The sequence below is a fragment of the Clupea harengus genome, chromosome 15, assembly GCF_900700415.2.
Source record: "Clupea harengus chromosome 15, Ch_v2.0.2, whole genome shotgun sequence".
NCBI classification, from domain to species: domain Eukaryota; kingdom Metazoa; phylum Chordata; class Actinopteri; order Clupeiformes; family Clupeidae; genus Clupea; species Clupea harengus.
In genome coordinates, this window is record NC_045166.1 from 26,278,423 (window position 1) to 26,350,511 (window position 72,089).

A 72,089-nucleotide genomic window follows, 5' to 3' on the forward strand; every position below is an offset into this window, starting at 1 on the left:
GTCATTTAGCAGACGCTTTTATCCAAAGCGACTTACATATGTGCAACTTCGAATGTATACACATTTTACACTGATGGCACACTGCACATCAGGAGCAATTAGGGGTTCAGTGTCTTGCTCAAAGACGCTTCGACAGGGAATCGAACTAGCAACCTTCTGGTTACTAAACGACTTCTCTACCTCATGTACCACTGTCGCCCATTCCTCTCAAGTCAGAAAAGAAACAGAACAGCTGCAGGGGACAGACAGGTACTGAACGAAGGTAAAAGTTGGCATCATTGTCACCGTCATTAAAGATATTACAAAATAGGTGAATTAGGGAGAGTGAGTGAGTTTTTCCTTTTTTGTATATTCTTTTTAGAGCTGTGAAAAATAACGAATGCGCAGAATGAGCTTCCAATATACCCACAATTCCGCCCAATCTGCATTAGTCGCCGCTGTAATGCAGTCAGATGGCAGATGCTATCCAAACAAAACAAACAACATGGATAATTCTGATGAAACTGAGGACCTTCTGGATGGGAAGTTCGTGTTCCAAAAAAACAAAGATGGAACATTCAATAAAACCAAAGTGATATGCACACTCTGCGGGAAGACGTTATCGTTTCACCTTAGCAATACCAGCCTAAAGTAGGCTACCACCTCAACGCGAGGCATGCGTTGGTCGGCGAGAGGAGGTAAAGTGGAATGCGCCAAACCACCCTCACTGAACAACGTAGGCCCCTCCCTAAGACCCCATTCACACGGTTGCGTCCGAATGCGTTGATCCGTTAAGGGCGACGGATCCCCATTCACTTTGAATGGGGTGTCGTCATCCTTTGCCGAACTGAATTGTGGCTCCGTTCAGTTCGGCAAAGGATGACGTCACCCCATTCAAAGTGAATGAGGATCCGTCAACCCTGACGGATCAACGCATTCCAACGCAAAGGTGTGAATGCTCTGTTAGAGGGGCATACAACCACAGGACCGTGTCTACACAGAATCCACAGGCGAAACAGAAAGCAACTTGAGACTGATCAAAATCATGTCAAAGCGGAAAACGAACACCGGTGGTTCAAGGTTTTATTTGTCACATGCAACACCATACCAGTAAGATGAGCAGTGGAATGTTTCTCCTCTGGCTTTTGCAATGTGCACACTAAGCAAGGTAAAAAACAACAATAAAAAATAACAATAGAGATTTGCCATTTTGTATTAATACAAAATGGCAAATATATAGCCTACATGAAAGGAATGGGATGGTTAAATACACAAGTAGGCTACTTGTGGATCTTGATAGGCCCTATCAATATTATGTAGGCCCATATGATATATTTCAGTGATAAATATTCACATGTTTATATACAGAATGTAGATATGTCCATTCAATTCCACTATGGCTATATCCACGTAATTGAGTTTAGTAATTATTTATTTATTCACTGCCATTTGCAGTGTTCCTGTAGTGCTTTTATTTATTTTAGGACATCACGATGCCTCGCAGAATCATGACTATAAATGTGAAATGTAATTGTTAATAATACAAATAGTCTCACATTTATTATTATTACAATTATTTAAATCTGAGGATGTCTGTAGAATGGATGTGAACGCCATCACCAAAGATTTCTCACAAATTCAGCCCTTAAGAACATGGGCAAACTCCAGTCCGGCCTATCTACGACTGCTTTTCCGTGTTCTTCAACCCTTTTCTTAGCTAAGAACAAATCCCATATAAGAAACCATTCAGTAATGCCAGAATTGTCCTGGGAACTTCGTAAGTGGAGTTAAGAAGAAATTGCGTTCAGGAATTAGGTCCAATGTGTTAGCCTTTTAACTTAATGAGTTCATTAAGTTAAACACAGCCTACATAATATAAAACCACCACCTTACTAAGTAACCACACTTACTAAGGAAATTATTTTGAGGCAATAATGATACATAATTGTAGAGCTGGACACCTCTGTAATCGCGATCAGCTGCTCAAGCAGTCTGCATTTCCACTGTGTATTTTTTCTGAAACCCTGAGAGGATGCTGTCGGCAGAGAAAACGTGTTGACCAGAGATACCGTATTAAAACCGGAAGTCGTCACTTTTCTCCGGTCTGGTTGGATAAAACTTGTCACATGACCTAAACAGAAACGGACAAGGACCTTTGTTTTATTCTTAAGGAACCATGTCGATGCCTGACTTTTAATGTTGTGTCACGTTGTTGAAGTTCAAGTTCAACATTAATAGCGATTGAATTACACTTGTGTCGGTGTAATCGCTAGCGGTAAATAAACGTAAATAACTTGAATGACTGAGAAAGGATATATGTTACACATCACAAACACACACAATCGATGGGTTTTGGGGGAAATTAGGTAATTGGTTAGCTTAAATTACAGTATCTTAGGCGAGCTAATTGACTTAGCTAGCTATAGTGTTTGGGCAGCTCAAGGTAGCTATACGGTGTGTTGGTTAGCTCAAGCTAGCACTCTCACAGACACACACACACAATCGATGGTTTTTGGGGAAAATTAGGATATTGGTTATCTTAAATTACAGTATTTTACGTGAGCTAATTGACCTAGCTCTGTACTATACGGTGTTTGGTAAGCCCGCTGTCAAACGTAAGATGTCGACATTGCCTCTGACGTCCTGGAATTTTGATTAGCACGCTAGCTTTGTGTTTGGTCATATAGCTTCGTAAAAGTTCGGTTAACAAGTCACTTGTGTGTTTAGTTGTATGACTTCGGAAAAGTTCAGTTAACAAGTCAAATGAGTATTGAGCCGTATAACTTCACTAAAATAATAATAATAATTTAAAAAAAACGATCGTTTACAAGTCAGGCGATCAACATAATTTCTCAACGAAAAAGTAAAGGTCCTGTTATTAGCCAATCAAACGGAGTAAATCACCCACTTCCGGTTTCAGTACGGTATCTCTGGTCAACACGTTTTCTCTGCCGACAGATGCTAGAAAATATTTATGGCAAGATATCAACACATCAATAAATAAGAACGCAAGCTATCTAATTTCACAGTGCGGACATGACAGAAGCCAAACAGCCCAAATAGTTAACAAAGGCATTAACAGAGGAGGCTAAAACGAGTGAGGCTAACTATAGATGTCAAGCTGCCCATCTCACTACTGCACTAGTGAGTCATTAACACAGGGTTCCCACGGTACCTGGAAAACATGGAATTTATTTTTTCATTTTCCAGGTTAGGAAAAGTCATATAAACTGAGCAAAAGTGAACACTTTTATTGGATGATGTGTAAAATAGTAATAAAATAAAACTTGAGCACAGAAGTAAGATAATCCCATTGTTGTAGAGCATGCTCTTGGCATCTTATCTGGTATATTGGATGTTGGAATTTGATGCAGGCAACCTGGTGATATGGACTTAAAAAGTATAGTTTCAGATTGGTGGACTTCGGGAATAATTACTGAGAAACGTTACTCGCGATCTCATTAGAAGGGTCAATTACATTTCCCAGCCAACATGGGAGCCTTGACATCTACAGTGAAACTTCTTTTGCAAGTTTATCCTCAAATGTAGCTGTGTTTTAACGGTTTGGTAAACCTGAGTTTATCAACGTTAGTTAGTAAGCAGTGCAATCGTGCGAACTTGCTAGCTAGGAGCTTACACTAGAATTGTTGAGGTAATTTTTACCTTGCTTTTAAAATACTAGAACTATGTTTGATCCCTTATGTATTTCACTTAAAACCGTGTTATTCACCACATTTAGGGAAGTTTGTTTCGAATTTAGATTCATTAATGATGGTTAGCAAGCACTTGCAGTGCAATCTTGCTAGCCAACATTCAGCTTGCTAACTAACTAGCAAGAAATGAGCTGTATCTGGAAGACCAGACGAAGTTGAGAGAGCAAACCACCAAAGAGAAGAAAAGAAAAGGAGCTTTGCCAGGAAATCCAGAAAGTGTTTTCAAGCTCAGAATGGTTCGCAATTTGGTGGGGAAACTTAAGCGGAACCCGTTCCCTGTTGTTGGAAAAGAGGACATGAGTCCAACTATTCACTCAGGATAATTGTCTAGGTCAGCAATTTATGAGGCCACTGTTTCTGGCTCTGCAGGAAGTTCTCTTAATCCACACAGAGGGCAACGAACTCCATGTCGATTCTCAGTTATGGATCTATGCTATGGCAACTACTTGCTAAAGGCTAGGCAGACAGACTGGGGTATGTTATAATTAGATAGTACAAGTTAAAAGGTGAGTGGTGAGTGACGCAATAAATTGTTTTAAACGGAGGACGCAGACTCGTCACTCCAAGGTTAGTAAAAGGATCTGGGTGAATCAGAATTTGCACATCTTATATGTTACACAGGCGATGTTGTGTTACTTAGTTATCATTGAACGACACCTGAAACACTATCGATAACTCACCTCAGCTTCATCACTTGTGCTGGACCCAATATCATAATCCAAGTTGTAAAGATTTACTACTCCAACCACTCACTCCTTAAATACCATGTTTGTTAATTCAATGGCTAGCAAATTCAAAGACACATCTGAAGGCTAACTGGCTGACGTTTATGTTGCTTAGCATATCATTTACCCCAGCTGATAGTTAACAAAAAAAATATATATTATACTAGAATATGGACGAAATGAAGATCTGGATCTGGTTGTACATTGTATGATACCTATAGAGTATTCAAACACCCCATGTTGTGACAAAATGCTTTTTTGCATAAGGCATGAGTATTCAGATGCACCCCATCTGTTTTCTACTTTAGCAATATCTTTCAATACAACAAATACAGTGGCACTCTTGATTAGCTGAGCGCACATGGTCTAATCAATCTAAGGACACGGACTTGACTCAGGTTTGCTTAGAGAGGGTATATATATCCTCTGGAGGAGCCCTACCTGGAGCACTATAGGCGATGTGCTGTCTTTTAATGTCACGATTATTTGGTCAGTGGGTGCATCAATGTTGTATTTTAAGTTAGAAATGAATGTTAAGTTGAATTACTGATGCTGGAACATGGACATCTAGGGAAACAGAAGCAGCAGTTGAACAAATTGGCTGTAACAACATTTCTCTATAAACTACACCAAGAAGGGTGGAACACCATTATCTCAGGACCACCCCAGAAACAGTCAGTATTGTCAACTAACTGGCCACCATTATCACAGGATTAGTCAATATAACTAACCAAAATAAAAAAAAATCTGGAAGGAGTAAAAGAACTACTCAGGAAATAGGTGGGACGGAAACCCCATTTTGGCATGGCCAATTCTGATTGGATAAACAAGACCTGGACGTACAGGAAAGAGGAGGAGGAGCCAGATCTCTATAAAAGAGAGCTGGGGCTTCTTCTTGGAGTAAGTTCACTCTTGAAACTTGCTGAGATAATATGAGGTGCTCTATAGACCAGCTCAGTAGTAGTTAACTGCTCTGAAATAAAGAGTTCAGTACCTTCACAACCTGTCTGCCTTGGGAAGTTCCCGAATCCGTGACACTGTTCGACACTAATGATGATTCCCAGACTAAAATCATGTACTGGCATTTGTTAAAAGTTTTATGTGACATTAACCTACTTTCTTCTCAAACTGTTGAGCAAGTTGTATTGAAACACACTAGCCTATTACACTTAGGAGACAATTCAGTGGTTTTTCAGACCACAAGAGGTGCTTCTGTTAGCAAGATAAGAGATTTTGTATGTGCATTAGCTTTTTTATATATATTCCTCTCTGCTGTTACTTAAGCGCCTAACGTCTAACGGGCTGCATACATGCTAGTGAAGTGAAAATCTATATCCCATTTATTTCTGTTGCAGGCAGGCGATTGTTACACATACAAGCGAATTGGGCGTAGCGAGCGAAAAATGTTGGAAGGTTTAATGCTATGCAAATGAGAAGTAAATTTCGCCACAGCGGCCAATCAGATTGTTTGGTGTTGTCTGAGACGGTTTGAAAGTTGCAGGATTTAGCGTCATTCGGCTTGGAGGGTGTTGCAAGAGGTTGTTGTTGTTCCTCGATGTTAGATATTTAATCCTGTGCTTATTTTAACAGAATGACAGTTCTTCTATAACGACAAGTGACTAGATAGCCTACTAGCTGGTTAGCTTGCTAGTCCAGTCTGTTACGCTATTTCAACATGCCCACTCAAATTATCCCTATCACAACGTTACAGCGGTAACATCGGTAGACAAAGCTTCAGTCACCAATCAATTTTACTGATCTATCAAATGATCCTTCATTAGCCATGTTGGAGTGGTTGCCTTTTTACAATGTTGTCACGTTGGCGTAAAGTAACATTGTGCAACATTTTAACCTTGAGATAACAGCTCCAAAATCATTTTGGTGGTACACAGACTTGTAATATTGAGACAGACCCAGTGTTGACAGCTTGTCGACTTTGTCGCTATATCTGGCGACTTTCCAGACCCCCTTGAAGACTTAATTAACAAAAAGCGACTAGCGACAAATCTAGCAACTTTTTTTTTGTCATTTGGTGGATTATTGTGTTGACAGCACTGATAAACCATCTCACATGTCCCGTTCTGCAGTTCACGTTACAACCGATCTCACGAGAGCTGAGTACAGCGAGGGCTGTCGTCGTCTCCTCTCCACTCACACAGCGCCTGCGCGACCAATCTGACTGGATAGCAGCAAAATATTTTTACTTTATATTGCGCGCAAATTGTACCTCTCTCAGAAATGCATATTGTGCGCATGCGCAGATTATTTGCGTATTATGCAAATTAGTTGATTACGTCACCTAGCGACTTTTGGGAGAGCTAACAGTGAATTTCCTTACAGAGGAGTTGGCAAAGCTGCACAGAACGCCTGGTATTGCACTATTTGCACTACTTTACAGGGCGCGAGACCTCTCGTGTGAACTACGTAATTCTTAATGGCATCGTCATGCTAAATAGTGTCCGGTTGACGTCATATTGGCTTTCGAACGACTTTTGAGTGAAAGTTGCTATACCAACACTAGCATTACGTAACCTGGACACTTTTTGGAAGTCAGACGACCTCGGTGTTGTCAGAACATGTTAGCGCATGTATGGGTCGAGTGCAAGAAACCTAGCAAAACAACCGCCTGGAGACCGATCAACTTCATAAATATCATTTATATACATTATTTACAATTACTTTGTACTAGTTAACAAGTGTATTTTAACGTAGCGTAATCTTGTTAGCGAGCCAGTTAGCCAACCATTTATTAAATTCAGCTATCTAGATAGATAAATAGATAGCTAACTAATGTTACCTAATATCATCTATCTGCATGGATAGACGGATAGAGTGAGAGAAAGAGAACGTTAAATAGCTAACGCTAGCTAGAAAAGGAGTCCAGATGCAGCATGGATATCATCAGATGCCCAAACACTCTTTGGCATGACAGCACCACCACCACACGCCACAACTAGAGACGATGTCAGTGGGTATGAAGAGAAAAAGAGAGTTGCCCCGGCAAGAGCCTTGTTGGCGAGAGCGAAAGATTACAAAAGGATGTAAGTCAGATGCCGAGCTGGCCTTTCTTTCTTTTGGACTGGTCAGTATGACATATTAGCTGTCTTGCTATGTCATGTGTTGTGCTTGCCCGGTGTTTGGTTGAGTTAGGAGAGTGGTTGACTCGCTGGTTTGTATCATCCCGGCCAATGTCATTTATGAAAGAATTCGAGGTAGGCTGTAACCTTATTGGTGTAATCTCTGTCTCATGGAGATTTATAGTTTTTCCAGATGTCATCGACCTCAGTCCTGTCTCAGGCTAGCATCCAAATAAATGAATCTCGCGTCAAAAGGTTCGATCAGTCTTCATCAATCTCATGCCAGTAAGCCTTGGAAGTTTGCAACGTTGAAACTCCTAGCTTGTAATAAATTACACTGTCCAATGAACACACAAGAATTGTTTCAGCTAAATTTTATTTAGTTAAGACAAATCTCCCACTTGCTGTTATTGGGATTAAGCTCTTACCACAGATGAGTGACCCTGGCTTGTGTCTTGTCCAGCCAGGGTACACTGGGCACCGGGTACATAGGTGGTATGGACACCGCCTGCGGTGTCGCACCCGGCACCCGAAGCTTGCGGAGCACGGAAAGGTACTGGATCGACCGCGCCATCCACTCCCTGGTGTGCTGCTCCACCAGGAAGGAACGAAGGCGAGACGTACTGTTGCCCAAAGTGCGCTCCTTCATCATCCCAATCACCACCCTGTCACAGGACAACCTGGGTAGAGAGGACGAATCAGCGGTTACAAGAGAGAAAACATAATTTGCTGCATTGCTGTTTCAAAACATCTCAAAATATCTTACTTGTACGTGAGAACAGCTGGAAACTGCTCACGGTGCGCTATGTCCAGCTGATCTAAGATGTCCTGCGACCAGCTCACCACCTTCTTGCGACAGGAACTGCACTCCAGGTACTCCATGGCCATGAAGTACCAGCCGTTCCTGTCACAGACCCTCCGGACGGTCTTGTACCATCCAGCGCCCGCCAGCTTGCCCTCACAGGCAGGGGTGAGCTGTGGCTGGGTGTAGATGGGCCGGGCTCCGGGCGGGTACCACCACATGCGGGTGTCATTGAGGACAGCCGGCCCGCTGGCCGTCCTCTTGAACAGAGCCCGGCCCACCCACTCCTGCTGCTCCAAAGGCAGCGTCCGTCTCAGCCCTGAGGCAGCAGCTGAAACACACAGCAATACCAGTCTGTTAGTGTAATGGCCTAAATGTAAAAGACACACACACACGCATAAACATACTGTACAAACACCGTTCATCACTGAGCATACCTGTGCGCCGGAGACGGACTGCTCGACATCTGGCCGAGCCGGATCCGTGGCCGTGGCAGGAGGCTGACGTTCAGGCGTCTGCTGGGGTACGGAGAGAGAGAGAGCAGGGGGGGAGCACAGCTGGTGGGGTGTCCCTGACGACTACAAAGGATGGAAATCACAGTTACCCATTAATCAGGTGACATATTTCATCAACATTCATTCATCCATCCATGTAATACTTGCCTATAACATTTTAAGTGTTACCAAAAACAAAGTTTTAGTGTTACCTAGTCATTACATATTGTATAGTTTGGTTTTCATAATAACGTGCACTCACGAGGAAAGTCGACCTCCATTGCAGCGGCAAGCAGGTCAGCATCAGACGGCTCATCAGGGTCCAAAGACAGACAGAACATGCATGCATACACACATATGTACATACATACATATGTACATTTTCACAAGTACATAAACATTGCAGACAGCTGTGCATGGATATAGCACTTACCTGGACGTGGGAGACGATGTGCTGGCTCGGCGAGAGTGTTCTTCTCTGCATCCCGAGCCAGCACATACTTCTGCAAGATCTGCATCCTGGTCCCCGCACTCGCCGTCTGCTGCATGATCCACTGCAAGTAGCTATAGAGATAAGACAGCGTGAAAAAAAATCACATCAATCAGATCACATTACAGTGCCTGACACACACACACACACGGCAAGACGTACGTTCGACTCTCTGCCTCCTTCGCCTCGTACAGGGACTTGAAGGACAGTTGGGAATGTGTCCCAAACCCCACCAGCATGCCGTCCAGGCCCCCCCCAGACTTGGAGCACTCAGCCATCCTACGCCTGGCGATGGCTGCCACCATCGCTGGGAACAGCCTGGCGTAGGAGGTGAGGGCATCTTTATGAACCATCAGGGGCGTCTGGGAGGGGTCGCTCTCCCGCTCTCTCTCGTGGGATGCGATCACCGCAACCGCGTATCCCACGTCGTTCCCCAACAGCCACCTGAACGTCTGACCCCGGTACTGGCCGAGTTGCAGCTCGCTCTCGGCCAGCACCTCCTGGGGATTGGGGTCACCTCCCCTCAGGCTCAGACGAGCCCTCGCCTCCTCACACACCCTGGCAGGCAACTTCACCTTCGCTGCAGACGATGGCCCCGGCTTTTGGTACTTCAGGGCCACCGCCCGCACCTCAACTGAAGGCTCCAGGGTGAGCTCAGAGGACGAGGGCTGGGTCCTAAATACTAGTGTATACATTTCTGGAGAAAAAAAGTATAGAATATAAATACAATACAGAATGCATTTAAAAATGAGTGAGAATGATTGAACTGATGAACTTATACTTAACACTGGTAATACACTGCTAATACACATTAACTGTATTAACTAATACTAACACATTAACTAAAACACATTCCCCGTAGAGTTGTGATAGCCATGCAAATTCAACGATTTAACTACGAACGAAAGGACAAATGTGAGACCAGTAGCGGAATCTCTGTTGTTTCCGGCACACAGGCACATGGCTACTTTAAAATTCAAAACAAAGGCAGGCAACCGGCTAGACCAGGGGTGGGCAATTAATTTCCCCAAGGGGCCACATGAGATAGTGGGACTGTTGTGGAGGGCCGGACCAATAGGCTGAACTCAATTCTTCTCAATATAAGTTGTATCTCTTTATAAAAAAACATTCAATTGTATGGTTTTGATTAACTGCTACTGGTAAGAGTAGATGTTACATTTAGGCTATCAAAAAAAATTGGTGCAGGCATAGTAAAAACGGCAACATTATTTAATTAACATTCACCTAAACGATTTTGAAAATGAGCATGTTTTTGCAGTATTAAAGGTGTTCCCAGACGATCAATACACATGGCACACACACACACACACACACGAGAGCAAGCTTGCAATGCAATAGTACAAGTATAAAAATTAATAGTTATCAATTTTTATCAGCGCAAATGGTCGCAGGCACGGCCACACGCACGAATATAGCCCTACGGAAATAAAAAAATATCCCGCTTATTATACGGTTACTTGCCAAAACAATAGAAGACATTTCTCCAAAATACCTCTTTTTAAGCATTTTGTTGCCGTTTAGTTCTTCACGCAAATGCGAAGCAACCCACCTTCTGACTTCAAGTTTCAATGACTTTCAGTTACGTTAAATGACCGGACTACTTGCCTTGCGGAATGATATGAAAGATGTGAATTAGAACCCGTTGCCAATGACAGCAGTCATACATATTTCGCAGCAGTGAATTTACAGACCTGCGAACGTTGGGATGGCCCATTCAAATCAACGGAACTTTTTGGAACATTCTGAAGAGCCGTATAACAAGTACAGGTATTTACGTTTGATTCCTAATTTACAATTGACCTCCGCGGGCCGCACTTTGCCCAGGTCTGGGCTAGACAAACACGCTGTGAATCGGTAAAGAAAGAACAAGGAAGTCATACTTTTTGGGAAAAACCAACAACATTTTATTAATTAAAACACACAAATCAACCAAAACAAATGTAATACAATAAATGAAAATTTAAAAATAAAAGTATACATAAAAATTACGTCCTCCCCTTTTCAGCCAGCCACAGCTCCACAGTTATGCCACAAAACTGCTCTCCACCAAACTGGCTGTGGCCATAGTCATTTTGCTGTGGCTGGCCACACAGCTGGCAGAAAAACTGGCCCTTGAAGAGTGCATGGCGGCCCTGGAGGGTTCCGGCCTCACCGCAGATGTAGCAGGTGGTGGGGGTGCTGCTCTCGTCCTGGGAGCCTACATGGCTTCAAATACAGAAATGTTTTCTAGACATAAAGACCAATCTAGTACAGTCTGCACATATTGCATTTGTTACATACATACATTCTGCTAGAGGCTCAGTTTGTTCAGCAGCTTCCATTCTTGGACCTCTCTTTTTACTTTTTACCCTTTTTTTTTACCTAACTTTAAGATAAATTAAAGAAAAACAAGTAAATTTGTTTTAAAAAAAGAAAAAGTATTTATTAAAAGATATTTACATAGATATATACTCAAACACACTAAAACTATTTACAAAACTAGTGGGGAGGGGGGGGTTGAGCTGCCCCCTCCTGCCGTTTCTTGTCCGCCAGCCACTGCTCCACAGTCCTCCCGTCGGCCTGGGAGCAGAAGACCTCCCTCCTGTAGCAGCTGTGGCCATTTTCTTTAGTCTTTGGTTGGCCACAGAGCCTGCAGGTGAAGTGGGAGGCCTTCTTATAGTCTTTCAAGTCTCTGCCTTCCTCCCGGGCACGACGCTCCTTCTCCTGCTGGACCTTCCACCTCCAGGCGGTGGAGCGTGGAACTGCTCCAGCAGGGGCGGAGGAGCTGGCGGATGGAGCAGTGGTGGCTGTGGAGGGGGCGCTTGTGGCACCAGCGCTGGTGGATGGGGTGACGCTGGTACACAGGGTGGCTGAGGAGGAGAATGATGATGATGATGATGAGCTGGCACGTGTGATGATGAGGGCATACAGCTCTGGGGCCAGCGGCCCTCTGATGGTGGCAGCCAGACCAGAGGCGTCCGCGGGCAGGCGGAGTTGGAGTGGCTGGTCTGGCTGCTCGGGCCGCTGCAGCAGAGTCCGTGGGGCAGACAGGGGCTCTGCTGCTGTCTGGGGTGCGCTGGGCCCCGGTATTGCCATGGTGATGGTGTCCCTCATCATCGCCTTGCATCTGTGATCGTCCCTGAGAAAAAAATAAATGCACATTAAATATCGTGACAACACACATATCCTGCCACTACATGAAACAGACACAAGAAACAGGATCAGGTCTGGTAACCGCTGTGACCGTCTGGTCCGACTACGTCCTGCAAGAAAGCACAGAGACGGCTCATGAAGCCACACCACACGGTGACCCTCACAGGGGAAATGAAAACAGGCATTCCTCTACTCACGTCATCATCCGGAGGTGCGTGGGTTGGTCCCGACTGTGACGTAGAGGCCTCTGCGACGGCGGCGGTGGCGGGCGCACCGCGTGGCTCTGATGGTCGGAGGAGGAGAGCGTGTGAGAGGAGACAAATCTCCTGCTGTTGTAAAGCAATTCGGCTTTTAATGTGAGAAGTCGATCGAGTTATCTTCTGTCCCGTCGCTTGAAGCATACCTTTTAGCTCCGGCATTGGTCTCCCATTATTAATCATTTCACGTTTGGACTGAAAGTCCAGTTTTGAGAACTGCTTCAGCTTAGCAATAAAATCTTCCATTTTCGCCGTCAAGGTCAAGTAGAAGTGGAGAAGAAGAGCAACGTTCCCCAGCATAACCCCGACAGGTGCGCTCTCGCACGCCCCCTTCATTGAGGCAGAGGTACTGTGTGCCTCACCGACATGATTTTTCAATGCGTTTTGAGCTCAGCTGCGCAAAACCCAGTTTGGAGCGATTGCGCAATCCTAGGTGAGGCACTGCCTCCCCTGTCTCCCATAGACAATATACGGTGCCTCCCCTGACCGCACGTCCCTTGTTTTCGCCCGTCTATTTGAACAGGACATGCGCAAATTCAGCGATTTTGATTAAAAAAAATGCTCGAAATGATTGGAATCATGCAGAAATTACATCTATATCACAGATTAGTAGAGAAATATGAATATTTATTTTATTTTATAATCTTTTTTTTATTTTATTTTTTAAGATGACAGATTAGGCTCTGCCTCCTCTTACCGCACGTCCCTGGTTCTCTCTCTTCAACTTTCTCTCTCTCGCTGTACGTGCTGCTCTTAAAGGAGCCGCACCATTATACAACATATGGAGCTCTATGTTTCGAGAGGGGGCATATTTCTAGTGTGTGCTGCCATCTAGTGGACAAAATGGTATTGCTGTATGAGTTAATCACCAAATTGATACAATTGTCATGCTTAATGTACCTACTGAATGGGTTGCCTTAATCATTATCAAAAATATTGCCCCTCCCCACATCATATTTTTTTAGGAGCCGCCACTGCATACATGTGTTATATAATCAGCTAATTAGTTTTAGAGAAACCTTCTAATGCCTTTCTCAATTGTCAGTTTCAAGAGGAGCTTGTCCGTCATGGTCTACCCAACAGTACCACTCTAAGTTCACCAGATCAACCCATGAGAAATCCATAAGGACTACAATTCCAGGCACAAAGGTGCTCAAAGAAGGACTTTCTCTCTGTCCCAAACCAGTGAAGCCCCTAGCCCCTCCATGAATATCTCTCATATAATATTTCCCTTCTCTTCATGTCTGCCTCTCCGCTGATCTAGATGTCATTTTCATTGCATGTTTCACTGAGACAATGTTAATTTCATGTTATTGCCTTATAATGGAGTCTGATGAGGATGGAAATGTCCCCGACCATCAGGAGGTGGTGCCCAAATAGAGAAACACTGAACAGCAGGAGGCTTAAGCGGCAGTTTCTTCACTTCTGCTACAGGCCTGAGGGGGTGCCTTGATTAATTATGCAGCACTCCACCTTCTGCTCTATGAAATGAAACATTATTTTCTGGAGGATAGCCCCACTGGTGTTTAGTTTACAAGGAAAGAAAAGACACTGTAATGTAAGGATAAACCATAACACATCCCGCTGAAAAGGCAGCTGGCATGTGATGGCTGAGATGTTAAACAATTAATGGCAGCTGGAGTAAGTCAATCCCAGCTGTTTCTAAAAGGGGGTTGTTGGAGAACCAAGAAATGTCCTTAACAAATATAAGTGATTTTACTACATGTTTGTTTAAGCTGTAAACGCTAAATAGCTGAGTAAGTGTTGGAAAACTCCTCTTGCATGCAGTTACACAGAAAACAGGCAAGAAGCAAGGAACACTTCCTCTTCCTGTGGGAAGGAGTTCACGTTCCTCCTTTTGAGTTTTATTATTTATTGTTTGAGGGTTTCCCAGTATTTATTCCCACTTATGTGTTGATAACCTGGATACTGATATTTCTTTGAAAAGATGTCTTTTATTACCTGTGACAGAGGAACAGTTTGACAGAATTACAATGATATTGATGGTATGTCAGGATATTTAAGGACCGAAATGATGCCATGTATTCCCAAGCACTGCTCATTCATGAACATACACATGTGTGACTGTGTGAATAAAGAGTGCAAAGCAGCAATATCTTTATTGGATAAAATACTTTATTTGAGCTATTAGGGATGAAAGAAAGGAAAAATCCAATAGTAATAATCCAACAAAAATAATCCAATAATAATAATAATAATAGCATTTTGTCCCCATTGCTGTCCATCCCCTTTCTGTTATTATTCACAGATTTAATTGAAAGATGTGAAAGTTGAGTAGACGTAGGAGTAGCTCCCCCCCGTTGCCTCACTGCAGTCATCCAACAGATGTCCATCATCAGCATCATACCCTGTGCCATGATGTAAAATAGTACATGCATTCATTTAATTCACTGATCTCTCTCGCTCTCTCAAAAAAAAAGACATGACATATGCTACATCTGTAGAACTGATTATTTAAATGTATTCATCCTTGCAATGACTTGTATTTTTGACTTACCCATGTTATTGTAGCTGAGGTAGGTGTTGCTCATACATAAGATCAGACACCCTTCTCTCTGCCAACCCGTCCACATTGACAGGGCCCAGCCACCCTGCAACATTTTCAAGACATCAGAAAAATGGTCAGTTAGTGTCACTTAGTTGCAGTCAAAGTGATGCACCCTGGGTTAGAGAAGAAAATGCTGGGCTTCTTGAAATCATTCTGATTGAATCACTGCAATCAAAGATGTTGCAGTGAGTTTCTGCTTGCCAAACAAGTTCATGCCTTGGGCCTCTACCTGATCCTTGTTTCCAGTTTGCACTTCATCCTCCATTTGGTCATTTTTTCTCAATTCAGACAGTGTTGGGCTGCTTGAGTCAGTGCCTTTCACAAACACAACACATTCATTCAAAATACATTTCAGACACACGGCACAGCTTGGTTTACATACATCCTCAATTAATCAACCAAACATCTTGCCTGTAAAATGTATTTATTAATCAACTAAACTTCTTGCCTGCATAATTACCACTCATATGAAACAAGACTCAGGGACAGACTCCACAAGCAGAAGACAAGTGTGTTTCCTGTACATGTATGTAAGACTGCTTTCACAAATGGCTGGCACATCTTAAGAATATCCTTATTTCTCTTTCTATCAGAACACCTCATTTGCCAAATCAGTTCTTCCTTCAATCTCCATTCTAAACTCACTTATTTCCACAGGGACGGGAGGTGCCTCTTGCTCAGCCAGGCTCATCTCCTGCTCCCTCTTCTCCATAGGTTCTTCCTCACCATCACAGACAGAGCTCTCTGCTAAAAGTAAAATATATTTCATTATCAAAGCAGTCATTTATTATTAATGTCCTAGTGTTAATCACCAAAAATGATAAATACTGGTTTAATCATATAAAGGCGGCTGAGAAGCGTAACTTGATCATTTGATAACTGATAATCATTATCATGTAACTAAAATAAGAATGTATTTTTGGCAAATTTGTGTATTCTCTATTTCACTTACGCTTCCCCATGTTGTCCTGGACCACTGGTATCCCTTCCAGGACTAGGTCCTGCCATGTCTGGCTACAGGCCTTCTTGCCTGTCAGGGTCCAGTCTACAGGTACGCTGCCTACAGACAAAGGTCAAACAAAGATATGATCAATGATAGATTATGGCTTTAAAGCATGTGTTGATTATATTGCTGCATCACCCTGCTGTATTCCACATGATAGAATATTCAATTTTTACAAATTTTCTCAAGTTAACTTACGCTTCCCCATTTTTTCCTGGACCACTTGTGTCTTTTCCAGGGATATGTCTGGCTACAGGCCTTGCCTGTCAGGGTGCAGTCTACAGGTACGCAGCCTACAGACAAAGGTCAAACAAAGATATGATCAATCATATATTAGGTCTCTGAAAAAATGAAGGGAAAATATGGTCAGCCATAGATATATTGCAGTCTGTTCCATTCATACTATTGTACTCTATTTCACTTACGCTTCCCCATGTTGTCCTGGACCACTGGTATCCCTTCGAGGACTGTATCTTGCCATTTCTGGCTACAGGCCTTCTTGCATCTCAGGGGTAAGCAGGCTGCAGAAAGGGTAAAGGAAAAATATGATCAGTCATCCATTCAATCAATCCTGAATTACATTACTTCCTTCTACTATGTGTTCTCCATGTTCTTAGTCAGGGTATTGGTCTTTGTGTTCCCACAACCGCTGCTTGTCTCTACTGTCGCCTCGACTTTCACCTGTGGGACTTCAGCAGTCATTTCCACCTTAAGCAATTTCTCTTTGTCACCTCTCCCTCTTCCCCCCTCGGCTTCCATCCTGAGGCCACAAGTCGAGCTCTTCTCCTAAGAATGTCTCATTTGATTGGTTTGCTTAATTGACTAAGCACCCAAATGTGTTTCACCGAATCTGTTACCTACTTCACTTTACCAATGCAGCTGGGGGTTCACTTACTTTTGCACATACACTAATTCCATGTTTCATGTAGTTTTTTTGGCTACTCACACAATTCCCTCTAAACAAGTACATGCAATTGATAAACATAAACTTCATACATGGAAAACTGGTGATGATAAAATACAAAAATCATGGTAAAACAACAGAAAACTCTACACTGCTCAAGGGGTTCACATACTTTCAAGCAGCACTGTATATAGCTTTGACCAGAACATCCCACCCTTTATTTTAATGATTTACAAGTTTTAATACTCATTTTACCTTGCTTATTATCTACCATGTATTGTGAAAACTCATCAGAGCATCATGGGGGAGAATGCCTTGCTATGAACTTTCAGCATTGAATGGGTGAAATCAGGGAAAGCCTGTGCTATGCCCACCACAGGGACCCATCGTGCATGGCAAGATTGAATGTCAATATGGGATGGTATTACTTCCGTGAAACCTAGGGTTATGAGTGGAAAATAGATCAAACGTATCAATGCCAGTTTGAACATCATCCTTTATTGTGTTTGATTCATAAAATGAGGAAACACTTAATACCTAGCTCCTCACCTAATTAATACCTAGCTCCTCACCTAATTAAAACACATAGACACAAATGTTACAAAATGTTAAGGCACTTAAGAGCTTTTTAAATCTTCCGAAAATACAGCTCGATTTGAGTGAAGGGCAAACGAGTTACATTAGCTTTCAAATATTTACCCACACTAACACAAAGTTGGTAATCCAGTCCTGATGTACCAATAACAGCTAGTACATATAGTAACAATAAAGATGCAGTGTTTTCAGATCTCGAATAATGCAAAGAAAACAAGTTCATATTCATTTTTAAACAACACAATACTAATGTTTTAACTTATTATTTTAACAATAGGATTCAGGTCAGGAGATTGGGCTGGCCATGACAGGGTCCTGATCTGGTGGTCCTTCATCCACACCTATACTGACCTAGCTGTATGGCATGGAGCATTGTCCTGCTGGAAAAAACACTCCTTAGAGTTGGGGAACATTGTCAGAGCAGAGGGAAGCAAGTTTTCTTCCAGGACAACTTGAATGAAGGACCACCAGATCAGGACCCTGTTATAGCCAGCCCAATCTCCAGACCTGAATCCCATTGAAAACCTCTGGAATGTGATCAAGAGGAAGATGGATGGTCACAAGCCATCAAACAAAGCTGAGTCAGCGCTAATGTGCCGATTTAGTACCTCGAAACAATGGCAGGAACCGGCTAGGCAAACACACTGTGAATCGGTATAGAAAGAACAAAAAAAAAAAGTCATACTTTTTGGAAAAAGCCAGCAAAATTTTAATAATAAACACAATATACTTACAAAAACAAGTATATATATATAAAAATAAAAAAATCACAAAAGTGCTCTCCACGGATCTGACTGTGGCCCTAGACTTTCTGCTGTGGCTGGCCACACAGCTAGCAGACTTTGGGCTTGTTGGGCTTTCTCTCTTTCTCTCCTTCTCCCTGGACCCTCTGCGTCTGGATCTTCCTCCTGCTCCTGCTGCTGCTGCTGCTCCAGCAGCCACTGCTCAGCTGTACGCCCTCCAGGGCCGTCTTCAAGGGCTGCATGGCGGCCCTCAAGGGTTCGGGCTTCACCGCAGATGTAGCAGGTGGTGGAGGTGCTGCTCTCGTCCTGGGAGCCGCCGTGGGTTCAAATACAGAAATGTTTTAGTCTTCTAGACATAAAGACCAATCTAGCACAGTCTGCACATATTGCATTTGTTACATACCTTATGCTAGAGGTTTGGAGTGCTTGGTTTTTTCTGCAGCTTTTCGCCCTTCCATTCTTATCTCTAATGCAGGTGTTGCACCCGAAGCTTGCGGAGCACGGAAAGGTACTGGATCGACCGTGCCATCCACTCCCTGGTGTGCTGCTCCACCAAGAAGGAACGGAGGCGAGACGCACTGTTGCCTTCATCTTCCCGATCACCACCCTGTCGAAGGACAACCTGGATAGAGAGGGGGAATCAGAGATTACAAGAGAGAGAAAATAATTTGCTGCACTGCTGTTTCAAAACATCTCAAAATATCTTACTTGTACGTGAGAACAGCTGGAAATTGCTCACGGTGCGCTATGTCCAGCTAATCCAAGATGCCCTGCGACCAGCCCGCCACCTTCCTGTGACAGGAACGGCACTCCAGGCACTCGGTGGCCATGAAGTACCAGCCGTTCCTGTACAAGACCCTCCGGACGGTCTTGTACAGTCCAGCGCCCATCAGCTTGCCCCCACAGGCAGGGCAGCTGAGGTGGTATGCCCACATCCTGTAGGGCAACCACAGGAAGAATGGGCGCTTGAAGAAGGGGTGGGCTGTGGTGGGTACAGATGCTAAAAACAGGATCAGGTCTTACCTTCGCGTAAGGGTCCGCTGATTTATCCCGTAAAGCTGGATGTGGGTGCTCGCCATGAGGGTAGGGCTGTAGAGGACATTGTCCCTGATTAGCTTGTAGTCCCTCAAGACGGCACCCCAGCGATGGACGCGGACCCCGGCGATCATATTCCCCTCGTGGTGCGTGCGGCACAGTTCCAGCAGGATGGCCTCAACAAGTCTGCTGGCCTTGGGAGACTGTGCCGCTCCCGCTCCCTGGCACAGGATGGCACTGTACACACACACACACACACACACACACACACACACACACACGCGCCATGTTAGGGCGGATGACAGAATGAGAAACCCAAAGAAACATGGAAATGTCATGCTTACCGCTTCACACTGTCCACTCCTGGTGTGTGAGCGTGCCGGTGGCTCGTCTTAAAGCGGCCTTTGACGAGCCTGTCCTGGGGGGGCGGGGGGCACCGCCGCCTTGTCCCGGTCTACATTTTCTGCCAGAGAGCTATTATGTCTCTGGTCTGCCGTTGGGTGACAAGGCGCGGTGACGCAGGGCGTGGGCCAGGACCACGAAGAGATGGTAGCCGCCGTGACCGTCTGGCCCGACTACGTCCTGCAAGAAAGCACAGAGACAGCTCATGAAGCCAGAGCCAGACCGCACGATGAAATACATGAAAACGGGGATTCCTGTACTCACGTCATCTTTCCTTTACTGTACACCAAGAAAAACCCAATAAACACAAAATGGCGTTTAAATGTAACACTGCATACATCTCTCACATTTAACACACAAGTCAAAAAAGAAGTTCAGTGAGTCTCTGTTCACATTAACAAGCTTGCAAAACGATGTTGGAGCCCGTTAAGTTGGTGCACATGAGGAAAATCCCGAGTTCGTGGTACTCCCATTGAAGAATGAAATCCAATACAATTAGATACAAGTTCACTCTCGCTGTTGCAGTTGTACTCACGGAAGATGCGAACAGTTTTCCGTCACCGATAAACCCCAACTACTCACGAATTCAGTTGTCCGTGATGCTTGACGAACAGGATGAACATCATGGAGGCCAACGTATTAGCTTCAGTTCCCAGCTCTGTGATGGTGAACCTAGCCCAAACTTCCTCCAGGCTTCTCTTCAGCAGGCACCGTGAACTTAGTTACACAGGTAAACTAACGCTTGCTATGAAGATAAGTCCAAGGTCTCGTTGTTGCCTGAGTCTATTGTGAATATACAATTTTGCTAAAAGACCACTCTGTGGCATGCAGAAGACTTTTTATTCCTGTCACCTACAAAATCCAACTCGCCTGAACTAATAACAAAAACTACTCCTCCACTCAGAGGATTGGGTACAGCCTTAAAAAAATCCCGCGGGAAACATACATTGTTACTAAACAAGGTAAAAGGCATCATGGTAACATTCCTCCAAGCACATGGAATTATCAATAAAATAAAAGCATTAACAAAGTAAATAATTTTCTTAAAGGGCCTTACAGTAATATGTTGAATGTGAGCCCAGTGGTCCGACTACAGCTTCACAAGCCATTAACACCAAGATAACTTTTTAAAGTTCAAGGCGTGTCACAGGCCGTTTCCCACTTCAACCTGGCACAATCCAAAAACTCAAAATATAGCCTAAATTGACATCCATGCAGTGGATACATGCTCTGCTCCCAAAATGTCAGAACTCTGTGCAACAAAAAGGAATGCAGGATAAAATTTCAACTTTGGTTACATTAGTTTCTAAAAAACCTTGCCCTGAGCATCAAAATAACTTACCAATCATCAAGTGTTCCATTCCATTCCATTCCGTTCCGTTTGCAAGGTGACAGGTCGCGTGGAAGCCATCAGCACATGGGCGTCATTAGTTTGGACTCTTCGCAAACCAGACTACTTGTAAAAACACGGATTAAGCTTTTTTTTTTTTTTTCCGGTCTGCTCATTTTTACGCACGATAAAACACGACAATATGCATAGCTAAATCATACTAATAAGTATAATTTAGGTTTGCACTCCCAACAACTTAAATCAGCCTACGTCACTTTACCTCCGCTCTCATAACATATGCTAACTTTTCAAGCACGCAAGATACATTGCCACGTTGATGTCGCACTTACACCTAGAAACGTCTCACATTCCGTCCAAACAAAAGATGCACACTGGATTAAATACAGTTTAGTTACCGCGATTTCTCACTCGCAAGATAACAGCTAACATATTGAAAAATCGATTACTAACGTAGCCTATACCTTGGCTATCGACATTGCACTGGCCATGGCTTGCGCAAACTTCCTTCTCCAAGCAGCCTAACAACCTCAAGCACCTAAATAGTTGCATCTTTGAAAAGTTCAAAGTATTTTACTTGTTACAATCTTTCACCTAGATGTCGACTGTTTTACAACCGTGAAAAATTGGTTAACTGTGATTAACATTTTGGTCTCAGCGAATGAAAAAACATTAATCTACATGATTTGCGTTGCAGTCACAACATAGCCTACAATTGGCGGTGTTGGCAACAGGCTTACACAATCATATAAAGTGACATTTGTCAATCTATGAAATGGGTTTATCTTTTCTTCTGTTTCAGGAGTGTTTTTTTTTTTAATCGCTAAGTATAGTATACAGCCCCCGCATAGAATTGAATTGAACCACGTTTCAACTATGAAATAACGACTGGCAAAGTGACTGGAAAAGACGTGTTGATTCATAGCCTGCTGAGGCTATGATAACCAACGGTAGAACGAGGTTGTTTCCCTTAAGTTCCCCCTGGTCCTCTCACACACATAGATATACTTTCCAGTGTCATTGGCCACGTTCGTGTGGTGCTGTGTCCAACGCAACATTGGCCGAAATTTGAACAAAGCAAAAATACCCGTAAGCAGTTTGGACAAACAGGACAGGATACATGGTCTAAATGAGCTGTCAGTCATATGTTAGTCTATCACCATTAATATGAGGTAGTGATGGCAGCCTGACACTGAAGCGCCGGAACGTGCTTCATACCTTAACTGCACCAACCATAAAACCACTGCTTGGAAGGTTGCTTTAGTACGGAAAAATCACGTGACATATTACGTGCGAAACAGCAACTGCTTCTTTCTCCGAATGAACCAGCTGAGTGGTTCACAGCGCCACGCACGAAACAGTCAGTTGCCTCGTTTTGAGTCTGAATTGTAGCGCCTTCAAAGCATAAAAACTTCCGCGCACAACATTGGGTTTGGTTCGTAGTAGCCTATCTCATTCTGTGACAGTCATTACGTTCGTATTGATTTATCATCATTATGAAAGCATCTAGGAAGAGAGGTCGTTCTGACATGTGGGAACACTTTATTCTGATCGCTCATGATAAGGTGCGCTGGCTGTTAAATATTTAGGCTAAAGGAAAAGTAGACTATATCAACAGGCTCAGTCCAAAAAGTGTAGAACAAATACTTTGACTGTTCCCTATCCAACATGGTTACACAAGCACACCCAACTTGTGCCATATTTGTCCAGCACATCCTTTCCCCAAGCACTCTCTCTTCAATAACACAATATACAAAAAAGAAATAATCTTTATTTGTAAAAAATTATATCACAATCTTTGTATACGGGTGCATGCGTGTGTGTGAGTGTGTGTGTGTGTGGGGGGATTTGGTGCGTGCACACTAGATTGTCATTGTTAGATAGATTCGTGCCACTGTCTAGCTGGGCTAATTTAGTTGCAGCCTTGGCACATCACCAGGAGAGGTCACTGTTACTGAAGCTTCAAGTAATGAACCGATTTTTGAAACAATGTGCCTAATGGTTCAATGCTTCACCAAAGCTTCATTTGCCCATCACTAATATGAGGTCTAAATGAGCTTTCAGTCATATGTTTTTTCATATGGCTGAGGTGGACAATTTATGATGATTTGGTGCTTTAGTTTTGCATTTCCATTACAGTAATGCAATGTTTTGGTGCATCTAGAACTATCACACTAAAAAAAAAAAGTTGATCCATTTCCTAAAACTACTGCACTCTTTCCCTTATTTCCACTTTTCAGCAAATGCAGTGTGCTGGTTCTGGTAACATCATCATCAAACAACTTCTCTCTGCAGATTAAACATAGAAAACAGCAGTGGTGTTGAGAGTGGTCATCTCTCTTTTTTGCTATGAGACTTTTCTCTCTCTGTTTTTTATTTTTTATTTATTTTTAATCCATAGCTAGCTTAGGCAAACATTCAGTCAGGCCATTGCTATTGTGTTTGGCAAATGATTCACATTTTAGTTTAGTGTTAAAACATTTCTTTATTCCGTGTATAGGCTACATTTACCTTTGATCAAGCTGAATCAAGTCTTTCTCATAATCACACAACAAGACTCACATAATAAGTAAGTTCATCAAACATCCAGCTGTTTAAAGCTTTTGACATTGCATGGTCATAACGTCTTCAGCTATTTCTCCGAATACACATGGTAAAGGACACCTAACGACACATGGTCATAAAAATAAGTATTGTTACGGCCCTCTGCACACCTTGGCCTAAGCACGCATCGTTGATTGGCTGGGTGTCGCATTGGCTTACTTTGCTTGATGGTCCACACCTGAGAAGGTTCCCTATGCTGTCTTTACTTCTTCTGTGTGCATTACTTTCATATTTGTCCCACATTTTAACTAAGCTGTTTATTTATTGAAATAAATGTCTATTTTTGTAAACGCTGTCTGTCTCCAGGGTCGTCACAAGTACAGTGCCCTCCACAATTATTGGCACCCTTAGTTAATATGAGCAAAACAGGCTATGAAAAATATGTCTTTGCTGTTTATCTTCTTGGTCTTTCACTCAAAATATTCACAAAAATCTTACCTTTTCATTGAAGTAAAATTATTGAAAGAACAAAAAAAAATGTTAACATTAAATAAATATTTTTTTCCAAAACATGTGTGCCACAATTATTGGCACCCCTAGAAAATCTTCAAATAAAATCTAACAGAAATATATTTCCAATCATGTTTTACATTTTTAAGTTCACCTGTTTGATTATGAACTCTTAAGTGGTCAACCATGACTTCCTGTTTCACTGGGGTATAAATATGAGTGTCACACAGGCCAAATTCCCTTAATCACTCATGACTATGGGAAAGACCCAAGGACACAGTGACAATGTGCGACGAAAAGTTGTTGAGCTGCACAAATCAGGAAATGGATATAAGAAGACCTCTAAACAGTTGAAAATACCCATTTCCACTACCATGGCAATAATTAAGAAGTTTAAAGCGACAGGAGATATAAGGAATCAGCCTGGAAGAGGACCTGTCTGTAAATTGACCCCACGCACCGTGAGGAGGATGGTTCGACTGGCAAAAGAATATCCAAGGATCACAGCTGGAGAATTGCAGAGGTTAGTTGAGTCTTGGGGTCAGAAAGTCTCCAAAACTACCATCAGACGCCACCTACATCACCACAATTTGTTTTTGAGGGTTGCCAGAAAAAAGCCTCTGTTGTCAATCAACAACAAACTAAAGCGCCTACAGTTTGCCAAATGTAAGTCAGACTTTCAATGTTACCGAGTTATATGGTCAGATGAGACCAAATAAAGCTTTTTGGCAACAAACATCAAAGGTGGGTTTGGCGTAGTGTTAGATTCCAGTGATATTTCCTATGTTCCTAAAAACTTGTATATGGCCCTCGTCCTGTTGATCCGAAGGGGGCCCACATTCTTGGGTTAGGTTAGAATGGAGGGAGGCCAGATGGTGTCGGACACGGAGACATCTCCGTGTGGAATGTGTATGTTGTGAACCATCCTAGGCCTGGCTGAAGGACATTGATGAACTGTCAGGGCCATGTATGTGTACGAGTGTACGTGTCAGAGAATTGTTATACATTTGTATCCGTTTACGTAATACCCATAGTTAAATTAGGTGGTGCCCAACGCTCCACGTTCAGAACCAGCTCGCAGAGAGGAAGAAAGGACGTCCATCTCCTGGAGACCCCGACACGCGGCGACTCTCAGAGCTCTGTTCCACTTAGAATACTTAGAATACTTAGACTCAGAAAGTACTTAGTGATATTTCTTGTCTGCTACAATAAATATCTTGGCTCTGATCCGAACCGCTCCAGCTTCCTTGATGGCAACAACCAACTAGACCACCCTTTAGAATTAAGTGTAATAGACTGAATATAGAAAAGAATCCAACAGTAGACAGAAAGATAGCCATACAGAAAAGCACCTCATACCCGCTGTGAAGTATGGTGGCGGATCTTTGATGTTATGGGGCTGTTTTTCTTCCAAAGGCCCTGGACATCTTGTTAGGATACATGGTATCATGTACTCCATCAAATACCAGCAGATATTAAATGAAAACCTAACAGCCCCCTCCAGTAAGCTAAAAATGGGCTGTGGTTGGACCTTCCAGCAGGACAATGATCTGAAGCACACCTCAAAATCAACACAAAATGGTTCACCGACCACAGAATAAAGGTTTTGCCATGGCCATCACAGTCCCCTGACCTAAACCCCATAGAAAATCTGTGGGATGAGCTGAAGCCAAGTCTACAAACGTTGACCTCAGAATCTGAAGGATCTGGAGAGATACTGTATGTAGGAATGGTCTCAGATCCCGTGCCATGTGTTCACTAACCTCATCACGCATTATAGGAGAAGTCTCAGAGCTGTTATCTTGGCAAAGGGAGGCTGCACATAACATTAAATTAAGGGGTGCCGATAATTGTGGCACACATGTTTTGGGGGAAATATTTATTTAATGTCAACAGTTTTTTTCTCTTTCAATAATTTTACTTAAATGAAAAGGTAAGATTTTTGTAAATATTTTGAGTGAAGGACCAAGAGGATAAACAGCAAAGACATATTTTTTCATAGCCTGTTTTGCTCATATTCACTAAGGGTGCCAATAATTGTGGAGGGCACTGTATATACTGTACACAGAATTCTGCAGTACTGGTCTCACTTAGTTGAAGGTGATAATTTGTGGGCGTTTGTGCCTTTGGCACAAGCGTATGCTGGCAAATAAAGTTAGTCATCATGATTGAGCTCTAGTGCGAGTGAGTGAGTGAGTGAGTCAGTGCGACAATTCCAAATCGTTTGTGTATAGTGTTGGTGTTTGTTGGTTGTAATAAGCTGCTAGATGACATAATTTCCTTTGGGCTCAACCACGTATCTGTCTATCTGTCTAATCAACATGAATCTTTTACAAAGACGCGTTTGATTGACTGATATGTTGCAGTGCTGACACCTTACATAGAAAGCCACAGAGACCACTGAGTTCATGGGTGAGGTTGCTTGAGAGAACATTTTCCGCTCTGTCGAGGATGAGTCAAACACACACACATACACACACACACACACACACACACACACACACACACTCTGTCGAAGACGAAGGCCCAAATCAGAACACTTCAAGTGAAGCAGGTATATATGGCTCGGCCAAAACCGCCTCCGAGAGAGACACAGCACACAATCTGAAAACACACAACACAGTTCTACAAAAAGGTATTTGAATACTTTGTAATACAACGTGAGCACTGAAAGAACAATAGAATCAGTAATGAATGTACATAGCCAGCAAAGTATTCTCTGTTTATTTAGTCTGTTCTTAGGGAAACAAGACAGACAGACAAACTACTCTAACCTGTCATCTGCTACTCTAAACTAAAGTCCCATCTTTATTCAGTAAACAGCAATAGCATGCTCCATCTGTGATGGAGATAATTTCGAAACACTGTTAATGACTTCAGAATATATTAATCAAGTGCCTTGTATTAATATATACCTTGTATGAATTATGTGCTTATGTAATCAGGAACATGGCTTTTCTGTGTTTCTGTGTGTGTGTAACTTAGATTATTAGGTGCCACTTAGTCTGCATATGTGCAAGAGCATGTTTGAGTGAGCTCATTGCTGACAGGGTCGAAATGTGCTTTCTTGACCCTGGGAAGAACAGACATCCTTGGAAGACAAGAAGCTCAGTCATGGACTGAGATGTTAAACATTTATGGCGTCAGCATTAGATAAACTTTTATCTATATAAACCTTGTGCGATGTGTTTAATATGGCTTCTCTCTCGTCTGCTGCAGGCTGGGAGTAAGCCCGGGCTCCCTCTCTTTCTCTGAGAGAGGGCCCGTGCTCTTCTCTGACCTGTCAGGATGTGGGTGAGCCCAACAAGCTTGTTGTTGTTGTCTAATAAAAACAGTATGTCTGTCTGTCTGAGCTCTGAAGTACTTTTTCCTGTAGGAGAGTGTTTCTGGAAATCCTTGTCCATTCAACTATTAAACAGTATGAAGCTTGCAGCATAAATATGTGAGTTCTTGATTACAAGCTTGACGTCAAACTGCAGTTTCCTTGTGAAATCACCACTCAGTTTCTGAGGGTAAGTATCCAATTCCTGCAGATTTTGAGGACAACAATGTTAGCAGGCCAGGCCTCAAAGCTCAACAGCTATAGTGCAGCATGTGGATATTATGCAACCCACGGTAGGAGTCACTTCCCAGAAAATCTTGTACGGCCCCAGCTGTCCCTTTCAAACAAGTCATAAGTCATTGCTGTTTTCCTGCCCAAGTGCTTAAAGTATACACTCCCAATGTGTCCTGTGTTTTTCCATCAACTTGGTTTTTAATTAGCTTGTCTTGTATGTCATGTTGTTCTCTTATTTCAGTTTCCTTTGATTATTGACCTTTTATCTAATGTCCTTTCTGTTGTTGCAGATGGCTTTTGTTTGGAATGTATAGAGGCTCATTAATAAACAGTATATATGACTACAGTATTTGCAGTACAGTAATATATATTTCAAAACCAGGAACAAATAAAAGGCACTCGACCCAAGCCTTTTTTGGTTTGGCATGGTCAACCCCCATGCGTTCGGCCTCCTCATTCCCCAATGAAGGATGAAAGCCTAATAGGCCAAAATGCTTTCTAACGCCTTAAATTTTTAACTTCTTCCACTTACTAGCGCCTTGTGTTCCTTCCTGGTTTTGAAATATTTTCTTATCTCAACAAAGAGCAGCCACAATCTCCATTCTCCAGCTAGCGCTCACTTTTTATTTACAACTAGACATGCAGCATAGCGCTGCGTAATGTGGCCGCAGCATAAACTGAGAGAGCAAGAAAGAATTAAGTGAAACCACAACAATATATTTTCTGTTCCAAGAAAGGTGTGTTATCTTGAATGATTACATTTCTGGCAACAATAGACTAAAAAGTTTGTTGTGTGTCTTGTCTGAGTGAAAATGTAAGAAACTATAGTGTGTGGATGTGGTGGCTGTACACTGATAGGGTGTGAAGCAGTACCTGTGAGTTACTGTCTGCGGTTTTGAAACCTGTGAATATGAGGATGATTGTGACAGATATATTCTTGTGTTAAATTTGAGCATTTTATGAAATGATTTAGCTTCATTGTATGCAAAACATGCATGCATACTGTATATAAAATGTGGTATTATTAATTGAAGGCAAGAATATGTTTGAATACAGTAATGTAGAGTAAATGCTACACATAGGCCTACAAGTATCAACATTTATAACAGAACAATCGACTATCGACAAACAAACAATAGACTATCATAATAAACAAGCGGTGATTATCGGGGTCCTGCAGAATGTCCCAAGTTGTGAACGTTGAAATGATTTGACTGCGTCAACAGGTGAAAGAGGACCATTTGAGTTTTGTAAATGTAAGGGAATGTAAGGATTTGAAGACCAATTTAATTTTGAAGACTGACCAAACAATGTCAGAGGAAGAGGGACATCTTACTAGCTGATTTGTTTGAAAGTGGGTAAGTAGCTTTTATATCAAATTGAATTAAGATTCACCATTCACACAAGCATGTATTGATTTGGTTGAGTGAGCGGAACAAGATTTGAGGAGACTTGAGCAGATGTAGCCAAGTATAAGCCTACCAACTTTAAAAAATTGAGATATTAAATTGTGTCAGTTGCAGTTTGAAGTTTGAATCTTCAAATTACAAGATACTGATAAGATAATAATATGTTAATGATAATCATAATGATATGGATAATGTGGCTCCTAGAGCTTGCCATAACATTTTTTGGTTGTACAGTTTGAGCTATTGCCACTTGCTACTCTGACCTTACCCCAAGAGGTAGAACCAAGGGCAACACATATCTAGGGATACAAACCTTAGATTCCGTATCAGACATGTGGGGCGACAAGCTTAGTTTAAGTATATATAAACATTTAAAATTGGTGAAAAAAAAGCAGAAGAATGTGTAAAAATAAACTGACAAACACCATATGACTGGTACAGTGGTGGTCATAATAACATATGTAACAACAGTCTCAGCAAAATCAGGGGTCTTTAACTTCCTTCTTCTTAATTTGGGAGTGCTCTGTGAAAGGAACAAAAGTTGCATTGTTTAATTCAATAAATCTGGCCAAGATCATGAACTAGGCTGTTCTATGACAGAAAGTTACAATGGTGTACGATTGAACCGTAACAGTTAGGTTACCAATAAAAGGTAAGCCTACTACTTCTTTGCTTTCAGCCAGCTGCCTGTTGACATTTTCAAACAACAGTGAAGCTCGCTTCTTTTGCACAACACAACTTTTAAAAGTAAACTTTCCATTCAGAAGCTTTTTATCATCCATTTCGCCGTATCGCGCTAACCATTCACTCAAACCGTAACGTTCGCCTACTACACAGTTTGCGAGGCCAAAAAGAATGTTTATCTAAAAAAAAAATTAAAAAAATTAATAAATAAAAATTCGCGTTAATCTCGCGATAAAAAAATTAACGCCGTTAAAATGGGTTTGCGTTAACGCCGTTAATAACGCGTTAAACTGACAGCACTAATATTAATACTAGGGCTGTCAAGCGCTTAAAAAATGATGTAGGGAAATGATTTGTGATTAATTAATCTCAATGATTCACATATCAATTTGCCGTGAGAAGAATGAAAAAAATATCTGTTAGATTTGCCATTCACGTGAATTGACAAAGTCAACAAGCCTCGGCAAACAACAGATACTTCAATTAACTTAATTTAATGAGGAACACATTTTCCTTATTCCTGATTAATTCATCCCATAGTTTGCCTAAAACTAGCGAATTAACTAACATAGGTAACGTCAGATGACGCCAACTTCACTAAGCACTGATCAAAGTGCTGACTTGCTACTTCGCTAGCTTGCTAATTTATGTCACACACCTCCATAACTTTGGACTCTAACTTTGACCTGAACACTGGGTACTCGAGATTCGACTCAAGGTTTAGTGACTTGACTACAACACTGGTTTCAGTGCTCAGGGCATTCATTCAAAAAATACCCCCATACATAATCGAGCAAATCAGTTTTTCAACTACAGGCACCTTTGGTTTACAATATTATGTGCCTTGAAAATGCAAAAGGTAGAGAGACATGCACACTATAATATGGCGTAAATCTAGCAGTCATATATGCATGTGGATCTTACTTTTAGATCTGAGACATGTCACCACTAGTGTGACAATCCCAAGCACACTGAGAGAAAACACTAGTAGAGAGCAAGTCAGCGGCAGCAGTGAGACGGGAACAACATCTATGGGGATAACAAAACACAACACATTTATGAACAGATGTAAGGTTCTAAACATATAATATTAACAATAAGAAAAAATAAAGCATAAGGCACGTAGATATGCACTATACATTGTACACACACACACACTATCTATCTATCTATCTATATATGCACACACACAGATACACACATACATAGTTAGTGTGTTGTACAAATCAATGTAAAAAAAGAAAGAAATGTCTCACTGATGACTGTAACCCAGCTCTCTGGTGACTCTCCCAGCTGTGGGTGTCTGCACTTGTAAGAGCCCTCGTGTGCCTTTGAGATGACAGGGATGGTCATCTCTCCTGTAGCCTCCGTCTGAAGGAGTGACCCGTCTCTATAGAAATCTGCACTGAAAGTTGAGGGACTTTTCCGGGATATACAACGCAGAGTCAAAGGAGCTCCTTCAGTCACAGGGTTGGAAGGACCCTCCAGAATCACATTGCCATCTAAATCAGAGTGAACACACAGAACACACCACAGACTCACACAGAATATCTAAACGACTGAGAGCAGCCGTTTAGAGGTGGAACTAAAAATGCTGTCTAACGTGATATCTCACTGGACAGCAGGGCATCGAGGACTGTTCAAAACCGTTATTCTGTCTTTTCCTGTTAAGTAAGATAACTTAAAATCTTGCTCAACCGGATTCGTCCACATATGGAGATAAACCTCATCCGGATTCGTTTTTAAAGGCAGCTAGTTTTGGTATCTTGAAATTCATTTTGATGACCTATCGTCATGTGAAGGAAAGATTAACACACGTTTTGTTCCCACTAGCCAACTAGGATATGCACTGTGTAGTTCTATGTTCCAGGCCGGTGAACTGTGCAAAAATGTAAGAAAAGCTTTCACTGCATGACACTGACTGCCCCAGTATGTCGCCAAAGCACACAAGTTAGAATGTGAGTGAGCTTTTTTTAGTGCCAACTGGGCTATTGGTGGTGTTAGCTATGTTTTCGCATGCCTTTAGGTAGTTACTTCGCTGGTTTTGGATCAAAACTCCTTACTGCTGCTTTAAATATGTATTTATATGATTATGTTTATATTTCATACTTACTGTTCATTGTGATGTTGACAGCATTACTGTGTTGTCCAGATTGAGACTCACACCAGTATACCCCCCTATCCGATGTCTCTAGGTTGCTGGTTCTGCATGTGGGTCCGGCTTCTGATCTCCAACCATTTGGACAGTCTGACGTCTCTTCTCTCATTGTTTCCCATCTCAGTCTCCATCCTGTAGAGTTGTCCAGCCCCTCACAGCTCAGGGAGAGAGACTCAGATTCATACAGCTGAATACTGTTGGGTCTGATGACCAAAGAGGCTGGAGGAGACAGACCTGAGACACAGATGAGAAACAGGTGACCTTAAGACTCATGGAGACGAACAGTCTGAAAGACGGGGAGTTCACCCTTGGACAAATGAGCACCTGTATGACTGCTTACTCACCTGTGACCCAAAACCTTTTCACATCACTGTAGTCTGTCTGATAGGTGGGATCTCCACCCTCTGCTCTGCACACATAAAGCCCAGTGTGTTTAAGAGCAGCAGGGCTGAGAGTATAGGAGCCTCCAGCTCCTCTGCTGCTGTCTGAGAGGAGCTTCAGAGAGTATGGGCTCCCTCTGTCGCGAACATCAGGTGAGTCCTCTCTGAATGGAGCAGTTCTTGTGTAGGGAACTGCTCTGTACCAGAGGAGTGTCCAGTTTAAGGAGGTGTCTCTAACCTCACAGCTCAGAGTCACTGAGTCTCCTTCAGCTGGCCAGCTGTGTGGAGAAACTCTGAGCACTGGGCGGGGTCTCCCTGTTGATGCACAATTAAAGGTTATTCATAAAAATATGTAATGGAGATTGTATTGCTGCTTTATCGGAAAACATACGCACTCAAATTTTGAACAAGTAAATAAAGGTTCATATTTATATGATTATGTTTTTATTTCATACTTACTGTTCATTGTGATGTTGACAGCATTGCTGTGTTGTCCAGATTGAGACTCACACCAGTATACTCCCCTATCCAATGTCTCTAGGTTGCTGGTGCTGCATGTGGGTCCGGCTTCTGATCTCCAACCATTTGGACAGTCTGACGTCTCTTCTCTCATTGTTTCCCATCTCAGTCTCCATCCAGTAGAGTTGTCCAGCACCTCACAGCTCAGGGAGAGAGACTCAGATTCAAACAGCTGAGTTCTGTTGGGTCTGATGACCAAAGAGGCTGGAGGAGACAGACCTGAGACACAGATGAGAAACAGGTGACCTTAAGACTCGTGGAGACGAACAGTCTGAAAGACGGGGAGTTCACCCTTAAGACAAATGAGCACCTGTATGACTGCTTACTCACCTGTGACCCAAAACCTTTTCACATCACTGTAGTCTGTCTGATAGGTGGGATCTCCACCCTCTGCTCTGCACACATAAAGCCCAGTGTGTTTAAGAGCAGCAGGGCTGAGAGTATAGGAGCCTCCAGCTCCTCTGCTGCTGTCTGAGAGGAGCTCCACAGAGTATGGGCTCCTTCTGTAGCGAACATCAGGTGAGTCCTCTCTGAATGGAGCAGTTCTTCTGTAGGGAACTGCTCTGTACCAGAGGAATGTCCAGTTTAAGGAGGTGTCTCTAACCTCACAGCTCAGAGTCACTGAGTCTCCTTCAGCTGGCCAGCTGTGTGGAGAAACTCTGAGCACTGGGCGGGGTGTCCCTGTTGATGCACAATTAAAGGTTATCCATAAAAGTATGTAATGGAAATGATATTACTGCTTTATCGGAACACATACGCACTCAAATTTTGAACAAGTAAATAAAGGTTCATATTTATATGATCATGTTTTTATTTCATACTTACTGTTCATTGTGATGTTGACAGCATTGCTGTGTTGTCCAGATTGAGACTCACACCAGTATACCCCCCTATCCCATGTCTGTAGGTTGCTGGTGCTGCATGTGGGTCCAGCTTCTGATCTCCAACCATTTGGACAGTCTGACGTCTCTTCTCTCGTTGTTTCCCATCTCAGTCTCCATCCAGTAGACTTGTCCAGCACCTCACAGCTCAGGGAGAGAGACTCAGATTCAAACAGCTGAGTTCTGTTGGGTCTGATGACCAAAGAGGCTGGAGGAGACAGACCTGAGACACAGATGAGAAACAGCTGAGCTTAAGACTCATGGAGACGAACAGTCTGAAAGACGGGGAGTTCACCCTTAAGACAAATGAGTACCTGTATGACTGCTTACTCACCTGTGACCCAAAACCCTTTCACATCACTGTAGTCTGTCTGATAGGTGGGATCTCCACCCTCTGCTCTGCACACATAAAGCCCAGTGTGTTTAAGAGCAGCAGGGCTGAGAGTATAGGAGCCTCCAGCTCCTCTGCTGCTGTCTGAGAGGAGCTCAACAGAGTATGGGCTCCCTCTGTCGCGAACATCAGGTGATTCCTCTCTGAATGGAGCAGTTCTTGTGTAGGGAACTGCTCTGTACCAGAGGAATGTCCAGTTTAAGGAGGTGTCTCTAACCTCACAGCTCAGAGTCACTGAGTCTCCTTTAGCTGGCCAGCTGTGTGGAGAAACTCTGAGCACTGGGCCGGGTGTCCCTGTTGTTACGACCCTGGAGGGTCTAGGCCCCGCCCCAGGATATTTGCATATCTGTTCTGTCTCTGTTTCCTTAGCAGGTAATGGGAAGCAGGTGTACCCCAGGTGTGACCCATGATTGGTTGGGCTACAAAAGCCCTGATCAGATGGCAGTCGGGAGAGCGTTGGGTTGGTCGTCGGAGTTGGATAGAGATTGGTTTTGGATTGTCGTTGGTTTTGGAGTGTCGTTGGTTGTGGATTATCGTCGTCGTTTGTTTATATTACCATTTACCTGACTTTACATTACATCTTTTGTTTCTCTTCACAACACTGATCTTCACCACACGTTTGCTATAATTATAAGATAACTATATAACTTGTAAACCATTAATAAATATATATTATTATTATTATTATCCTAAATTCTGCGTGGCCTCCCCTTCTTGTTTCGTGCCTTGAGCTGGCTCGTAACATGCACAATTAAAGGTTATCAATAAAAATATGTAATGAAAATGATATTACTGCTTTATTGGAACACATACGCACTCAAATTTTGAACAAGTAAATAAAAGTTCATATTTATATGATTATGTTTTTATTTCATACTTACAGTTAATTGTGATGTTGACAGCATTGCTGTGTTGTCCAGATTGAGACTCACACCAGTATACCCCCCTATCCGATGTCTCTAGGTTGCTGGTACTGCATGTGGGTCCGGCTTCTGATCTCCAACCATTTGGACAGTCTGACGTCTCTTCTCTCATTGTTTCCCATCTCAGTCTCCATCCAGTAGAGTTGTACAGCCCCTCACAGCTCAGGGAGAGAGACTCAGATTCAAACAGCTGAGTTCTGTTGGGTCTGATGAACAAAGAGGCTGGAGGAGACAGACCTGAGACACAGATGAGAAACAGGTGACCTTAAGACTCGTGGAGACGAACAGTCTGAAAGACGGGGAGTTCACCCTTGGACAAATGAGCACCTGTATGACTGCTTACTCACCTGTGACCCAAAACCTTTTCACATCACTGTAGTCTGTCTGATAGGTGGGATCTCCACCCTCTGCTCTGCACACATAAAGCCCAGTGTGTTTAAGAGCAGCAGGGCTGAGAGTATAGGAGCCTCCAGCTCCTCTGCTGCTGTCTGAGAGGAGCTCCACAGAGTATGGGCTCCCTCTGTCGCGAACATCAGCTGAGTCCTCTCTGAATGGAGCAGTTCTTCTGTAGGGAACTGCTCTGTACCAGAGGAATGTCCAGTTTAAGGAGGTGTCTCTAACCTCACAGCTCAGAGTCACTGAGTCTCCTTCAGCTGGCCAGCTGTGTGGAGAAACTCTGAGCACTGGGCGGGGTGTCCCTGTTGATGCACAATTAAAGGTTATCCATAAAAATATGTAATGGAAATGATATTACTACTTTATCGGACGACATACGCACTCAAATTTTTAACAGGTAAATAAAGGTCCATATTTATATGATTAGGTTTTTCTTTCATACTTACTGTTCATTGTGATGTTGACAGCATTGCTGTGTTGTCCAGATTGAGACTCACACCAGTATACCCCCCTATCCCATGTCTGTAGGTTGCTGGTGCTGCATGTGGGTCCAGCTTCTGATCTCCAACCATTTGGACAGTCTGACGTCTCTTCTCTCATTGTTTCCCATCTCAGTCTCCATCCAGTAGACTTGTCCAGCACCTCACAGCTCACGGAGAGAGACTCAGATTCAAACAGCTGAGTTCTGTTGGGTCTGATGACCAAAGAGGCTGGAGGAGACAGACCTGAGACACAGATGAGAAACAGGTGACCTTAAGACTCGTGGAGACGAACAGTCTGAAAGACGGGGAGTTCACCCTGAAGACAAATGAGCACCTGTATGACTGCTTACTCACCTGTGACCCAAAACCTTTTCACATCACTGTAGTCTGTCTGATAGGTGGGATCTCCACCCTCTGCTCTGCACACATAAAGCCCAGTGTGTTTAAGAGCAGCAGGGCTGAGAGTATAGGAGCCTCCAGCTCCTCTGCTGCTGTCTGAGAGGAGCTCAACAGAGTATGGGCTCCCTCTGTAGCGAACATCAGGTGAGTCCTCTCTGAATGGAGCAGTTCTTGTGTAGGGAACTGCTCTGTACCAGAGGAATGTCCAGTTTAAGGAGGTGTCACTAACCTCACAGCTCAGAGTCACTGAGTCTCCCTCAGCTGGCCAGCTGTGTGGAGAAACTCTGAGCACTGGGCGGGGTCTCCCTGTTGATGCACAATTAAAGGTTATCCATAAAAATATGTAATGGAAATTATATTACTGCTTTATCGGAACACATACGCACTCAAATTTTGAACAAGTAAATAAAGGTTCATATTGATATGATCATGTTTTTATTTCATACTTACTGTTCATTGTGATGTTGACAGCATTGCTGTGTTGTCCAGATTGAGACTCACACCAGTATACCCCCCTATTCCATATCTGTAGGTTGCTGGTGCTGCATGTGGGTCCGGCTTCTGATCTCCAACCATTTGGACAGTCTGACGTCTCTTCTCTCATTGTTTCCCATCTCAGTCTCCATCCAGTAGAGTTGTCCAGCCCCTCACAGCTCAGGGAGAGAGAGTCAGATTCAAACAGCTGAGTTCTGTTGGGTCTGATGACCAAAGAGGCTGGAGGAGACAGACCTGAGACACAGATGAGAAACAGGTGATGGAGATCATTTCCAAACACTGTTAATGACTTAAGAATATAATAATCAAGTGCCTTGTATTATTAATTCCTTGTATGAATCATGTGCTTATGAAAAAGAAACATGGCTTTTCTGTGTGCGTGTGTAACTTAGAATATTAAGTGCCACTTAGTCTGCATATGTACAAGAGCATGTTTAGACCAGAAGTGATAAGAAGGGTCGAACTGTGCTACGTCCAACCTTGCAAAACTTCCATCCTTGCCTCGGACGTGAGAAATCCACCACGTGGTTATCTCTGCTGAACGCTAAACTTCTGTCTATATAAACCTTGTGCGATGTGTTTATCATTGCTTCACTTTCATCCTTGTTTTGTGAGTGAGCCCAATTGCAATTGTTGTTTGTCTAATAAATATACTTATATGCAGCTCCGGAGTCCTGAGGTAACTAGGGTGAATTTTCACCTATCATATTTGGGGGCTCGTGTCCGGGATTCCAACAACCTCATCGACTCTCCACGCTGGGCTAATCATCAGGACCTGAACCGTACGGAGGCTTACGAGACTCCGTTTTTCTTAAGACCTCAACCTTGAATTGGAAGGAGGCCAGGGCCTGCCAGCATGGAGAGCCGAGAGTTAAGGAATTGAATTGAACTATGGGGGGTGGACTCCGAGCTGTTTGTGAGTATATTGTTTAGTTGTTGAAAATGAACGCCACTCTATGGTTTTTGTTTGTTTTGGTTTGTATACACTTGTCTTCAAGTGGGGTTGAGACTAACTTTTTGCATGTTTGCTGCGGGGTGTAAAGGGGAACAACGGTTCGAGGGAGGACCTTTTCCTGGTTGCCTCGTGTGTTAAACGGATTGCTAGAGTTAAAGAGACTCCTGTTTTGTAGTTTTCATGGTCTCGGAGCGCTCAAGGCTATATGACTATATATTCCTGTTTACCTTCATGTCCCCTGATAAGGGAAAAGAGACGGAAAGGTACCGTTCGTTTAGGAAACGGTAAAGGACATAAGCAAAAGAAAGCCTGTTGCCAAAAAAAGGGCTAGCGCGCGCTAAAAGTAATAGTACTGTTCACCTTCTTGTCCCCTGATAAGGGAAAAGAGACGGAATGGTATCGTCCGTTGAGGGAACCATAAAGGTGTACGCGGAAGCGCTGTTCACCGTAAAAAAAGGAAGGTGTCATCTGAAGTTGAAAACTCTCTAGGCCTATTTCTCCGGATATTTCTGTATATTTTCCTGTTCGCCTTGTTTGAAGGGAACAAACTTCTCAATTTCTGTTTTCCTGTGGGGTCCCCTGGTAGGCCTCTGGGTGCATTGTTAAAAAGGGCTATAAAGAAGGGTATAGTCCGTTACGAATAGATATATTCCTGAGGGAGACGAATTAAAAGAGCTATCTCCAGTCTGCTTAAGAGATAAAGAAAAAAGAGAGAGTCAGAGATACTCCTGTGTGTTATTTTTCTGTGGGGTTGAGACGAACTTTTTACAATGAGTAAAACACAGATAATGTAGTCATAATTTATGTAATTAAAGATTTCGCATTACTGAGATGCCTTGACCCAGAACCAGTAGGGGACTGATCACCCCAGGGAAATTCCCTGGCCTCAACCTCCTCACCAAACGAGTGAGACGGGGGCCCTCTGGTCGGGCTCGGGTTGACTCAGCATTGCGATCTCAAGAACAAATAATGGGAAGGTAAAATGGAAAGTAAAAATGGGAAGGTAAAATGGAAAGTAAAAACGAGAAGGTCAATGGGAAGTTAAGAAGAAGAAGAAGAAGAAGAAAGTGAGGAAAGTGAGGAAAGTGAAGTGTTAAAATAGAAAGTAAGAAGAAAGAGACATCTAAAAGCAAGTCTAAAAGAGTCTGAAAATAGAAACATAACTAACCCTAGTGTGAAGAATAAGATAAAGGTAATTTAAAAGGTTTTAAGATCAGTTAGAGGTATTAAGAGAAATACATAAAATAACTTAAAAAATGGAAAAAAGTGCGTAAAAATCAGAAGACGTACATGATAATGGCAATAAGAGGTGATTTAAAATGTCTACAACAAGAAGAAAATTGTAACACTGATATGAAAATGTTTTTACATTATTGGTTGCGCCAAACAGAGCCAAAGCTTACGGTAATGGTGGCAAGAAAGCCAATTGTTTTTTGTTTTGTTTTGTTTTGTTTTGTTTTGGTGTGACTCTGATTACTCTAATTAGATGCCCAGAACAGTAAGGTTGTAAGAAGAAAGGAGACATCTAAAAGAGTCTGAAAACAGGAGAGATATTTAAAAAATACAGATTATGTTTCAAAAACATGCCCTACAAAACTTATTAGGAAGAGATGTGATATGGGTTGGGCATTAGAATTGTTTCCAACAATACATGGGTTTTAGAATAAATTAAACAATGGTGTGTCAAAGAAATAGTGTCTCAAAATATTACTATGTATAGAATATACACTGTTTAGCCCCAAAAAGATTTTAAAGAAAATTGAAGCCTGTCACACTAACTACATTAACCTAGACTGATGCATTGGACTAACACAGACTGGGGTGGGGGTTGAGTGCTGGCTCAAAAGAAATATGCTGTTCCTCCAGATAAGAAGACCTGTAAACAACATACCCTGGTGTTGTTAAGATTTTAGCAGAAAACAAGGCCACAAAATTTGCAGCTATGGCCCACTAAAAAAAAAGCTATCTTTAAAAGCACCACAGCCACAGACAAGAAATAAAGTATGTCTTAGCACATCCAGGACATGACAAAGCCATTCGTACAAACTGTAGGACTGTAAAAAAAAAAAAAAAAAAGGTTATATAACATCTGTGTTAATGGATAAGTGAGGACTTAAAGTTGATACCAGTGGCATACTATTTAACACGGCTAGATCCAGTAGCCCAAGCAATGTCTGAATGTTTACACGCAGTAGTGGCTGCAGGCCTCTGCTCCTATTGTACTAAACAGACACTTACACTGAAAGTTACTTATTTCTTTTACATTTTTTATTTTTTGTTTGCTCACTCAGCCTCGTATCAATATTGAGCGCTGCGTGACATTTAACCCAGTTACACTTTTACTTACAGCAGAGAAACAGATAAAACTATGGCAGCCAGAGCTGACCTACAAGATATGCCTTTTCCAGAAGCTGATTTAACTATTGTTTGTTGATGGTTCAAGCAAATAAACCTTGAACGCATAGCCACTACTTCCACACTATTCCGCACAAGCAGCAGAACTGATTTCCCTGATTGCGCATAACCACACATGCAAAAGACCCGGTTCATTAGGAAACCAAAAAGCTGACAAGGCACAAACCAGGTTGCACTACAACAACCATCAGACACGTACACAATTGAAGAATTAGATCTCACAATACTAAAAGATATGCTGTAATATTGAGCCATGGTGAAAACATGCCTCAATAAGTGGGGATAGTAAGCATATATTTATACTCTTATTTATATTTCATGAGAAAGATGTTTAATCATTCATTATTGATTTTATTGAGTTAAATCCCAACGAAAGAAAGAAATATCGTCTAAGGCCATAGACAATCACTGTTCATTACAACCCCCCAGTCAGCCGGACTGGTAGAAAAGAATGAACCAAGCTATTAAAAGCTAATTGAGAATCCAAGAGTTGAATAGTGAAATTAAGCATGCATGTTGTTATCACTGTTTGAAATGATGTATGGAAGAATATACACTGCCTAAACTCTCAAACCATTTGCTGAAACAGACTAGAGATTGGAATATACATTTGCAGAATATGCGCAAAGATGATGTCGAAACTAAATGCTCTCAGACTTCTCTCCCCTACACAGGAACACTTGAGGCTGAATTCAAGGTTGGACTAGGAGATTGTGTCCATAATCAACAGCCCTAAAAGGAAAACACTGCCATTCGCCCAAGTGGGACAGACCATAACAAGTGCTACTGTCAACACCTACCGCAGTCAAAATAGCTGATAGAGCCACGTGGATACTTCTGGCTCAATGGAAACGGGTAAGCCTGCACACGGCTGAGGCAGAGGAATAAAGATCATCTTTCTTTGCTGTTTCCAGGGTGTGCCCACTGTGACAGAAGACCAGCCTACAAAGGGGTTTAGATGTTTAGATTCTATTCGTCTCAACCGCTGGCAGAAGATACAGTACTGTCCTGGGGGGATTAGGAACCTAGTGGAAATTGTTGGAGTAAGAGGTCTCTTCCTCTGCAATGTCATGGGAGGTTACGGAAAGTGGGCAAAGGATGTGGGGGACTCTTAGCAACGACTGTAGGATTTTACATTGTTGTTCTAGTAACATACTTATGGACACATCAAACACCGGCCCTAGACGAATATCCACGATGGGACCTGGCTAAAGATCATCCGTGGTGGAAATGGGTAAATCAGACCGTCAGTACGCAAGTACCACAAGGTGACGTTAGTCTGTGCAGGGCAGGGTGCCAACCAAACCACTCCTGGCAACTCTGTACCTATATGACATAGATCACTGCGACAAAGAATTTAGAGAAACTGAAGCCTGGGAAGAAACATGTCAAACTTACTCTTAGCTATCAAAAGCTTGTGTGAGATGTGCCATCTAGCGGACACCTCGTGTCGTAGAAAAGAATTTCATATCTTCCTGCCAATGTAACTACATACAACAGCCAATGTGGTTCTGCAGAATGTTTGCTGATTATGGGAAATAGGGCGTTTAATGATACAGCTATACAGCATGACTGTTTCACATTTTAACTGACCCTACATGCCAGACAATGTTGCCCCACCTCCACACATTATTAGAAAAGATGCTCTGTTTGAATGCTATTTAAAAACCTGGGGGAAAAGAACGATCCACACCTAGGACACTGACAACCAATGTAAAATGTGATAGATAATGGGAAAAGAAATACAGTTAAATACTTCCACTGAATGTAGGAATAGTCGGGGATGTGTTTGAATGGCAGACTTCTTGAAGTACAGGATATAGCCATAGCTGATAAGTGGGGATGGTGAATTAAGAGCTACACTACCTGTGGGTTGGTCTGGGCCTTGTGCTAGAACAATGTTGGTACAACCTTTTCAGATTTCCCCAGGTCCAAGACTCACCAGTACCTGAGGAACGTTCCAATGCATTCCGTACGAGGGAGGAGAGAAGCAGGGGATGACAGCGGGATCTGGTCCGATGGCCTGGGCATTCCCTGAGGCATTCCAGACCACTACAAAGCCTTGAACCCAGCAGCCAATGGCCTGGCATCTACCCTCTGCCCCTGGTGCGTCATCGGAGCACACACAGATTGGATTAACTTCCTTTACTACGCTGAGATGAAGTTCCAAAACCTGACCAGAGACGGACTACAAAAGATCAGAGAAGAACTACACGCCAACTCCAGGTTAACGCGGCAAAACACAACCGTGCTTGAAATTCTCACTGCCATGAATGGAGGCATTTGTGTCATGCTTGGTACTGACCAATGTTGCACATATGTCCCTGATAACACCCGAGATGGGAAAGACTTAGATCTGATCCTACAAAAGATGCAAAAAGTTGTCCAACAGAATGCCTGATGGGGAACAGGGCCTTCAAGGACACAGCAAAGAAACCTTGTTCGAATGTTATCTGAAGCCTAGGCGAGCTAATGACACACACACAGTCGACATCCACTATGTTGGCCTACAAATGCAAAGTATACAAATGTGTGATGAGAAATATGATGACATTTTAAATGATTAACTTATGATGATATGGAGTGATGCTCAGTAATGATCTCTGTTTTCGAAAATCCATGTGATCCAGCTCAGAGTGATGATTTTGAAGTTATCCATTGAAATTGATAATTGACGAATTAAGAAAGATGATTTGTGATTTTAATTGTGATTTTGATTGTGATTCTGAATTATCCATTGAAACGGATAAAAGGAGGGACTGATGGAGATAATTTCCAAACACTGTTAATGACTTAAGAATATAATAATCAAGTGCCTTGTATTATTAATTCCTTGTATGAATCATGTGCTTATGAAAACAGAAACATGGCTTTTCTGTGTTTCTGTGTGCATGTGTAACTTAGAATATTAGGTGCCACTTAGTCTGCATATGTACAAGAGCATGTTTAGACCAGAAGTGATAAGAAGGTCGAACTGTGCTTCTTCCAACCTTGCAAAACTTCCATCCTTGCCTCGGACGTGAGAAATCCACCACGTGGTTATCTCTGCTGAACGCTAAACTTCTGTCTATATAAACCTTGTGCGATGTGTTTATCATTGCTTCACTTTCATCCTTGTTTTGTGAGTGAGCCCAATTGCAATTGTTGTTTGTCTAATAAATATACTTATATGCAGCTCCGGAGTCCTGAGGTAACTAGGGTGAATTTTCACCTATCAACAGGTGACCTTAAGACTCGTGGAGACGAACAGTCTGAAAGACGGGGAGTTCACCCTTGGACAAATGAGCACCTGTATGACTGCTTACTCACCTGTGACCCAAAACCTTTTCACATCACTGTAGTCTGTCTGATAGGTGGGATCTCCACCCTCTGCTCTGCACACATAAAGCCCAGTGTGTTTAAGAGCAGCAGGGCTGAGAGTATAGGAGCCTCCAGCTCCTCTGCTGCTGTCTGAGAGGAGCTCCACAGAGTATGGGCTCCTTCTGTAGCGAACATCAGGTGAGTTCTCTCTGAATGGAGCAGTTCTTCTGTAGGGAACTGCTCTGTACCAGAGGAATGTCCAGTTTAAGGAGGTGTCTCTAACCTCACAGCTCAGAGTCACTGAGTCTCCTCAGCTGGCCAGCTGTGTGGAGAAACTCTGAGCACTGGGCGGGGTGTCCCTGTTGATGCACAATTAAAGGTTATTCCATAAAAATATGTAATGGAAATTATATTGCTTTCGGAACACATACGCACTCAAATTTTGAACAAGTAAATAAAGGTTCATATTTATATGATTATGTTTTTCTTTCATACTTACTGTTCATTGTGATGTTGACAGCATTGCTGTGTTGTCCAGATTGAGACTCACACCAGTATACCCCCCTATTCCATATCTCTAGGTTGCTGGTGCTGCATGTGGGTCCGGCTTCTGATCTCCAACCATTTGGACAGTCTGACGTCTCTTCTCTCGTTGTTTCCCATCTCAGTCTCCATCCAGTAGAGTTGTCCAGCCCCTCACAGCTCAGGGAGAGAGACTCAGATTCAAACAGCTGAGTTCTGTTGGGTCTGATGACCAAAGAGGCTGGAGGAGACAGACCTGAGACACAGATGAGAAACAGGTGAGCTTAAGACTCGTGGAGACGAACAGTCTGAAAGACGGGGAGTTCACCCTGAGACAAATGAGCACCTGTATGACTGCTTACTCACCTGTGACCCAAAACCTTTTCACATCACTGTAGTCTGTCTGATAGGTGGGATCTCCACCCTCTGCTCTGCACACATAAAGCCCAGTGTGTTTAAGAGCAGCAGGGCTGAGAGTATAGGAGCCTCCAGCTCCTCTGCTGCTGTCTGAGAGGAGCTTCAGAGAGTATGGGCTCCCTCTGTCGCGAACATCAGCTGAGTCCTCTCTGAATGGAGCAGTTCTTGTGTAGGGAACTGCTCTGTACCAGAGGAATGTCCAGTTTAAGGAGGTGTCTCTAACCTCACAGCTCAGAGTCACTGAGTCTCCTTCAGCTGGCCAGCTGTGTGGAGAAACTCTGAGCACTGGGCGGGGTGTCCCTGTTGATGCACAATTAAAGGTTATCCATAAAAATATGTAATGGAAATGATATTACTGCTTTATCGGAACACATACGCACTCAAATTTTGAACAAGTAAATAAAGGTTCATATTTATATGATTATGTTTTTCTTTCATACTTACTGTTCATTGTGATGTTGACAGCATTGCTGTGTTGTCCAGATTGAGACTCACACCAGTATACCCCCCTATTCCATATCTCTAGGTTGCTGGTACTGCATGTGGGTCCGGCTTCTGATCTCCAACCATTTGGACAGTCTGACGTCTCTTCTCTCATTGTTTCCCATCTCAGTCTCCATCCAGTAGAGTTGTCCAGCCCCTCACAGCTCAGGGAGAGAGACTCAGATTCAAACAGCTGAGTTCTGTTGGGTCTGATGACCAAAGAGGCTGGAGGAGACAGACCTGAGACACAGATGAGAAACAGGTGATGGAGATAATTTCCAAACACTGTTAATGACTTAAGAATATAATAATCAAGTGCCTTGTATTATTAATTCCTTGTATGAATCATGTGCTTATGAAAACAGAAACATGGCTTTTCTGTGTTTCTGTGTGCGTGTGTAACTTAGAATATTAGGTGCCACTTAGTCTGCATATGTACAAGAGCATGTTTAGACCAGAAGTGATAAGAAGGGTCGAACTGTGCTACTTCCAACCTTGCAAAACTTCCATCCTTGCCTCGGACGTGAGAAATCCACCAGGTGGTTATCTCTGCTGAACGCTAAAATTCTGTCTATATAAACCTTGTGCGATGTGTTTATCATTGCTTCACTTTCATCCTTGTTTTGTGAGTGAGCCCAATTGCAATTGTTGTTTGTCTAATAAATATACTTATATGCAGCTCCGGAGTCCTGAGGTAACTAGGGTGAATTTTCACCTATCAACAGGTGACCTTAAGACTCGTGGAGACGAACAGTCTGAAAGATTGGGAGTTCACCCTGAGACAAATGAGCACCTGTATGACTGCTTACTCACCTGTGACCCAAAACCTTTTCACATCACTGTAGTCTGTCTGATAGGTGGGATCTCCACCCTCTGCTCTGCACACATAAAGCCCAGTGTGTTTAAGAGCAGCAGGGCTGAGAGTATAGGAGCCTCCAGCTCCTCTGCTGCTGTCTGAGAGGAGCTTCAGAGAGTATGGGCTCCCTCTGTAGCGAACATCAGGTGAGTCCTCTCTGAATGGAGCAGTTCTTCTGTAGGGAACTGCTCTGTACCAGAGGAATGTCCAGTTTAAGGAGGTGTCTCTAACCTCACAGCTCAGAGTCACTGAGTCTCCCTCAGCTGGCCAGCTGTGTGGAGAAACTCTGAGCACTGGGCGGGGTGTCCCTGTTGATGCACAATTAAAGGTTATCCATAAAAATATGTAATGGAAATGATATTACTACTTTATCGGACGACATACGCACTCAAATTTTGAACAGGTAAATAAAGGTCCATATTTATATGATTAGGTTTTTCTTTCATACTTACTGTTCATTGTGATGTTGACAGCATTGCTGTGTTGTCCAGATTGAGACTCACACCAGTATACCCCCCTATTCCATATCTCTAGGTTGCTGGTGCTGCATGTGGGTCCGGCTTCTGATCTCCAACCAATCGGACAGTCTGACGTCTCTTCTCTCATTGTTTTCCATCTCAGTCTCCATCCAGTAGAGTTGTCCAGCACCTCACAGCTCAGGGAGAGAGACTCAGATTCAAACAGCTGAGTTCTGTTGGGTCTGATGACCAAAGAGGCTGGAGGAGACAGACCTGAGACACAGATGAGAAACAGGTGACCTTAAGACTCATGGAGACGAACAGTCTGAAAGATGGGGAGTTCACCCTGAGACAAATGAGCACCTGTATGACTGCTTACTCACCTGTGACCCAAAACCCTTTCACATCACTGTAGTCTGTCTGATAGGTGGGATCTCCACCCTCTGCTCTGCACACATAAAGCCCAGTGTGTTTAAGAGCAGCAGGGCTGAGAGTATAGGAGCCTCCAGCTCCTCTGCTGCTGTCTGAGAGGAGCTCCACAGAGTATGGGCTCCCTCTGTCGCGAACATCAGGTGAGTCCTCTCTGAATGGAGCAGTTCTTCTGTAGGGAACTGCTCTGTACCAGAGGAATGTCCAGATTAAGGAGGTGTCTCTAACCTCACAGCTCAGAGTCACTGAGTCTCCTTCAGCTGGCCAGCTGTGTGGACAAACTCTGAGCACTGGGCGGGGTCTCCCTGTTGATGCACAATTACTGTTTTCCTCAGTGGTTCAAGACTCATTGAGACTTAAAAGACAGCTCTCCAAGCTGTGTGGAGAAACTCTTAGAACTGAACGGGGTCTTGCTGTTCACAATTGTTTTTCAGAAAAATCTGTGTGTTTTGCACAATCAGAACTCACAGACACACACACACACACACACACACACAACCCTTTAGGGTCTGCAGTCTTAATAAAAGCACTCACCAGGCAGTGAGGGATCCTTAGAATGAAAAATTTTACTACTGAAATGACATGTTTATTACAGAACTGAATGTTGCATAAAATCCTTGCAAAAAAGTATCGTGCAATGGATCAGTTCACATTAGAGAATTAGAAAATTATTTAACATAATTTGGTTAGAAGCCTCCTGCTCAATACTGTTTTAACAGCATTGCAAGACTCTACCCAGTTTTACAAACATGATGCAATTACCTTCAGGTTGTCCCAGTAGAACAAGAGAAATCGTCCCTAGTCCAAATGAAAACAGAATGTTTTAGTCATGAAATTGCATATTTAGTCACTGAAAAAGTAGTTAGCAGATGAGATGAGATGTGATCTCAGAAATGACGTTGCGTGTTTATATTTCAATGCCCTCTTCAGGCAGGATATATTTGTAATTGGAAAAAATAATTTGCTCAAGAAAATAACTTTGCTTTCAGTTACTGTCTGAGTTCGGTATGTACAACATCTCACCTTGAGATCCTGGAAAACAAATTGTGTTATGGTCCTGTCCAGCACCTCCAGAACCTGGTTCATGTTTTCTCTGTGTCCTGTCATGCTGTGTTTTTCACATGTGTGATTCTTGTGTGTGTGTGTGTGTGTGTGTGTGTGTGTGTGTGTGTTCTCGTGTGTGTGTGTGTGTGTGTGTGTGTGTGTGTGTGTGTGTGCCATGTTGCCTGTTTGTTCACTCTGTGTTTTATTCTAGGCCCTGCGCTTCCTGGTACCTCCAAGACAGTTTCATTGCCTGCCTGTTTGATGACCTTTGCCTGCCTCTTCGACTATTATTTTTGGTTCTGCCCCGTCTGCCTGCCTGCCTGGTCTCTGACTCTGGGTTGTGTTTCTGCTTAGAGGTGGCGCCGTTGCCCGATTAATTAAAGAACTTTAGGGGTTTTTTTTGACGTTTTTCTTGGGTTCCAGACACATTTCAACAGGCTCTGTACACGTTGCTGTAAGCGAGATTCACTAACCTGTGTCATATATATAATATACATTATAATATAATATACATTATTGACAGTCAAAAAACGTATAACCATTACGGATTTCTAATGGCTTTTCGCACAATATATATGTTCTTGTCAGGATTTGACAGGAGAGGACCCAAGAGCATGATACCAAAGGTAGAGGTAACAGAAAAAATAAGCTTTACTTATTAAAGGAACACAGGAATAAAGTGTGTGTGTGTGTGTGTGTGTGTGTGTGTGTGTGTGTGTGTGTGTGTGTGTGTAAAATGAAGCTTTACAGAGAGAGCTGAGGAAAAGAGGGACAGACAAAGGAACCTATAGATTCAGTGTACTTCATGGTGTCATAAGAAAAGAAAGCTCACTGGCACTACATGAAGGAGATGGTAAAAATGAAACGTCCTAGATCATTGATCTTCAACCAGGGGTCCGCCAAATTATTTAATCTGAAGCATTTTTTCCCTCTTCCAAAAACATCCAATAGGCTACATCAACATAAACAGAACGTAAAAATTGCTTTCTATTCGATGAAAAACCCAGAACTATATGCTCACATTTCAACAAATGGTAAACAAAAGAGGTATAGCAGGTATATCTCCTTACCTACCAGGGTTAATACAAGTTGCATATAGAAACTTTAAAGGTATCGTCCTATAAGAAAGATGCACTGACAATTTTAATAAGGGTTTCAATGAGAGGCATTATACAGGGATTGTTTCAGTGTTTCAGTGCATTTCAGGCCTTTTACTCTACATTGTCCTGGACCTGAATACAAAACACCTGACATGCTCAAGATACTCGGAATGCGGTACACTTTGCAATCTTCCTCCTCATCTTCCTTCCAAATGACATCAGTGTAATTTTACTAGATTTTGCAAAACTACCTGCATAATGTACCTTTGAAAAAGGTAACCGTTTGAGGTGTATGGCGAGTGGCTGCACCACAGACTCAAGGCTTTAATAAGAAAACCATGATCCTACAGCATCATGATCAGCTTGGGTCTGTGATATATAGAGCATTACGAGCAATGACCAAAACAGGAAATGAAAATTAATTTCTTGCTAGATAACCCTTTTGGTCCAATGCATAGCAGTAACATTTAGAAAAATAGTGAAGACCTGATATCAAACAACAGATAAGCCAAATCATCAAGGCACAGAGGAATTAACAGTGCAAAGACATAGAATGGATATTCATGTTAACATTCAAATGAGAAGATAGAAGTGGTTTTGTAGCCTGTGCTGTTGGCTGAGAGAGAAACTAGCAGACTTAACTCACAGAGCAGTTGATATGATCCTGAGAGCTTCATGCTGTCCTGTCCTCTTAAGAATGAAGTAAACATCCCCTTCCCGCAAGCCTGCTGTTCTGATACTTTGTGGCCCAGACACCCCTTTCACAACCAGGGGACGTTCTCATGAATATGAATCATTTAGCCACGAATCACATGCCTGTTTTAGGATGTTGCAACAGACAAATGACCAGATGTGCTTTCAGAGGTTATTGCAAGTGCCTTGAGACAATTTTAATGTTTTGGCACTGTAAAAATGAAATTGGAAAAAAATAGAATTTAATAATTTAATTTAATAATTTAATAGAACTATAATACAAAGTGTATATTTTCCTTCAACGCTTTATATGAGTATTTGGGAGCATGTGAGTTATCATGCTAGACAATACAGTTACTGTGGTAAAACGTTGTCTGGTGGTGTCCAAAACAGTAATGGAGGGAGATACTTGCATCCGCGGCACAGAATAATCTATGTTTCTATAGAGATATAGATTTCCCAAATCAGGGCTCGAGCTTTCATACGGTGACTCCAGAGTCATGCTCAAGTGTCCCAGTATGTTCCAAATATATTTAGCTAAAATGTATGTATAAAATGAATTCTTCTTAGAGGATTTATGAAAAGTGTTCAACTGTCCTCTAGGTAGGGAACTGCGGAGAGGACCAGCCCTGCGTTGTCCACACCCTTCAGCTCGTGGTCCACATGATCCAGAGGGTACACACTGAAACGCCTGCTAGGGCAAAGTCAGTCACAGCCTACTGTCCGTGGCTGCATGTTTTCCGGAGCCCACTGTGTCAGCTGAAACTCTTGTTGAAAATTATGACTGGGTCATTCAGAATCTTTTGAGAAAGGCAGAAGACTTACAGTGGGCCCCCAAGACTGCAGAAGGAGGCAACTGATGAGGAGACGACTGATGAGGACACGACTGGTGAGGAGGTGACTGATGAGGAGACTGGTGAGGAGGTGACTGATGAGGAGGTGACTGATGAGGAGACTGATGAGGAGGTGACTGATGAGGAGGTGACTGATGAGGAGGTGACTGATGAGGAAACGACTGATGAGGAGGTGACTGATGAGGAGACAGATGAGGAGGTGACTGATGAGGAGACAGATGAGGAGGTGACTGATGAGGAGGTGACTGATGAGGAGACTGATGAGGAAACGACTGGTGAGGAGGTGACTGATGAGGAAACGACTGATGAGGAGGTGACTGATGAGGAGGTGACTGGTGAGGAGACGACTTATGAGGAGGTGACTGATGAGGAAGAGGACAATGCTACAAGGCTACAGACGCACAAAATGTGCCAAAGGAAGGCCCGGGACAACTGTGCATTAAGGTCTGGGACAACTGTGCATCAAGGCCCGGGACAACTGTGCATCAAGGCCCGGGACAACTGTGCATCAAGGTCTGGGACAACTGTGCATCAAGGTCTGGGACAACTGTGCATCAAGGCCCGGGACAACTGTGCATCAAGGCCCGGGACCTCCAAGACCAGTATTTGGCTGGAGATTCAGAAATAAATAAAGAGAGGGCCTGTCCCATGCTAATCCTGAATCTGGGATGAATTTTTTTGGACTTGTCAGAGTTGCACTGTGTTTGCGTACGTGAAACCTCCTTCCCTTGGGCCTCATGACAACGCCAACTTCAGAAGATTTTGCAGAGCATGTCTTCAGTTTAACTGGCTGTTGCAACAGAGCTGGAATCACTTTGGGAAAAGTGCTTTTGTCAGACTGAACAGATCAAATGTAAACAGTGTCGTGGTCACCAGAGATTTTCTTGGTTATTGTTGGAAAAGTAGTGATCTTATCTCTGAGGCCCCCTACTGGCCATTTGATAAAGGGCAGTGGGCAAACTGTATGAGTCCCTCTACTCTATATTTAAGAAAGACTGTAGGCAAACTGTATGAGTCCCTCTACTCTGTATTTAGGATAGACTGTAGGCAAACTGTATGGACTGTGTCTGGGTTTTCTTGGACTGTTTTAAGGTTCCTCAAAGGCTGTTAGCAGGTAGGTTGACTATCACAGAGCATTACTGCCTAGTCTGAACAAATACACACTCACAAACACACACATTGCACTTCTGTTTTTTACAAAAGCCACTCAGCAGACAAGTGCTGCCATGCTATTTCATATATTTAAAGGATTTGACGTTAAGGGTCTGTAACGTAGTATTAATTTATAACAGCACTTAAAAACAACATTTAAAATATTATTTTATTATTTGCCCATATTTGTTAGAATGAAATGTTACATAATAATAATACATAATGTATTATTATACCTGGCACATTAATAAGTCACAAATGTAGTGTCAGTGAATACAAACATAGCATGACACCAGTCAAACAGAATAGTGACAATAAGTTATGGCGTGAACAAGGGTGAAGCTGTACCCTTACCTACGGTGGGATTTAACCTCACTGTCAGAGGTGGTAAAGGAACAAGGGTGAAGCTGTACCCTTACCTACGGTGGGATTTAACTTCACTGTCAGAGGTGGTAAAGGCTGCTCAGTCTAATTGTAAAGGTGCTGTCCTCGAAAGAAAGATATGTTGACACTTCTAACCGGGATTTCAGTATGACAGGCATGATAAAAGGATTGTTTCAATATTTCAGTGCATTTCAGGCATCAGGGTCTTTTATTGCATTTCTGCACATCGCTCTGGAAAAACACCTGAAACCCTCAAACGTCCTTAATTTCGCAATCTTCGTTCTTCCTTCCAATCGTCTGATGTAATGATGTAGATGTAACTCACAGAGCAGCTGACATGATGCATAGAGCTCCGTGCTGTCCTGGCACTCAGTGACCCTGTGCTCTTAAGAGTGAAATAAACATTGATACTTTATGGGCCTGACACCCCTTACACAAACCTGGTCATGTTTTTATGAAATATTAATGATTAAATCATGCCTGTTTAAGGATGTTACAACATAAAATAACTTACCAGATGTGCTCGCAGAGGCGATTTGCAAAAGAACAGGAGAGTAACGTCACTTTTGAACGTTGGAGGGCGCACAATACTGTCTAGACATTTAAACCGGAAGGGTTTTTAAAGGAAGATTTAGCAAAACTGCGTGATGTTGTCCATTCTTTGTGTATCGATTTTTGTGTATTCTTAAAGTGCAGTTATGTATTTGTTATGGTTTAAAATCGAGATAGGGAGCAAAATCTCGGCGTCTGTGGCCTTTAGCCTCTTTTCAAGCTTATTCAAAAATTCCGTTGATAGATTTTGTTCATTCTTTGTGTATGGATCTTTCAGTTGTGGTAGTGTATTATAAAACTGATGATGTATATCATATGTCAATGGTGTGAATAACGACATTCGCACAAATAAGTTAAAATTGAGTGAACTGAAGACAATGGACACCGTCAACATGAGAAGCCGAGTCCAAAGCAAAAAGTTACGGATAGCTTGACACTGGTGTCACAGAGCTCTGACACATACCCACAGCCCTCTGCCCTGTCTCTAAAAGCTCACTCAGAGCAAATGCAAAGTGTTTAAAAGTCCTAATATTCTACGGTAACGACCCTATAGAATGCCAGTTGCTCCATGCAACGTTCGTGTGACCTCAGTGGACCTGACATGACTGTCTGCCTTCATCTCAGTCTCACTGGGGGAAGCAGAGACTACAGGAGGAAATGACATTGTGGTGGCCAAGTCTTAAACTATTTTCACAATCAGAAAGTCAGACTCAGGACGTGTTGTTTTAACGGATTTACTGTAGTACATTAAGCCACAGCAAAGAGACGTATACCGGAAATAGATCTGCCAAATTACATTTGCGCCAACATCTTTAAAACCTAACCTGACACTCCCACTCCCACTCCAGCCATGAATGGCTAACCCTGTAACCAATAATATCCTGACCTCTAACCTGACTCCATCCAATCAGAAAGCTTCCATGGTATACAATACCACACCCATTTTAACCTTAGGTCACCAGGCTACACTGATTCAACAGGTATATGGTAAATCCATTCCTTATTCATATGAAAATATCCCACAACATCATCACACTACATCAGATTTAGCGTTGGTGCTCTTAGCTACCAGTTGAGCTACAGGAACTTTTACGGAGTTTTGTTTTTGTAACTGGTGAGCTAATCCACTGAAAGCTAGCCTTGCCTTGCAAACACCAACAACAGCAGAGTTGGCACTAAGAAAAGCAAACTAGCCTGCATACTGATTTATTTCAGTGCGTTCCTCCTTCACATGACCATATACGATGAAAATGAATTTGAGTATGTCATTAAGAAAAGGCTACATATAAAACCGTATACCTCATAATAAAGACTTAATATATCCAACAAATCCATTTTATTCCAGTTACTGAGCCCCTGAGTGCCTGAAAACAACAACAAATAAAACAACACCAACAACACCTACCCTGAAGAACAGACAGATAGACATTAGTATCCGCTCCATGGTGGAATGCACCCTCTGTCAGGTACTGCTGAGAGGTGTAGAGTCCAGCATCCTCAGTGGTGACATCAGTAATGTGGAGAGAACAGTCAGAGACCAGACTCAGTCTCTTAGCTCTGTGTGTGGCCTCAGCAGGTTTGATCTTTCCATGGGTGACCAATTCTACAGCAGCAGGTCCAGAGCTACTAAGCCATGTAGTAGAAGAGCAGTTTGGATAAACCACATTCCTGCAGGGTAGAGTGACATCCCCAACCACACTGGAGAAGACAGTGGGAATCTATCCTTGGACACCTGAATGAGAAATGAAATCACATCAGTCAAAGCTAATGCTAAGCTAATGCTAACAATAAGAGATATTATGCACATCCTGTATATATTCATTCCAGAATATATAAATTCAACATCACAGAGTCAGTGAGGTGCAGTGTTGAAAGTGGGGTATAACAACACCATGAATAATCATCATAGTATAAAACCCTCACACAGCATGGTGACACTAAGGATAACAAGATACCCATATTCGTCAGCAAACCCATTTTCAGAACAGCAAAAACAACATACCAGTTAAGTGGGTGTCATGAACTCCAGTGAAATTGTGTGAATGTGTTTGTGTATATGAATTGGAATATGTGTGTGACTGTTTGTTGGTGTGTGTGTGTGTGTAATGTGTGTGTTTGTGAATGTGTGTGTCTGTGTAATGTGTGTGTTTGTGAGGTCTGAGTGTGTGTGAATCTGTGTATGTGAATTTGTGTGAGTGTGTGAATGTGTAAGTTTGCGTTTTAAAGAGTGTGTGTGTTAGGATGTGTGTGAGTGTGTGGTAGTTTGTGTGAGTGTGTGTGTGTGCCTGTGTATGTGAGTGTGTGTGAATGTATGTGTGTGAGAGTGTGTGTGTGTGTGTGTGTGTGTGTTTGTATGTGTGCTTGTGAATTTGTGTGAGTGTGTGTGAATGTGTGTTGGTGTGTGTGAATGTATGTGTGTGTTTGTGAACGTCTGAGTGTGTGTGGGTGTGAATCTGTGTATGTGAATGTGTTTGAACATGTGTGAATTTGTGTAAGTGTGTATGAATGTGTGTGTGTGTGAGTCTCTGTAAATCTATGTCAATGAGTGTGAATATGTGTAAATGTGAGTTTGAATGTGTGTCTGTGTGAGTCTGAGAGTGTGTGTATGTGCGTGTGTGTGTCTGTATGAATGTGTGTGAGTGTCTGAGTGAGTGAGAATTTGAGTGTGAGTTTTATGGTAAGTTAAGCTGTAGGTAACTGCACAGTACCACTCTATATAAATGACAGTGGTGGTCCTCAATTATAAACAAGACTAAATGTCTCATAGAAAACATGCCTACTTAAAACTACTTGCTCCTGCCTGCTCATACTTGCAGGCTGCATCTTCATGAACAGCATTAGCTTAACAATAAATCCATGTCAAGAGTCCAAGTAATATGAAGACAGGCTAATACATGTAGTGCCCTTGTTACATTAGTTTACCTCTTTATACCACAATTTCAAGTGTAACACACTAGCCAACAGAGCATAAGATCATATTGATACATGCAACTTAAGTGGTTCATAAAATCATGCATTCATTGTAGTGTGAATCTTAATCCAGAGTACGTTGAGAGAGTAAGTGAATAATGCTGAATAGAGCAATTTAGCCTTGCACAATTTTAGCCAAATGGGATCTAATCTATGTTAAATTTAACTCTGTTCCAGCTAACTATACACTGCAATCTTCACTGTTTATCTTGTCTTCACTGTTTATCTTATCCAGTTTTTTGTGTCAGGGCTTTTCGTATGACACAAAACACATACAGTACATGACCACACAAACATACTTTGAAATTCACTTAGCCTAAGAAAGGCCATCCTTCATGTAAGTTCTGTAGCTGATTTCCTTCTGTAAATGTATCTTATTGCTAAACCAACCCACATGCTATGGCTACGGTGGCTTGTATTTCACATTCAAATCCATTGCAACTTCAGTGCACTAATAGTAGTGTTGGTATGAATGGCAGTGTTACAGCAGGTGTACCACTGGTAGTGCTGATGATTGTCAAGGTAACGTTAGTTCACCGTAACTCACCCATTGGGCCCTGACTCAGGCAGATCAGCAACACTATCAGAGCATTGGGGATGAGCGCCATCTTCTCCTGTCGACTCCTCTCCTCTTCTTCTCTGTCTTCTGTGTGTGTGTACAGAGCTAGAAACTGAACGTGACTCTAGGCTCAGTGACAGTCTTCCTGTCAGTCAGTGTGAGTTTCCTCTGAATACAGCTATGTGATGTGTGTGTCTCTGTGTGTGTGAGACGGATTCAACCCTTCCTCTTCCTGTGATTCTTGAGAACTAAGAGCGGAAGAGACACATTTACACCAGCAAAACTGACCCAGGCATCTGCAGGTCGGTGATGTGTGGGTGTGAGAGAGCCTGAGAAAAAGACTTGATAAAGTGAACTTGTGGTTGTGCATTTTACCACCACTTTATGAATCAAGTAACAGACACTAGCGACCTATGGATGTTAGTGCCCCTGTAGCATGCCCACCTCCCATGATGAAGGGTGCAAGTTTAAGCCCAGTGCTTCTGTGCTCATCATGACACAGGTTACATTGGTGCTGTCGATCCAGAATAGGAGAGTGTTTTTTAAGGGGGAGTTCAGAGCTGTGTAGTCAGTAAACCTCAGTCTCCAGCACCTTCATTTTAGCCTCTTTGTTGGGGTGGGGCTGAGAGAGTCTGAGAAAGAGACATGACACATCTAGTTCCACTTTACATGTGACGGAATTTATATCACCACTGCATGAAATATCTTGTATGCTAATAAGGAAACAAGTACACTGTGTGTTTGTATGCATGTGTGTGTGTGTGTGTGTGTGTGTGTGTGTGTGTGTGTGTGTGTGTGTGTGTGTGTGTGTGTGTGCGCTCACTGTAATGGATTATAATCTTCTTCTTTTCGTTTCACTGAAGCGTGTTAGTTATATGGCAGTTTCCCATTTCTTTACACAGTCCTTTGCATTTTTGTTGAATACTGCAAGGTCTTTTGGGCTGCAAGGGTTAGGTAGTAGAGGGCAGACAAGGCAGTGCTCCATTGTATGGTCTGCTTGTCCACATTCACAGGTGGTTGGGCCAGTCTTGTAGCCCCATCTGACCAGAGCATCTTTGGATCGTCCCCTTCTTGTTCTAATGCGGTTGAGTGTTTTCCATTGAGCCCATGATGCTTCTTGGCCAGGGGGTAGGTTTTCAGTGGGGGGTATTCCCATGTCAGTTGGAGGTGGGTCATTCTCAAGTTTTTCCATCCAGAGTTGTATTCTGGTTTCTTCCCGAGACTTTGTTAGGGGCTGGACCTGGCTGAGAAAACTTTTTCTTGACTTTAGCCGTGAGGGTGACATCCATGGAGGAGATGGCGTTCATCGCTAGTAGCTTTTGTTTTCTCGACTCGGCTGGCAACTTTCCGTCTAATATCAGCAGGTGCAATGCCAGCAAGGAGGTGCAGGTTGCTTGTGTTGGTGGGTTTCAAGCAGCCAGTGATCAGACGGCAGGTGTGGTTCAAGGCTGGGTCATTTTCTGGGCATGGGTTGACCTCTCCCAAACAGGGCATGCATATTCTGCAGAGGAATAGCACAGGGCCAGAGCAGTAGATTTTAATGTGTGTGCTGTGGCTCCCCATTTGGAGTTGGTCAGTTTCCGTAGAATGTTGTTTCGGGAACCGACTTTGGATTTTGTGTTTTTGATGTGTTCCTTAAAAGGTGAGAGTACGATCCAGGGTTACTCCAAGGTAGACAGGGTGGGTACAGTGCTGAAGTGGTGTTCCAGACCATTTGATGTTAAGTGGTCGGTTGGCTTCACAGTTCCTGAGATGGAAGTAGCAGACTTGGGTCTTTGCAGGGTTGGCATGTAGGTGGTTGCGCTCGTAATAGAGGAGTAGCTCATCTAGGGCTGTGGTGAGGTTTGCTTCTACTGCTTCAAACGAGTTCTCTTGGGATGTTACACAGAGATCGTCGGCATAGATGAAACGCTCAGTGTTCTGGTCCATTGGCTGGTCGTTGGTGTAGATGTTATATAGTAGTGGGGCCACTACGCTACCTTGAGGTAGGCCATTTCGTTGTTGTCGCCAGCGACTCTGCTTGTTATTCAGGACAACAAAGAAGCGCCTGTCTTTCAGGAGGGCTCCAATGAGGTCTGTGAGTGCCAGGTCTTTTGTCAGCTCCAAGATCTTTTTTAGGAGGAGGCGATGGTTCACAGTGTCATATGCGGCAGACAGATCAACAAAGACGGCTCCTGTTACCAGTCCTTTCTGGAATCCATCCTCAATGTGTTGAGTTAGCTTCAGAAGTTGGCTTGTTGTAGATTTGCCAGGTCGGAATCCTGCTTGTTGAGGGATGATGGCTGGTTCAGCAACAGGGGCAAGCCTGTTGAGAATCAAGCGTTCAAACAGCTTGTAGAGGTGGCATAGCAGGGAAATTGGGCGGAAGCTCTTTGCATGCGCTGGATCTTTGCCTGGTTTGAGAAGGGCAATAATCCTGGTTTTCCTCCAGATCTTTGGGATGTTTTTTGTCAGCATGCACTTATTCATCAGCTGAAGGATCCATTTCCTCATCAGAGGTCCAAAATGCTTGATCACTTCATTGAAAATGTTATCCAGTCCGATGGCTTTACCGGTTTTAAGGGTGTTGATGCTGATATTGAGCTCTTCAGGGGAGAACGGCTTAGTCAGTCCCATGGTTTGGGAGTGTTTTACTCGTTTTACTCGCTTTACTCGATCTACCAGATCAACGTCAGCTGACCAAGATCTGTGCTCTGACTTCTCCATGGCTGAGGTTAAATCAGCCATTGCTACACTCAAACAAAACAAAGCTCCAGGACCAGACTCTTTACACCCAGAATTCTTCCAACACCTCCCAGAATCGACCTTACTATGGCTAAAGAACATTTTCAATATGTGTCTCAGGACAGTCAAGATCCCAAAGATCTGGCGCACCGCCAAAATAGTTGCCATACTCAAACCAAACAAACCTGCTGAAGATCCAAAAAGCTACCGACCAATTAGCCTACTCTGCGTTAGCTTCAAACTCCTAGAAAGACTGATCCTCAACCGCATCTATGACACTGTTGATGAGAACCTCCCTAAGGAACAAGCCGGGTTCAGAAAAGGCTACTCTACCACCGACCAAGTGGCCCGACTTACTGAGGATATCACAACTGCATTTCAACGCAAAGAAAAGGCTGGCGCAGTGTTTGTAGACCTGAGTGCTGCATATGACACCATATGGCATCGTGGCCTTGCCTTGAAACTGCTACAAACAATACCAAGCAAACACATGGTTAAACTTATCATGCAGATGATGACAAACAGAAGCTTCACACTGCACATCGACCATCAAAAAAACAAAAAGAAAATGCTAAAGAATGGCGTGCCTCAGGGATCTGTTCTAGCTCCAATTTGCTTCAACATCTATACCTCTGATTTACCGACAACAACCAGCAAAAAATACACCTATGCAGACGACATCGCACTCCTAACTACAGGAACTTCTTTTAGCTCACTAAGTGACACCTTAACAAATGATCTTACTAATCTGAACAAATACTTTATTAACTGGCGACTGAAAATGAATGAAACCAAAACCGTCAGCAGCAACTTTCATCTTGCCAACCGACTAGCCAACACCCAACTAAAAGTAAAATGTGCAGGAAATACTATCCCATTTGAAAAGTCTCCAAAATACTTGGGTGTTACTCTGGATAGAAGCCTCACCTATAAACAACACCTCCAGCAAGTCAGAGCCAAGGTGGAAGCAAGAAACTGCCTCATTCACCGTCTCTGCGGAACCTCGTGGGGAGCAAGTTTCCCTGTACTCCGAACTGCTACTCTTGCACTGGCCTACTCAACAGCAGAGTACTGTGCACCTATTTGGTGCAAATCCACTCATACCACCAAGCTTGACATAGCTCTCAACAACAGCATGCGGATGGTTTCAGGATGTATAAGATCTACACCAACCTCATACCTACCAATCCTCAGTGGAATCCCACCACCAGCAATCCGCCATGAAGCAGCCTGCCTAAGCCTTGCACAGAGAGCTCAACGCAGAGCCAGCCACCTACTCCATCATGACATCAACTCAAACGACCCACCACCACGCCTACCGTTGAGGGCACCACTCTCTGCAAGACTTCGGGGTCTGCTGCATGAGGCAAATGGTCAGCCACCTGGGTCCTGGACCATCACACAATGGACCAAACAGTGGGGCTCAGCCAACACTAAACTACATGGCTACATCAAAACACCGTCCACAAGGCCTGCAGGACACACCCTCAACAGAAACTCCTGGGTACGACTCAACAGATGCCGAACAGGACATGGACGCTTCCGAGCCAATATGCACAGGATGAACCTATGTGATGCTCCAGACTGCCCCTGTGGGGCCCCAGAGCAAACTGCTGATCACATTATCAACGACTGCACCAAGTACCAGTGCCCTGGCCTTCAGGCACTGTCTACCCTGAACAGTGAAGCACTAGCATGGCTCGCGGACACAAGCTTAGTCATCTAACAGTATGAAATGTATTCTGAGACATACAAATATATATATATATACTCGATCTACCTTTGGTCTTGGCTGTTTAGTGGTGGATTTCCCATTGAGCAGCAGCTGGTGCGCAACTTGGTTGGCAGTGGTCGTATACTGTTGCTGATTTGGGGTTGATGGGTCGTTGCTGATTTTTCGGATGAGGCTCCATGCTTTTTTGCAGTTTTTTGCCATATCAGTTGTATGGATTATAATAAAGGATTGTACCTTTAACAACACGGATAGTCCACATACACAAACATATATACTCATACACACACACACAGACTCCCGCACGCGCGCACACACACACGCATGCAGTCATAAATGCTCATTTTCTCATTCTACAGTTGCTTGTGGTTGCATGTAGTAGTATAAAAGCTCTCTCACAGCTCCTGATAATTATAGACTGGGGGCGTGAAATGTGTGCCTCTTTTTCTTCCAAAAACACACATACACATCAGCCACATGTACCCAAAGTGTCACTGATAAGGCTTGCTCCTTATAGATGCAATGACAGAAAACATACAGTACATACTAGACGTCTGTCAACCAGTGTAGTATTATTTAGGAGATATCCTACCATAACAGAAAGGCATTAAAGCACTACAGTGATTAACATGTGTCTGTTAAGTTCCTGTGAGTTTTACTATGCTTATTTGTAGCTCCTAGAGAAAGTTCAGAGTTTTTAGTTCTCTCTGGTTTCATATACTTTTTGTAGATCAATAGTATATTTCTAACCTATATATGTATGTATATATACACATGTTTGGCTTCAGAGTGTTTTAGAACCAATGTGCCATGGTATTTTGCTCTGCTTTAAATCATTTTAGAATAAAGCCATATTGCATGGAACAATTTTATTATTTTTGATGTATTCTCATAATTCTTATAATGCCATGCATTCACTGTCTTGCTTATTGTCAAGCACCGTTAACCTGAACTCTTTCATGTGTCCGTCTCTTTTCACACACCATCAAATTCTCAAGCATCTAATATTACTGTTAGAGTTCTCACATCGAGAATGCAGAGTTAAGGAAGCTTGCACAGTTCTAATAAAACCCTGCTTGTTTGGTTGTGGTTGAACATAGATCTACATGTTCCCTTCTGACCTTGGATAAAAAAAAAGAGATTAGTGAATAACCTCATAAGCCACAGTAGAGGCCTTTGCAGCCTAAAAGCTACTTCCTTAAACTGCTGTGGCTTTGCACAGATGGTCATGGTTGATGTCATGAGCAAGCTGTCCTGTGAGCTGTATCAAAAGAACACACATCTCTCAAACCAGAGTGGGCTAGCGTTAGCTTTAGCTCCCTTCAGCTCCCAATGCCCTGATATGCGTCCATGATGCCTTAGGAGCTACAGTAGTGCAAGTGTGGACAGTCTGTTCCTCAGTCACTCTCTTCACAGCCCCAGTTACACAAGATGAAGTAAATGGTAAAGGGTCGAGTCGCCTGTGCATGTCCATCATCTGTCGCTGCATCCTCTGATTCTCCTCCATCACCCTGTGAGGGGCTTCCAGGACCCCTGGTGCTATTTCTGGTGCAGGCTTCTGCCGAGGAGAAGCAGGCGTGTTCTGGAATAAAGGGCCTACGTACTCGGGCTGGTGTGGATACCTAGCTCCCTCTCCTTGGGTGACACTCCAGTCCTCCTCCAGCAGTAGAGGGGTGAGAGGCGTCATCCTGGTGTATCTCTCCACACTGTGGTAGGGGTCAGGGGTCATCCTGGTGTATCTCTCCACGCTGTGGTAGGGGTCAGGGGTCATCCTGGTGTATCTCTCCACGCTGTGGTTGGGGTCAGGGGTCATCCTGGCGTATGTCTCCACGCTGTGGTAGGGGTCAGGGGTCATCCTGGTGTATGTCTCCATGCTGTGGTAGGGGTCATCCTGGTGTATCTCTCCACACTGTGGTAGGGCCGCTGTTGCTCTGACGACCCAGCTAGCTCAGGAGCTGTGTGCTGTTTCTGATTGGCTGCTTCTTGAACAGCCAATACAACCTGTCCATTTGAAGGGTCGGTCCTTCGTCACACTAGCACACAAGTTGCACAAGTAATACTAGAAGAGAGACATAATGCGGTTTCGAATGCTCATAAAATGTCTTTGTGGTAAAAACTTTCAGGCAACACAGGTGTGAGACTGCAGCTTTATTCACAGCACCAGGGAAAGTTACAAGCAACAAAAGGTTCAAGTGACAAAACCAAAGCTCTGTGGGGTTAGGCCCCGTTTTATTCCAAGCTCAACACGCATCACACATACAGCTCCATTGTTTCAGTGAAACACATGTGGATAACAGACATATGACCAAAATAGAAAAAGAAAACTTATCTCAACTAAGCACATTCATTGTTGTAAAACACAAAATCCCACATGTTACTCATGAAAGTACTGCTAAGAGGAACAGTCACAGCCAAACCAACAAGGGATTAAAGATTTAAAAAAAACTGGAGTTGAACAGTGCAGCTCTAGTGCAGGTGATGGAGGATGATGAAGAGTCTGGAAACAGCTGTGTCTAAAGAGCCCTTAAGGCTACAAGGACAGGCTGGTTACAGCAGAGTCAACACTATGAGCCTTACTGAAAAGAAAGAGAAAACCACATTAATGGGTTTCCATAAAAAACCAACTGACTCTGAAATGCAGATGTGTGTTTTACTCACAGAGGTGTTTGGTTTGCCCTGGGGATCACCTGAGAGACAGAGACAGATGGAAATCAATCAGTCAGAGATACATTAAAGAGTGTGTAGATCAGTGTGTATCTGCGATAGATAGATCGATAGATAGATAGATAGAGTTGTATCAGTCAGAGGTAGATAAACATCAGTAGAGTACAGAGTGTGTAGATCAGTGTGTATTAGTCAGAGTAAGAGAAACATCAATAGAGTAGAGTGTGTTGATCAGTGTGTGTCAGTCAGAGGAAGAGAAACATCAGTAGAGTAAAGAGTGTGTAGATCAGTGTGTGTCAGTCAGAGGTAGATAAACATCAGTAGAGTAAAGAGTGTGTAGATCAGTGTGTGTCAGTCAGAGGAAGATAAACATCAGTAGAGTAAAGAGTGTGTAGATCAGTGTGTGTCAGTCAGAGGAAGATAAACATCAGTAGAGTAAAGAGGGTGTAGATCAGTGTGTATCTGCAGTAGTCCACTCACCTGATCTCATCCTGTAAATGACTGCAACTATGATCACAGCCACAAACAGACTGACAGTGGTAGCAACTCTAACAGCCACATGGACCACTGGGAGAGAGAGAGAAAGAGAGAACAGTGGGACACACAGAAAGAGAGGGAGAGAGAGAGAGAGAGAAAAAAAATAATGAAATAGAGAGACAAATAAGAGGCTGCATTATAAAATAAAATGTTCCCCTGATCAGTATGTGTGCTCCCTGGGTATCAAACACGTGGCATTGGTGCTCATACCTACCAGTCGAGCTACGGGTACTTTTAGTTCTGTGTTAAACAATTTACCTAAACCTTCTGTCATAAGACTGATACAAGAAAGTTATAAATGTCAGCACACAAGAAAGTTATAAATGTGGCACACATGTTTTGGGGAAAAATATTTATGTCAACAGTTTTTTTTTCTTTCAATAATTTTACTTCAATGAAAAGGTAAGATTTTTGTGAATATTTTGAGTGAAAGACCAAGAGGATAAACAGCAAAGACATATTTTTTTATAGCCTGTTTTGCTCATATTCACTAGGGGTGCCAATAATTGCGGAGGGCACTGTACACACCTACATTCAAACACAGCAATGTGCGTTTAAGTGTTTAGTTAAAGGAAGTTTTAACTTAAGGAAATCATTTTAAGTTTTTCCATTGTTTATGAAATATTTACATTTATCAGACACTTTTATCCAAAGCAACTTGCATTGTAGTGCAGATATATGATTTCCCTCTGATCAGTATGTGTGCTCCCTGGGTATCAAACACATGGCGTTGGTGCTCTTAGCTACCAGTCGAGCTACAGGAACTTTTACGGCGTTTTGTTTTTGTAACTGGTGAGCTAATCCACTTAAAACTAGCCTTGCATACTGATTTATTTCAGTGAGTTCCTTCTTCACATGACCATATAAGATGAAAATGAATTTGAGTATGTCATTAAGAAAAGGCTATATATTAAACATTAATAACTGTATACCTCATAATAAAGACTTAATGTATCCAACAAATCCATTTTATTTTAGTTACTGAGCCACTGAGTGCCTGAAAACAACAACAAATAAAACAACACCAAGAACACCTAACCTGAAGAAAAGACAGATAGACATGAGCATCCTTTCCATGTCTGGGTCCGCCCTCTCTCAGGAACTGCTGAGAGGTGTACCGTCCAGCATCCTCAGTGGTGACATCAGTAATGTGGAGAGAACAGTCAGAGACCAGACTCAGTCTCTTAGCTCTGTGTGTGGCTACAGCAGGTTTGATCTTTCCATGGTCGACCAATTGTACAGCGGTAGTTTCAGATCTACTGAGCCATGTAGTAGAAGAGCAGTCTGGATGAAGCACATTACTGCAGGGAAGAGTGGCACTCCCACCCACAATGGAGAAGACAGCTGGAGTCTTTCCTTGGACACCTGAATGAGAAATGAAATCACATCAGTCAAAGCTAATGCTAAGCTAATGCTAACACTAAGAGATATTATGCACATCCTGTATATATACATTCCAGAATATATAAATTCAACATCACAAAGAGTCAGTGAGGTCCAGTGTTGAAAGTGGGGTATAACAACACCATGAAACATCACCATAGTATAAAACCTCACACAGCATGGTGACACTAAGGATAACAAGATACTCATATTCGTCAGCAAATCCATTTTCAGAACAGCTACAGGAAACTCCATTCAACTCTCTCATACAGGCCAGAGTAAAACATCACACAGCATGGGCTCAAAAACAACATACCAGTTCAGTGGGTGTCATGGACTCCAGTGACTTTGTGTGAATGTGAACATGTGTGATTGAGTGTGTGTGAATATTTGTTTGTGTAAGTGTATGTGTGAAGGTGTGTGGGTGTGTGTGAATATTTGTTGGTGTTTATGAATGCGTGTGTTTGTGAATGTTTGTGTAAGTGTGTGTGAATATTTGTTGGTGTTTGTGAATGTGTGTGTTTGTGAATGTTTGTGTAATGTGTGTGGGTGTGTGTAATGTGTGTGTTTGTGAAGGTCTGAGTGTGTGTATGTGAATATGTGTGTGTGAATGTGTGTTGGTATGTGTGAATGTTTGAGTTTGTGTGAGTGTGAATGTGTGTGTTTGTGAATTTGTGTGAGTGTGTGTGTTTGAGAGTGTCAGTGTGTAAGTGAATGTGTGTGAGTGTGTGTGTGAGCGTGTCAGTGTGTGTGAGTCTGAGGGTGTGTTTTAGAGAGTGTGTGTGTTACTATGTGTGTGAGTTTGTGAGTTTTTGTGAGTGTGTGTGAGATAGAGAAAGAGTGAATGTGAGTTTGTGTGAAGGCGTGTGTGTGAATGTATAGTATGTGTATGAATTTGTGTGAGTGTGTGTGTTTGAGTGTGTAAATGTATGTGTGTGAGTGTGTGGTAGTTTCTGTGAATGTGTGTGCGTGTGTGAATGTATGTGTGTGTATATGTGTTTGTTTGTATGTGAATTTGTGTGATTGAGTGTGTATGAATGAGTGTTGGTGTGTGTGAACGTGTGTGTTTGTGAATGTATGTGTGAGTGTGTGTGAATGTGGGTGTGAGAGTGTTTGTGAATGTGTGTGTGTCGTGCCCAGCAATTACACTCAGGTCACTGATCCTCCCAGGTCACGGACAATACACAGGGAGGAGTAGATTTACTAAAAAGGTTTATTATCAAGACATTAAGACAGGACTGTGGCACAGAACAGATGTAATAGGAACCTCATTAGATGCTAGGCATAACCCCCCCTTTGACCAGCTATGCCTTAACCGGAGAGCCCCCAAATAACAGTATTCAACCCACCGCAAGGTACCTGCTAACGGTATTATGTATACACAGCTTTAACCCAAAGCCCACAGCAAAGTCACAGCAACACAGCAACCCACAGCAAAGAGGAAGGCTGTCTTCAGCCAGACAATAGCCAGACAATAGTGGTCTCCATACACACACACCTAGCAGTCCCTTGTCCTTCCCCAACAGCCTGAAGTAAAAAGAATACAAGTTTGTACTGGTCGGTCCGTCCCCACCGACCAGTATTAAAATCCAGAAACAAGGCAGTCCATAGTCAGCACCGCGCTGAATTGTGTAGGCGAGGCGTGCAGTCACTACCGGCCAGTATGGCAGGCACTCGCCTTCTCCAGTTCAAGCACGGAACTTGATCTGCGCACGTCTGTCCCTGGGGAACACTCCCGCAATAGCACTGGTGACGTGCGGCTCCGCCCCCTCCAGGAAGTTCCAGGCTGCAGGGAACACGATACGGTACACAATGCTTTAGGCAAACTCACACGCCATTAAGCAGGCGGAACTAGTGGCACATAACAAGTAGAATGGAATAACTACATCCCTTTCGGGAATACCTAGCGTTCGTTGTGTTACATCCGTTAGCTGTGATTGCCAGTGTCAGTCCGATGGATCTCCGTCTCTCGTTCGTCTCCCGTGCCAATATCCACCGTCCGTTCTCCTCCACTCATCGTTTGGATTACCGTCTTTATACAGGGAAGGGACCTATCCCCATGGACTGGAAGTGGAGTAGTTCATCACGCTTACCATGCAATTGGCAATTAGGTGAGCGTTTGCAGCCCAGTGTTCACGTCATAACACACGCAACCATGACAGTCGCACACAATACATAAACATCCTCAACCATCAGTCCATGGCAAAGTATTATAAACCCCATACCCCAAGGTCCCAAACAAGCAGTCCATTGCATAATACATTTGACATTTACAAGCAGTCCATTGCACAGTACCCGTGACATGTGTGTGTGAGTGAGTGTCAGTATATGTCTGAGAGGTTGTGTGAGTTTGAATGTATTTTAATTTCTGTGTGAATGTAAATGTGTGTGAACATGTGTGAATGTATGAGTGTGACAGAGTGTGTGACGGGGTGTAATGTGTGTGTTTCTGAGTGTCTGTGTATGTGAATGTGTGTGAGTGAGTTTGAGCGTGTGTGAATTTGTGTGAGTGAGTTTGAGCATGTGTGAATTTGTGTAAATGTGTATGAATGTGTGTGTGTGTGTGAGTCTGTGTAAATGTATGTGATTGAGTGTGAATATGTGTAAATGTGAGTTTTAATGTGTGTGTTTGTGTGTGAGTGTGTGTGTGAATGTGTATACAGTGGGGAAAATAAGTATTTGAACCCCTGCCGATTTCGCAAGTTTGACCACTTGCAAAGAAATGTGTGATCTATAATTGTAATAGTAGGTGTATTTTAACAGTGAGAACATTTATGACTTAATTTGCATTTAATGCAGAAAATAAGTATTTGAACCCCTAGCAAAACATCACTTAGTACTTGGTGGAATAACGCTTGTTGGCAAGCACAGACGTCAGACTTTTCTTGTAGTTGGTCACCAGGTTTACACACATCTCAGGAGGGATTTTGGTCCACTCCTCTTTGCAGATCCTCTCCAAATCCTTAAAGGTTGCGTTTTCAATGGGAGGGAACGAGGGAATGAGGTTCAAGCCCAATATTACACGTTACATGGCCCCATCCATAGTCCCCTCGATGCAGTGGAGTCGTCCTGTACCCTTGGCAGAGAAACAGCCCCAAAGCATAATGTTTCCACTTCCATGCTTGACGATGGGGATGGTGTCATATTCAGCATTCTTCCCCCTCCAAACGCGGCAAGTCGAGTTGATGCCAAAGAGCTTGATTTTGGTCTCAGGAGAATCTCTCGCCTTCTGTCTTTCACCTTTGAATAATGTAACTTATAAACACGTCGTTTTAAAGCGTTGTGGCCGTCATTAAAAGATGTATCAATAAACGAACTTCTGCATCATGTGATCTGTCTTTTTCGCCACTGGTATTGAATTGCCAACCTTTGTATTTCGTGTAACACATGTATTCATAACATCAAGCCTTTCGCCCACTACACTTTCATGCTCCGGTAAGTTTTTTTCCTTTGTCCCGCTGCAATAAATATGCTTACTTCACTCAAAATAAAACCTACAGTTCTGGCGTTGAATTGCTTTGCAACACGCACAACCCTTGGGGAACCACTTATGTATCCGCAAAGAAATCCCATAAATTGCAACATACTACATTCTCAGAGGATGACATTAAAAAAAACGTTTACAGCGTCTGTTTGGAGAGAACGTGCGCTAATTCACCGAACAAATACTTTCATATTCATTTTTCACCACATCCATTCATATCAATGTGAATCAATCAATACTAATACAACTTTAACTGTGATGTGTTTTTGTTTCATTTCGCAACTTATTTACTGTATAATCCAAGACAGCAGGTGCCCGTTTGTAAATATTCCACATTTTACTTGCTTAAAACACACACTGAGTGTGACCACAGTTGGGGCCCAGAGATCTCCACTTTGGTGTTTCTTTTCTGGCTTGCCAGCGCCACCTCCTATCGGGTACTGGCCAGGGCCTTTGACATGCCCCGGCCCTCCGTTCACCGGGTAGTGCACAGGGTGAGTGCGAAGATCGCTGCGCTCCTCTACACAGCGGTCCGACATCCAACTGCAGAGGAACTCCCACGCCTGGGTGCCCTCTTCGCCTGTCTCGCTGGATCAGCTGCCTTCAACAGAGTGGTGGGGGCAATTGATGGCTGCCCCGTCAGGGTGAATCCCCCAGCAGAGGATGCTGCCTGATATTTTAACAGGAAGCTGTTCCACTCCATCCTGCTGCAGGCCATCTGTGACAACACATGCACATTTCTGGATGTGTTCGTGGGGTACACAGGGTCAGTGCACGATGCTGAGAACCAGCCCCATCTACTACAGGCAGTCCTACCCTCCACCAGGCTACTGTATCCTTGGGGATGGTGGCTACCCCTGCCTGTCCCAACCCATCTGCCTCATGACGCCCTTCAGGCAGCCTGTCCGCAACCACCTCCAAGCTCACTACAACTGCTGCCTGTCAAAGATGCGTCGTGGAAAGGTCCTTCGGGATCCTTAAGATGCGATGGCGGTCCATTTTCCTGAAGGCTCTGGAGGTGGATGTGAGGTTTGTGCCAGAGGTCATTGTGTGCTGCACTGTGCTCCACAACATCTGCTTGACCAACGGTGACCTGCTGGAGCCAGATGCAGATGTAGTTTCCCTATAATTGTTAACTGAGCAGACATAGTAACATGTATTCTGTATGTCTGCTCAGTTTTACAGTGCTTCCTAAGTAAAGGTTTGAAAATAAAGCTTCAGACTTTCTCTTGGGGAAACAGTTATCTATCTGCCAAGCCAATGTAGCAGGTTGTCATGTTAACCCATTATTAAACTGAGCATATCGATTGTTACTCCATTATTAAACTTATAATTTCGATTGTTTAGCAGAACAGCCGTTGTTTGACACTGTCCGGTAACTGACATAGCTATCTGTCGTCGGACTGGCCGTTGGAGCGAGCGCCTGGACCCCGCCACCTGCCCCCGCTCGTCAAGCGAAATGTGTCCAATAAAAATGCACCTTCGTCGGACTGGCAAGAGGACCGATGTATAGCGTCAGTTAGCATACACGTAAATATTAGCCAGCTAGCTTAGCATAACTGCCATGCAGATCCAATGGCATCTAATGCTACCTAGCTAGGTATGCTAACTGTCGGTATACATCGTTAACTCCACCAAATACTCATGTCGCTAGCTTTAATCTGAGAATGGCATGTTAGTAGTACATTTAATATCAGTGAAGTGTTTAATTACCGCTGATACTTACATTTACGGTCTGTAGCCTCGTGAGCTAATTCTAGCCACCGTAGCCATCTCGTCCGCCATTGTTTTAGAAATAAAATGAAAAGCTGCTGAAAGGGCTCCTCCTCTTCCGCTACGTAGCCAAGATGCCGAGATGGCGCCCGTTTAGAGCGAGTAGTGTCCATCGTTTTACACTGCATTTTTTGACCGTTTGCAGTGCGCCTTCCGGGTACTTTCAGTGCCCTGAATTCTGCTGGTTCTGTCAGTGTGAACGCCCTAAGCACTGAAAGTCAGTGTTTTCAACAAATTCGTTCCCAAGCAAAACTATACGAAAATTAACAAGGACATGGAAAAAATATGTATCATGGTCCAATGTTACTGGAAAAATAACAAATAATGTTCCACGGGTGGCACCTCATGTGAGGTCAGGCTGGACGTGTGGCACCTCGTCTTCTGATATATGCTTATCAATCAGTTTTGCTGTCCTTGTTGGTTTATTTTAACTGTATAGGTGTTTATATTGTTTAATTTCATATATTAATTTAAAGTCGTTCAATTTCAAGTAACCCATTCTTCCACACTATCTGCTACCTTATCTTCAAACAGAAAGTAACGTTAAATCTTCATTACAACAGCTTTCGAGGATTTGGGAAATAATTGCTGCTGATTTGCTTATTTCTTATTTACTTGTTTGGTGAAGGCAATCCAGAATTACTGTTGATAAAATTATAATCAGACCCCCCCATTAAAAAAACTCGTCGGATCTGCACGATTCACACAAGTCACCCAAACTGACGTGAAAAAAGCGGGAGGCGCCGAAAAGCGCGCTGTTTGCATCCCTGGTACGTGGACCGGGACTGCTGTGTCACCGTGGGACAGTTGAAGACGGCGGATATGTTCCAGGAGTGGCACGAGCTGGAGATCAGGCTGGACGTGTGGCACCTCATGCGACGCTTCGCGAGGGGTGACAGCCACCAGCTCTACGGCCTATTCATGGCGAGGCTGTCGTTAGCCATTTTCGAATGGGATGACGGCGACGTCGCCCGCCTAACAGAGGCCAAGCAGTCCGAGGAGGGGAGAGGCGCCCACATCAAGCTGTCCGCCAAGGAGCTCGCCCGTCACTGCACTAGGGGTGTGGCCGAGACAGAGCGGCTCCTCCACGAGGTGCTGGACGCCTTCTGGGAGGCGGCGGACACCATGGGCGTCCCGCTGATCGACCGCGCCAGGATGGAGGAGATCTGGAGCACACAGCGCCGGCACCTCGACTGCATCCAGGACCCTGCGGGAGTGGAGCTCTACAACCAGACGGGGGAGCTCACCAAAGGCGGGGTGCAGCTCCCCGTCTACAGGTGCGCCAGAGGCTCCACTTCCCTGGAGTCGTTCCACCTGCACCTGTGCCGCTTCATACCAGGTAAGCCTTTTCCTCTCTCCATCACAGCGTGGCGGGCGCACACATACACGTACAACTGGGCTGACTTTTTCTCACTCTAACCACGTTGCTCTCTGTTGTTTAGGTACGTCTGCCAGCGCGGTACACTTTCAGGTGTACCTGCTGGAGGGCCTGGTGCGGTGGAACGAGAACTGCAGCAGGGCAGCAGTCGAGGGAGGACAACGCCTGGCGCAGCGTTGCTTCAGTGCCCAGCTGCAGCACAGCTTCAACCAGCTGACCCAGGAGTTCCTGGGGCACACGCTGGTTGAAGATTACA

At 43.3% G+C, this 72,089-nt stretch overlaps 2 protein-coding genes and 2 long non-coding RNA genes across 5 annotated transcripts; all 4 read right to left on the reverse strand.

Moving 5' to 3' along the window:
- Positions 1-15,386: 15,386 nt before the first annotated feature.
- Positions 15,387-19,770, reverse strand: LOC116223873. Of its 2 annotated transcripts, XR_004165306.1 has the most exons (7): positions 19,527-19,770; positions 19,212-19,439; positions 18,907-19,125; positions 16,688-16,783; positions 16,461-16,555; positions 16,212-16,319; positions 15,387-16,006 (listed from the first exon to the last, which is right to left on the reverse strand). It is a non-coding gene; the product is annotated as an uncharacterized LOC116223873 (long non-coding RNA). The 2 variants fall into 2 exon arrangements; XR_004165307.2 differs by lacking the exons at positions 15,387-16,006; positions 16,212-16,319; positions 16,461-16,555; positions 16,688-16,783 and adding an exon at positions 17,645-18,809.
- Positions 19,771-28,499: 8,729 nt separating this feature from the next.
- On the reverse strand, positions 28,500-43,990 carry LOC116223868. Its single transcript, XM_031582119.1, has 14 exons — positions 43,695-43,990; positions 36,971-37,249; positions 36,476-36,826; positions 36,086-36,364; positions 35,591-35,941; positions 35,202-35,480; positions 33,874-34,152; positions 33,379-33,729; positions 32,989-33,267; positions 32,494-32,844; positions 32,105-32,383; positions 31,248-31,493; positions 30,916-31,020; positions 28,500-29,830 (listed from the first exon to the last, which is right to left on the reverse strand). Exons 2-14 carry the CDS (start codon positions 37,122-37,124, stop codon positions 29,790-29,792), a joined length of 3,345 nt encoding a protein of 1,114 aa, XP_031437979.1. The 5' UTR covers positions 37,125-37,249; positions 43,695-43,990; the 3' UTR covers positions 28,500-29,789.
- A 1-nt stretch (position 43,991) lies between these two features.
- LOC116223701 lies at positions 43,992-49,723 on the reverse strand (the record flags this gene model as incomplete). The annotated part of the gene is made up of 9 exons (XM_031581257.1): positions 49,641-49,723; positions 47,613-47,648; positions 46,805-47,155; positions 46,416-46,694; positions 45,921-46,271; positions 45,069-45,347; positions 44,574-44,924; positions 44,185-44,463; positions 43,992-44,044 (listed from the first exon to the last, which is right to left on the reverse strand). Coding segments are annotated over exons 1-9 (2,043 nt in total), but the record flags the coding sequence as incomplete, so codon positions are not given.
- Positions 49,724-63,087: 13,364 nt separating this feature from the next.
- Positions 63,088-63,871, reverse strand: LOC116223876. Its single transcript, XR_004165311.2, has 3 exons — positions 63,759-63,871; positions 63,273-63,301; positions 63,088-63,186 (listed from the first exon to the last, which is right to left on the reverse strand). It is a non-coding gene; the product is annotated as an uncharacterized LOC116223876 (long non-coding RNA).
- Positions 63,872-72,089: the final 8,218 nt, after the last annotated feature.

Bases quoted from the DNA above. Each gene is read 5' to 3' on its own strand.
- LOC116223868 (XM_031582119.1), bottom strand. From the start codon at position 37,124: ATGAGAGAAGAGACGTCAGACTGTCCAAATGGTTGGAGATCAGAAGCC. The intron at 36,365-36,475 runs GTGAGTAAGCAG...TCTGTGTCTCAG, and splicing joins GAAAAGGTTTTGGGTCACAG to GTCTGTCTCCTCCAGCCTCT. The intron at 34,153-35,201 runs GTAAGTATGAAA...TCTGTGTCTCAG, and splicing joins TGTCAACATCACAATTAACT to GTCTGTCTCCTCCAGCCTCT.